The sequence below is a fragment of the Nilaparvata lugens genome, chromosome X, assembly GCF_014356525.2.
Source record: "Nilaparvata lugens isolate BPH chromosome X, ASM1435652v1, whole genome shotgun sequence".
NCBI classification, from domain to species: domain Eukaryota; kingdom Metazoa; phylum Arthropoda; class Insecta; order Hemiptera; family Delphacidae; genus Nilaparvata; species Nilaparvata lugens.
In genome coordinates this window covers 81,782,188-81,833,305 of record NC_052518.1, presented here as the reverse complement: position 1 = coordinate 81,833,305, position 51,118 = coordinate 81,782,188, and the positions used below count along the sequence as shown (strand labels likewise).

Genomic DNA, 51,118 nt, shown 5'->3' with positions numbered 1-51,118 from the left:
GAGGAAAAAAAGGAGGGGAGAAATGGGGGGAAGGAAGAAATGGGGGGAAGGAAGAAAATGACATGTTTCGGTCATTTATGCCATTTTCGAGTGATATGAATTAAATAAATAAATACTACTGGAAGATTCTTATTTTGATCATATGTTAGTGTATTCATATGTTTTTATGAACTAGGACTGTAAATTTTGGGTTTAAATTCGCATGATTGTATCAAAAATGAGGTTATTGGTGTCTAATTGGATTAAGTTTATTATTTTATCTCTGTTTAATTTTGCTGCTTTATAAATATGAAATTCTTCTTTGACATTCAATTTTGACTTTTATTACCATAATTAAGTATTTTCATATTGTAATTTATATCTGTAAAATTATGGCCTGAAACCATCAAGTGTTCAGCAAATGCCGACTTTTGTGTATAATTTTTAGATTTTAGTGCTTGGATATGTTCTCGAAACCTGATATGGAAATTTCTACCCGTTTGTCCGATATAGAATTTGTCGCAATCACTACATTTAAGTTCATAGATTCCAGATTTTTTAAACTTATCATGCTGTACATTTAACTTTGATTTCTTTTTTATCAATTCGAATGCATTATTCGTTGTCCTATAACCTAGAATGAATTTATTTTTTGTAAAGATTTTTCTTATAGCTTTATTTAATTTTGTGTTATATGGAACACAAATATATTCCTTATTTCCTACATTTCCTTGATTATTTTGAGTTCTATTCTGTATTAATTTTCCTTTTTGTTTGTAAATCATTCTATCAATAGTTTTGGTATTATATCCATTTGTTATTGCCATATATTTTATTATTTTCTTCTCTTTTCTGTAATTATCTTTTGACATGGGAATATTTATTAGCCTGTATATCATTGCATTGAAAGTTGAATTTTTTTGTTGCCAAGGATGATTTGAATCTCTAGGAATTATACAATCTGTATGTGTGGGTTTTCTATACATGCTAAAATCATGTTTGTTATCTTTCATACTAATTGTTAAATCAAGAAAATTTATTTCATGTTCTTGAGCTTCCATCGTGAATTTTATAGAAGGTGATATTGAATTTAAATATAATTCTAAATCTTCATGTGTTTTATCTTCATTATTATACAGACATATTATATCATCAACATATCTGTGCCAATAAATAATATTTTTCTTTAGAGGATTATTATCATTCATTATTTTAGATTTTTCTAAATTGTTCATGTATATGTTAGCCAGATAACCTGATAAAGGAGAGCCCATTGCCAAACCTTCATTTTGTTTGTAATTTTTCTCATTGAATTTGAAATAATTTTGATCTACACATACTGTTGTCAATGCTATTAGATCTTCTATTTCATCATTATTTATATTATTATCTATCAAATTTTGTTTCAGAATTCTAATTGTTTCATCTGTTGGAATACTAGTGTACATGTTGGTTACATTAAAAACTAGGAAAATAGCATCAGATGGAATTTTTATATCTTTAATTTTTTGAACTAAATTATATGTGTTTTTTATGCTATGGTTTTCTCCCATTATTGTCTTTTGAGGTAGAATTTTATTCAAATATTTGCAAACTTTGTATGCAGGAGCATTACGATAATTTACTACTGGCCTTATTGGTATTCCAACCTTATGTACTTTTGGTTGGCCTCTAGACATTGGAGATAAAGGAATTATCATCTTCATTTTGAATTATTGTTCTGCTCTGGAGATTGATTTACATTTAGATATGATATTATTTATATTTTTACTATATTCAAGAGTTGGATCTTTTGTTAAATTTTCAAATTTGTTATCTCTAATGAATTTCTCTACTTTATAATTATAATCGGTTTGTTTTACGATAACTGTAGTAATTCCTTTGTCTGCTTTTGTGATAATGGCATCCTCATTCTTCAATTTGTTTGAAATAGATTTCATCAGTTCCATATCTTCTTTGGATCTTTCAAAAATTTTATTTTTACTAATATTATTTCCTTTTTCAATTGCATTTATGAAATTTGTTCTTAATACGTTTTGATCCTCTCTTTCTTTCTTTCTTATAGACGTTTCCACTTCCATCAGTTGTTCTTTCATGACATACACTTTGTTATCTAAATTTATATTATATTTTAATGCTTTTTGATAATAAATTGTTCTCTTTTTCAGTGAAGTCAATATTTGTAAGGTTCTTCACTTTATCATATGATTTATATTCTTCAATTTCATTGTAGTAGTTATTATCAGTATTTTTCTTTTGTTTTTGGATCAACAAGCTAATTTTCTTTGTTTGTGTGAGTTTTTTCTTTTCAATGATAGGCCTAATCCACGTTTCAATATGGATTTCGAATTCATCTATTGATTCGGCATGGAAATGATTCTCTATTTGCTCTTTTATTATCTGATTCTTTTTGTTCAATCTTTTCAATTTTGAATATAAATAATTTATCTCATTAGACATTTAGACACATCTCAATTAGACACCAATAACCCCATTTTTGATAGAATCATGCGAATTTAAACCCAAAATTTACAGTCCTAGTTCATAAAAACATATGAATACACTAACATATGATCAAAATAAGAATCTTCCAGTAGTATTTATATTTATTTAATTCATATCACTTGAAAATGGCATAAATGACCGAAACATGTTGTGATAAAATATTTCAAAAAAAGGGTACTGAGATTTTTATTTTCTTTATATTTATATTACAAGTAGTCCTATACAAGAAAGAGATAAACTTATCAAAAATGCAATGTTGGCTACATCAGGTGAATACTACCATTTTAGACCTAATGTTATCTTATCACAACAAAGCTGGAGTATTGATTAGTTCTTATAAAAGCACTAGGCTAATCGTTTTTTTCCTTATAAAGTTTTTCTAATAATTAATGATGGCTTGTGCGTGCTGTCATTAATGAAATTATTTTCGAAGAGTTAGGAGAAATAGATGTCGATAACGATGATATTGATGTAAACGTAAACGTTTTAATGCCAGTTCTAGTCGCTGCGGAAGAAGGTAGAAATCCACAAATGGGGATTTTAGAAGGATTATTAAACAATCGAAAAGGAAGGAGGCCTCATAACGTAGGGTATTTTGAAAACATTGCACCTATTATAGCGCCAGTGAGTTCAATAATAAAATAAAATTAGGCCTAAATTTTAATAATTATTTTAGCCAGTCTCCTTCTGTTTAGATTTTCTAAGAGAGTTTTAAACACTTTCAAAGGCAAGAAGTTGGCTTATTAATTTTATTCACAGCGGCGCGCGCAGACTAAATTAATATGATAGGCCTACATTGTAGCCTATAGTTTGTTTTTGTAGTTTTGTATAAACCATATACTCTCCAACTTCATTGTAGGCTACACTAGAGCTCATTATATTATTACTATATAATTGGTAAGACATTTATGTTTATTTGTTTATAGAAAAACTAATAATTATAGAAAAATATAGCATTAGGCTAGGTAGTGAAAGCGCGCGTAGTGAATAGAATATCCAATATGATCATAGGTTTTGTTTGGTCAAGCTGAGAAGATACACATCTACAATAATATATACACAGTGTGAAGTGTGAATGAGTACCTATCTTCTCAGCTCATCTTTATTCAAGTTTATGAAGGACTAAGTGTTGATTAATTTATTAGTGATTTTCCATGATCTTATTTTTGCTTGTTTAGCGCAAAATTATTCAGAGGCTACATCAATCGCTTTAGGCGCGCAATATTGATTCATGTGCATAACAAGCTAAAACGAGCTGAAATAAGACAGAGACTGTATTGATGTATGTGATTGGTTCATAATAGTTGATATTTCAATTTTGATAAAATAAAAATTACTTGAAAATAATGGTAACTTTCAAGATGCTCTGTGAGGACATAGCAAGGAGGATTAATCTACCTGAAAATATGGACGAAATACCAATTGAGAAGAAAGATCTTTTCACAATATGGACAAAACCTGAAACATTTCTAGCTGCAGGTGATAGGTTCAACCTACCAGAAAGTATTGCTCACGACATATTCTATGAGGTGGTGAATGCTATTGTTATTGCAATGGATGATCATTTAAATGGCCTACACCTCTGCAACAATGACACTCATCTGAAGTAATCGAGTACATATATGCTATTTAAATAGAATTTGGGCAGATAAGAGGAGCATTTTTTCATTCATTCAACCATCAATCAATTGAAAATCATAATATATAGATATGACTGGGCGAGAGCAACAATTTCCAAAGAATTTCAGACCAATTTCATGTCTAATTTGAAGAAACTTTGAAGGATGAAGCACTTATTTATAAATGAAGAACTTATTTATTTTCATGTTTGGCATTGACTGAGTTCATATTTAATACCCAAAATTTAACTTTTGGTCAGAGAGTGAGCTCGTTCGATAGGACTGAAAGTTAAGTCCGGCTGATCCAGTGAAAAGGGCTAGATTTCGGTTCGTTTAATAATACAGTTATTCTGTCACAGATCGGGCAGTATAAAAATAATTGTATTGTTAAGGGAGACGGGTTCTGAGCCTATTCATTGGTTCAGTTAATATTTGTTCTTTTAAAATACTAAAGTCGCGAATAAACCAGTGGATGCCATAGTGGGAAGCCATTTCAAAAAGGTAGGTGACGACTGAATCATTGTTCTTAAATTTTCATAACCACAAAGATTGAATCATCATTAGCTGCAAGCGAGTGTTTTCCCCATTAATTCATATCGAATATTGTTTTTTATAATCAAATTAATCTTGTTTTGTTGATTTAGAATAAAAAGATTAAAGATTCATTAATTAAAGTTCTAGTTATTCTGTTCTCTTTTGTTATAATAGTTTTTCCCCTCAAAGCACAAAAAGTCGGACTGGTTGTAAATGAGAACAAGAGTAAATATCTGTATGTGTCAGCAGTCAAGTCCAGAGTACCAAGAAATATCTACGTGAATAACAAAAATTTTGCAGGTGTAGAGAACTTCAAGTATCTAGGATGCCCAATAAATGCCACAGGTAATATAATGCTTATATAAAAGAAAGGATTCAAGCAGCTAATAGGGCCTACTATGCCAATGTTAGATTATTTAAAAGTAAGTTGGTCGGCAGGAGCACCAAGATAACATTGATATATGAAACATTGGTGCGTCCAGTGGCAACATATGCGGCAGAAACTTGGGTGATGAATATGGCTGACGAAAATGCGTTAAAAATCTTTGAAAGATCCATACTAAGAAGAATTTACGGTCACGTTCAGGTTAATGAGCAGCAATGACGAATAAGAAAAAATGAAGAAATAGAAGCATTATTAATAAAAGGAGAAAATATATAGTACGCTTCATTAAGGTCCAAAGAATAAGGTGGTTGGGGCATGTGATGAGGATGAGTGAGGCTAGAATGCCGAAAATAATTTTTAATAGCAAGTTGCACAGCAGACGAAAGAAAGGTAGGCCAAGGAACAGGTGGGTGGACCAAGTGATGGATGACCTGAGAAAGATGGGGGTGAGAGGATGGAAGGAAAGAGCCATGAACAGGGAAGAATGGAGGCGTGTTGTGAAGGAGGCCAGAGCTCACCTAGGGCTGTAGCGCCGGATAAAGAGAAAGAAAGAGTTTTTCCCCTCACAAAAGTTATCATAGTTCTTTCCCCCTTACATAATTGGTGAAGGCACATCTTGCTTACAAAACTAATACAACTCTACACTTAATTATTATAGTCTAAGGGCCACTGCTAACAAATATGTAACACTAATATTGAATGTATAAGGAGGCAGTTGATTTACACAGGTACTAAAATAATAAACCTTATTCCAAATCACTTTCTCATGGACAATAAGTGGTAATCCCGTCCTGTCCCCAAACCTATGGATTGGGGTACAGTTAAGATTTAATTCACGAAAACGTCGACAACCCCAAAAGTAAGTCTTTAATTTGCACTAACCTTGGAACTGGCGAGGAAGTGGACTGTATCTCGTGTGTAGAAGTTACTGCTGACGATATCCTGTCTTTATGCGTAGGCCTATATGATATTGCACATATATCACGAAACGAAACGAGGTAATTGCGTTCAACTCGAACGCCACGGAACGGGAGACACAGAACGAAAAGATGTTGACTTCTCGACAACGCTTCTTGAAGTGGTGGTTTGAAAGATAAACGGGAAGGATGAAGGAGGGGTGAGGGAGAGAGGTTATCTTGCCTCTTTGGGAGAGGGGGAAGGGGAGGAAAGCGCAAACTAATCAGCCCACAATCAAGGCTGCCGATCCTCCGTGAATCCACCATCTCCGCCCGCCTTGGAATGCCCCATTTCCAAGAACATAAACTCAAAAAAAACTAAAATTTAAAAGTAAAAGAAAAACAAAACAACATGCACTGAACGGTAGGAAAGGAAAAACGAAGGGAAAAGGAATAGGAAAGGAAAACTGAAAACTAGGGGTGTGGGTTAAACTAATAGGGAAGTATGGGGGCAAGTTTCCTAACTGGCCTAACATACTCACCAGAGTTAGTTTTCACTTGAGCTGAGCGCACAACACCCTTAGCATCACTTATGATTTGGGTGACTCTACCTAACGGGTATGATAAGGGTGATGAATTGTCCTCTTTAATCCATACTAACTGCCCTACCTGAAGGTTTGTGTCACTCTCAAACCACTTATTCTTCTGTTGAAGAGTGTGGAGGTATTCACTCTCCCACCTCTTCCACAATCTCTGAGTGAAGCGATTAACCTTTTCCCAACGAGACAGTCTGTGCTCGTTGACATCACTCACGTCAATTTCAGGAACCGCCAACAGAGGGCGATGAACAAGGAAATGTCCGGGAGTCAGCGCCTCGTAGTCATCAGGAGATGAAGAGAGCGCATACAACGGTCTCGAATTGAGTATCGCCTCAATTTTCACCAACAGAGTGGAAAGCTCAACAATAGTTAGGACCGAATTTCCCACTTCACGAAACAAATGGAATTTCACATTTTTAATATTAGACTCACAGATTCCATTCATGAAAGGAGCATGTGGAATATTAAAACGAAATTGGATGCTTTTAGATGACATCGCATCACAGACGTTGGATTGATTTTCTGATGATCTGAGAAATTCAACAATTTCCTTCAATTGTCGCGCAGCACCTTTGAAATTCGTCCCTTGATCACAGAATATTTCTTTAGGCAATCCACGCCTAGAAACAAAACGATGGAGAGTGTTAATAAACTCTTCGGATGAAAGACTTGTAAGCACCTCAATGTGACAAGCTTTTGTTGCCAGACAGACAAACAGTGCAAAGTATGCCTTGTACGTACGAGCTTTGGGCCGAATACTCTCTTTGACAGTGAAAGGACCAGCTAGATCGACCGCAGCCTTCAGAAAGGGAGCACTGGGAACAACACGAGAGCTGGGAAGATCACCCATGACGGGAGCAACAGGAGTTGCATTGAATAAATGGCAACGAGTACAATTGAAAATCACATTTCTGATAACACTGTGTGCTCCAACAATCCAAAAATAACGCTGAATAAGAGCACGCACTATTCTTGGTCCAGCATGAAGATGAGAAATATGATAATACTCAATGAGGAGTTTAGTAGTAAAATGACTATCTTTATGTATCAAACAAGGATGCTTGGCTTCATATCCTAGAGCACTATTAACCAATCTGCCACCAACACGAATCACACCATCACAATCCAAGAATACAGACAATTTTTGGAAACTCTTATCACAGGGTTTACCCTCTTTCAATAGGTCGAGTTCACGATTGAAATGACACTTTTGAACAATTTTAACACAATAAATTTGTGCACATTTCAACTCTTGAACACTAAGTGCGCCTGATTTACGACAGACACCACTAATTGATGCTTTACAGTTATTCACGAAACGTAAAACATAAGCACAGGAACGTAACAATCTCATGTATGAGGAGAAACGTGTTATCTGAATAACAGCAGTCTCTTCAGTGATATTCAAAACAACACCTTTATTTTGTTTCACATCAGGCAGAATTTCAGTAGCAGGGTAAGTCATAGATGACAACGGCCAACATGACAACGAATTAGAACACCACGTTGGAGCATTGAACCAATCTTGCGAATTGCACAAGTTTTGGGGAGAAACGCCTCTTGATCCAACGTCGGCAATATTGAAATCAGTACCAATGTGATTCCAATCTGAAATATTAGTCAACTCTAATATTCTCACAACACGATTTGCAACAAACGTTTGCAACTTGTAAGGAGGTATATGCAACCAAGATAAAACAATAGTTGAATCACTGAACAGAAACGTAGATTGAAGATTGATTTTTTCCAGTGAAGGAAGGACTGAAACATACAATCGCGAAAGCAACAACGCAGCTTGAAGCTCTAATCGAGGAATAGACAGAGTTTTCAACGACGCAACTTTAGTTTTAGCTTTCAACAGGAAGCATTTCACCGTAGATTCTGACGACACAACTCTCAAGAAATACAAGCACAGATTCCTTTCTGCGATGCGTCGGAAAACCCAAGTATTTGACAAGAAAAAGCATCACCATAAACGCATCGAGGAATTGAAATTGAACTTAGAGCAGGAAGCTCTCTCATCAGCTCGTTCCAGCATTCGTTGTAGTCAACAGGAATCGGCGTATCCCAATCGATGTCCAACTTCCACAGCTCTTGTAAAAAACATTTCATTTTGAATATTACTGGAGCTATAAAACCGAGAGGGTCATACAGACGCGCGATAACGGACAGAACAGTGCGCTTAGAGTTTTTCTTTTGAAACTCTGGAACGGAGACTTTAATATGAAAACAATCAGTAGTTGGGTTCCACATTACGCCAAGAACTTTCACATTTGAATTAGGCTCATCACTGATATGAAGTGGTACTTGAGTGTTTTCAGAACGAATCAAATCCAAGAACTCAGGAGAATTACTGCTCCATTTATTCAACTTGATATGAGCACAGTTTAGAAGATTACAAAGTTGTGATTTTATTTCACAGATTTCTTCCAACGAATTAGCACCTGTGAGAAAATCGTCGTGATATATATCATCACGAATAGCTGCTGCTGCCAACGGAAATTTATCTCCTTCATCTTTCGCCAGTTGAATGAGAGCACGTTGAGCAAGAAAACCAGACGGTTTCAAACCATATGTGATTGTTTTGAGCTCATAAACGACAATATCATCGGAAGGATCTTTACGAAACAATATGTGAAGGAAAGAACGATCTTCTTCATCAACGAGGATAGCACGATACATTTTCGTAACATCACACGTGAATACGAATGAGTGAAGTCTGAATCTAGTTAACACATCACATATGTCATTTAACAATTTTGGACCTGAATGAAGAACTTGATTCAACGAAATGTGACTCTTTTTAGCAGACCCATCAAATACAACACGAACCTTTGTTGTAGGTGATGACGGATTGAATACACAAAAATAAGGAATAAAATATTTACCTGGTTTTTTAGCAACTTCCATATGATCCAAAAGAAGATACTCTTCCATAAATGATACGCAATCAGATTTCAAACGAGCATCACGCAGCATACGACGCTCCAACGACAGAAAACGATTTAAAGCAACATCATGAGATTCATGAAACTTGAGTTGATTAGTGTCAACTTTGAAAGGGAGACGAACAACATATCTTCCTTCAGTATCACGCGTGTGAGTTTCAGCAAAATGTTTCTCACAAAACTCATCATCGGGACTAGGAAATTTATGATTAGGAATTTCTTCACTTTCCCAAAACTTATGAACCAAATTATTCAACGAGTTCTCAGAGGTGGGACACGTCATTAATGCAGTCAATGACTGATTAAGAAGACCGGAATGATTTGGAAATTCACCCAAAATAATGTCACCAAACACGGTAGGAATCACGCAAAACGAACACTCTTCACTAGATGAGACTTGACTATGATGACGTAATATTTTGTTGAATAACTGACATCCCAATAGAAGATCAACGGAACGTTGTTCATAGAACACAGGATCAGCAAGGTTGAATTTTTTCAACTCATTTTGCACTTTCGAACTGAGATAAATAGGGGGCAATGAACCAACTATTTTATCAATCACATAAGCCTCAGCTTCTAAACGAGGGTGATTTGAGCCCTTAGGTTTCAACAAACATTTCACAACACCAGAAGAATTCCCTACACTCGAGGAATTCAAACCAGAGAAATTTTGATGACAATCATGAACAGATAAACCAAGTTTCATAACAAGATCTTTTGTGATGAAATTAGCAGTACTACCAGAATCAATCATTAAACGAACACCAATAAACGAACCAGATGAATTTTTAATAACTGCTTGAGCAGTACCTAGAACAACACTCGTTTTAGGAATTAAACTAACAATTGATGACTTATCAATAACATTATCAGTGATACCACAATGCTTAGAAGAATTTGAATTCTCAACAACATTCATAGTGCTATCAGTTTGAGTGATCGAATCAACGGATTTCGATTTCAAAGCAACATTAGAGATGTTATCAGTAGACTTCTGATAACGAACAGGAGAATTCGAACGGCTATTATCACTACTACGAGGATAATGAAGTAATTTATTATGCATACGACCACAATAACACAACGATTTAGACTTGCATTGGTTTACAGCGTGAAATTTGGAGAAACAATTGAAACAGACTCTCAATGATTTAATAAATTCATTCCTAGCTTTTGGATCTCTTTTCAAGAAAGCAGGACATTTGAATAACGAATGATTCGTTGAGTTGCAAAATGAGCATTTTGTTTTAGCACTATCATTCAATTCACAAGTAACTGAGCTGCTTATATTTCGAACGCTGTTATTAGCCTGAGTAGATAAGACAACCTTTTTCTGAAAAGACTTATTTTTCGGCTTTTCGATAGATTTTTGTTCATTAACAGACGGCACATCAGATGCAGATAATTGATAAGATCTAACTCTCTTATTCACGAAATCAATCAACTGTTGACAAGAAGGAAAGCTCTTATCAGCTACCTCGAGCTCAAACGATTCACGTGATATTTTGTCTAATTGACGAATAGCTAATGAGTACAAGATATAATCAGCCAAATCAGGAACTTTCAACGATTTCAGAGTGGTAATACTATCACCTACTTTAACAAGAAAATCTTGAAGCGATTGTAACGAAGGTTTAAATGGGATTGAACTAGTTTTCAAAATCTCATTTACGTAGTAGTTAGCTAGCACCCTATCACTTTCATAACGCTTGCATAGAGTTTTCCATGCCAAATCAAAATCACTACTTATCTGAAAAGATTTCACTACTCTGGCTGCTTCGCCTTTCAACAAATTATGCAAAATATGAGATTTATGAACAGGAGAATAATATTTATCATCCACAATCAATGATGAAAAGATATTTTTGAATCTAGGCCAGTCTGAAATATCAGAGCCATCAAACGGTTTTATTTCAGTTGGAGGTAATATCATGTTCAAACGGGGAGAATGAGAGGTTGAAGGTGAAGGTTCACTTTTCTCCTTCGGCTTCTCATTTTTCATTTGATTCAATTTATCACGAGCATTTATTATTGCACAGGATAAATTATCAATAACGGTAAGTGATTGATATTCAGGTTCTTTAGTAGGTTCAACTTGAATAGATAATTCATTGATTTCATCTAAGAGTGCAGAATATTCTTTCACAGTATTTTCAATAGATATGCTTCTTATCAAAAATTGAGATTGAATTTTAGGATCATTGATGTCCTTCAACAAGTCATAAGCTTGTTGAACACGGCTAAACAAAGTTTCTTTCTTCTTCACTCGAATAGTAAGCAAGGCTTGTGGGCTTGCCATTGTAACTAAGTAACTGATTAGATAAACAAGGAGATTTGGAAAGGAACTTTGTAACTGGATTTAACATGGATATCAGTGCATGTATCAACAAGTAACTCTACTATTAACGAATTGAAATTTAAATTGAAAAATAAATCTCTTGGAAATAGAACATATCCTAGGCCTGGTCGGACCATGTGGTAATCCCGTCCTGTCCCCAAACCTATGGATTGGGGTACAGTTAAGATTTAATCCACGAAAACGTCAACAACCCCAAAAGTAAGTCTTTAATTTGCACTAACCTTGGAACTGGCGAGGAAGTGGACTGTATCTCGTGTGTAGAAGTTACTGCTGACGATATCCTGTCTTTATGCGTAGGCCTATATGATATTGCACATATATCACAAAACGAAACGAGGTAATTGCGTTCAACTCGAACGCCACGGAACGGGAGACACGGAACGAAAAGATGTTGACTTCTCGACAACGCTTCTTGAAGTGGTGGTTTGAAAGATAAACGGGAAGGATGAAGGAGGGGTGAGGGAGAGAGGTTATCTTGCCTCTTTGGGAGAGGGGGAAGGGGAGGAAAGCGCAAACTAATCAGCCCACAATCAAGGCTGCCGATCCTCCGTGAATCCACCAATAAGATCAGCGGAAAAATTAAACTAGATATAAAAAACTGGACATACAGTAATTTCTTCTTCAATTTAGATATATAAGACTCAAGATTTCTGCTCCAGCATTGTTTTTCCATTCGTTTTTTTATTCATTTTTCAGTGGACTCGCTTACTTTTATTTGCGTACTTATTCCTTTGTTTTTCTTCCTACCCCCCATTTCTCCCTTCCCTTTCTTTCTCATCACTTCTCTCTTCTCTTCTTTGCCTGCCTATTACATGGGAAACCATAGTTGGCTAGGTATCTTTCTCTCTCTTTTTTTTCTCTTCTCCAACACACCCAACCACAAAGCCCATGAGTTTTTTATATTTGTAGCATTTTATTTGTTTTGTAATTCTTTGTCATTTTGTTTTGTGTGTTTTAATAATTTGAATTGAATACTACCCATGAAAGATCACTATAAGAACTTAAAAATTGTAGATATTGAAAAAAGTAAGTCTTAAGCTGTGTTTTCGTAACGGGCAGAAGCAGAATCGATTGCAGCGCACCCAAGCGGGCAGAAACAGTAACATTCAAAGAACTAGTTCTTTGACATGAATTTTGCTTTATGTGTTATGGGTAATGAACTTTTTGGGTTGTCCAAAAGGTAATTCTAAAATGATTATTGGATATTTAATTCAGTTAAGTGAATAAATTGCTTTTTATAACTCAGATAACTTTTCCACAATTATTAGTCACTTCAATTATGCTAAATTTTATGCTTTATAGGCATGTCAATCAAAGAGTTAACTTTTCATTTCCTATGCTTGAAATTTGTAAGGGTGAATTATTTGAAGTAACTGATTGTATTTCATTATTAATAAGATATTATTTCATTAACTAGAATCATTCCATTATTAATAATATATATTATTATTATAATTATTTTATTAGCTAGAATCAATTGCTTTCAGAGTCAATGCATGTTCTTTGAATCACATCGTGTATAGGTAGGCCTACCTACAATGAGTACCGTATTCAACTTCAAAGGCCTATAGCGGCCTATTGAAGCTCTATCGAAAAAAAAAATCAAATTAATAAATGAGTGCTTTTACTTTTGGCATTTTTGGAATCTACGGGTTATATTACACCAAGAGAAATAAATATTGTTAACGTTTTTTAGGCAATTTTATTTTAGTCCCCTTTTTGATCATTGGATAGGTACGGTCCCGGCTGATATATCCAGTAAAAGCTATACAAATATTAAAAATTATTATTATTATTATTATAGATTACTGTAACACATATGACATGTACAAAGTGTATTCAAACAGGCGAACTAATTCTAATAATTATTGTTCATATAACTATATATTGCAAGAATAAACAGGTTCTGTTATGGTACTTTAAAAAACACATAGCCTATTTTAAAATGGATAAATATCTATTAATTATAGAAGGTAACTAGTACCCTTGTGATATTCCAAAATGAAACATGATTAGTTTCGACTTGTTCAATAAGGGCTCTCTTGACAATGACATAATTAGAAACTGCATGCTCATGCTTATTTTGAATATTTTAGGGTAGGCCTACTAGTTATTTTCTATAATTATTAAACATTTAAGTTGCCCTATTAAAATTAATACTTTATTAGGGTATTAATTAGAACTAGAGTAGCCATTCAAACTCCTTATTTACTATAATGTTCTAAAAGCTTATTAATTTTAATCAAAGCCTTGGAAATATAGCCTAGAAGGTAGAATTGAAAGTGATTATATTTGATGTGGCTTGGAACATAATATTTTCAACTTTTGCTTGAGTTATTTTTCATATTCAAAGAATTATTACCCCTTCAATGCAGTACATAAGTACTATTACTTAATTCTTAATGCAATACATAATTGTGATACCCTATTTTATATCCAATTCAAGTCTATTATTTAACTACACGTTACCTCTAGCATTTGCTAGTCAGCAATGTTAAATAATGTTATTATTTCCAAAAAAAGTAGAAGCCTTACAGAACCAACAAAGTTCTTAATAAGAGTTCGATGCTGTTGGGTTGAATATAATTTTAAAAATCCCTCAAGTATAAACCATCAAAACTCATTTTATTAGCTTCATGTCACTTGCTGTTTTATTCAAAACTACCTGAATTGAAGCAGTTTGCAGGAGCGATCAGAAGAAGAAGATATTATTATGAATAACATGAAATAAAAACATCAAGATGTACTGAAAAAATGAATATATTTTCTTAGATTAGTCCATCTCTTTCTTCTGTAGGCTACTACATCATACATGAATCATATCCATGGAATATTATTCATAGTTGATTTTCTTTGTCATCCTCTACTTCTGGCTGGTACACCTCTAGGCCTGAAATCAAAAAGTTATTGATAATTATTTATTATTCATTATAAAAAAAACTTTGCAAAGTGAATTCTGAAATTGATTGTTTGTAATCTGTATAAGTTTTTAATTATATTTTCTTGTAGCCCAGTCAATAAAGGTTTTTTCGATCCGAAAATTAAATAAAAGCTGAATCTTTTACCATCGATAGAACCCTCCCAGAGGGTCATTCTCCCAAAAGTCCCAAGAAATCCCCTTGGAGCTTTCCCCCCTAGCCCCCCTCAAAGTTGAAAAATGCAGGTAATCACGGAAAATCAATTATCTCTGTACCCATTGATCGGAAACAGTTCTATTATATGCCATTCGATTTGTTACATTATGGACTACAATATTAGTTATATTCATTTTTTCAATAAAATTAACAGTTTTCTTGATAAAATAATATATATGTGAAAATTTAGGGGGTTTGCGATTTGATTTTTTTGTTTTCTTCGGTTAACTTCAAAGCAAGTAGTTTTAAAGAAAAATGAGTCAAATAATTAATGTAGCCACTCTCATTGCAAATTCATTGATGTATATTGTTATGTATTTGCGATTCGATTTGACGCCGTGGAAGGGGAAACAGTCAACGCGGAACGGCGCGGCTGACTCTTAGCCATAGTAAACAGCAAACTGGAAATCAATTATCTCTGTAACCATTAATCGGAAAAAAAATCTATCATATGTCATTCGATTCGTTAAATTAAGGACTACGATATTAGTTATATTCATTTCCTCAATAAATCAAACAGTTTCCTTGATAAAATAATATATATGTGAAAATTTAGGGGTTTTTCGATTTGATTTTTGTTTTTCTCCGATCAACTTCGAAGCAAGTAATTTTAAAGAACAATGTGACGAATAATTATTGTAGCCACATTCATTGCAAATCCATTGATGTATATTGTTATGTATTTGTGATTCAAGTTGACGCTGTGGAAGGGGAAACAGCCGACGCGGCTGACTCCCTTCACCATAGTAAACAGAATAATACTGCTAACATTGCATCTCATTTACACTATGGCGCTCGAAACAATTAATTTTGTCTATTGTTTTGACATGCGCTGTATATGGATTTTCACTTTTCAATGCTCTAAAAAAAATATTACAATTTTCTTGATTCAACCATGCTCATGATAAAAATTAGGATTTCGTTGTTTGCTCACAGAATTTATTATATTGATTTGAAGTGTGCCTTCTCCATACGAGTCAGAGGTAACACAATTTGATAACTCTAGTTTCAGAAATTGATGTTTTTCAACGAAGTTTCATGATATATTATGTGTCCAACTCCTTCATCTTATCCTTATTTTGTGAAAAATGAAGATTCAAAATTTCTTTTCATAGCTTTTCTTGTGTTTTCTCTTGTTTCATCACTCTTTATAATTCAAACACTTGATAATGGGATGAATATCATCAGATCACGGGAACAAAAAAATAAAAGGGTAGGCCTACCTGAGATACTATATGAAACACTGTACTCCTGATAAATTGAAAATTTTCAAGCTGAAAGTAGATTAATTTGTTGCATATTCGGTTCAAATATCAACAAATGTTACCAAATATTACCAATATTATCACATATAGTGAGAACGAATTACTCTGAAGCTTTCTATTCTCACTTAACATGAAGAGGCAATACCAAGCCAGAATTGCAGTTCCGTTCACAATCATTATCAGAGCTTTCAAATTGATGCTATGTAAATTTAACTATAGATGCTATTCCCCTCTCACAATTTCCCTGTTTATCCTTATCGTGATTCAGAATGAAGTAGTTGATCTCTATAATCACAAAAATCAATGTACAGTACCTATAATAAATAGTAAAAATAACAAAATTTTTAGTAAGAATGCAACTTTTTCTAGGTACGAATTTCAAGGCTCATAAAATGACTTTTTCTCAATCACAGGCAGAAATTCCAATGATCATCATAATAGTAATTCAGTGAAAATTTTTGTATTGTACATTGTTCGACGTAAGATAAGCTACATCTTTAAGGTAATCAACGTATTTAGGATTATCATGTTTATGAATGAAAGCTAGACTGTGATGGAAGATAAGTCAAACTGAAATATAAACATTATATACAATGCATATTTCTGATCAACTATAATTACAAATGATAGTATCAAGCCGAAATGAATTGAGCAACTGAATTTCAAAGTTACTATCCACTGTTCAAATCGCACTGTGATTTCCTTTTACTTCCAAATGGATTGAATTACCTCACTCTTCAACGTAACAATTATTGTAAAAAAAAAAACCAGTGGAATGTGAACGTCATCCAAATAGCATTTGAATTTCAATTTTCAGATCATGAAATTCATAAAAAACTAATTCTAGAGAGTAGTGATGAATTGCAAACAGTGCAAATAACATTGATACAAAGCGATACAATGAAAATCAACATCGATGAATTTAATACTGGACTTATCAAATTTATATTACCGTTAATTTATATTATTTATAAAGCTTATAAAATGTAAAACTAACATTTGAAATTTTCTCTACTGGAGCAAAACATCGATAGAAAATAAAGAAGAGCCCATTATAAACACTTGTGTACTAGAATTCACTTGAACTAACTCATCACATCAACCCTTCAATGATCACAATGAACTAGAATGGAATAAAAACCATGAAATTGATAATCAGGTACATTTTTCAAATAGCTTCACCCAACTAAATCTGTGAATGCTAAGTCATAAGAAATCATGTTCAATAGATTTAATTTGAATGCTTCAAATAGAAAATTATCTTTTCTTTTGGTGCCCTAATCAAAATCAATTTCAATCAACATTAATCGACATAAAGAAAAGCTTCTGCCAACCTTGTGTAATGAATGACAAGATGCGAGTGGAGGTGAAAAATCGATATGTTAACAAAAATAATAGATGATGAATCATCTTTCAATTAATCTTATACGGTAGGGTACTTTGTGGTTAAATGTGAAACACTTCCATGATTTTCCTACCTTCTATGCATGCTTACTCTTCCTTGAATTGTATGTTTGCATGGCTTTCATCTTTAGAATCTACTGAATTTTCATATTGGACTGTCTAAATAATGTAGATTCAACTAGTAAGAACGGAAAATAAGCTACTTTACAGAGAGAACCATAGAAAGTTTCAACTCAACAAGCCCAATGTATAAATTTTTTATGCCTCAGCCGTCATATATATTTGGCTCAACTGAAGGTATATTATCAACCTGGCTTGGAGAATATTAACTGTAGAAAACAGCAAACACTGCACGCTATGATTTTTCAGGAAATTGCCACTGTTAACACTATTGTAATCTATGATTTATCTCAGTTTTTGACATTCATAACTTATGATAAATTTTAGCATAGAATTATGATCATACACACATAATTTGAATATGTATTATATTATGTAATAGTATGAATATTTTATCGGTTGCAAACAATATCTTTGTCTGTCATAGAATGCATGATTTAGCACTTATATAACAACAAAATGATTTTAGAGAATTTAGAGAATTAAAATGTGAAAAATTAGTTTCATCGCATGTCAAAACAATAGAGAAAATTGATTGTTTCGAGCGCCATAGTGTGAATAAGATGCAACTTAGAAAGCAGTAGGCCTACTACTGTATTCAACTGTTTACTATGGTGAAGAGATTCAGCCACGCCGTACCGCGTCGACTGTTTCCCCTTCCACAGTGTCAAATCGAATCGCAAATAAATAACAATATACATCAATGGATTCGCAATGAATGTGGCTACATTAAATATTTGTCTAATTTTCTTTAGATTATTTGCTTCGAAGTTAATCGGAGAAAACAAAAATCAAATCGAAAAACCCCTAAATTTTCACATATATATTATTTTATCAAGGAAACTGTTTGATTTATTGAGGAAATGAATATAACTAATATTGTAGTCCTTAACTTAACGAATCGAATGACATATGATAGATTTTTTTCCGATTAATGGTTACAGAGATAATTGATTTCCAGTTTGCTGTTTACTATGGCTAAGAGAGTCAGCCGCGCCGTTCCGCGTCGAATGTTTCCCCTTCCACAGCATCAAATTGAATCGCAAATACATAACAATATACATCAATGGATTCGCAATGAAAGTGGCTACATTAATTATTTGGCTCATTTTTCTTTAGAACTACTTGTTTCGAGGTTAATCGGAGAAAACAAAAAAATCAAATCACAAACCCCCTCAATTTTTACATATATATTATTTTATCAAGAAAACTGTTAATTTTATTGAAAAAATGAATATAACTAATATTGTAGTCCATAATGTAACGAATCGAATGGCATATAATAGAACTGTTTCCGATCAATGGTTACAGAGATAATTGATTTCCCGTGTTTACCTGCATTTTTCATGTTTTAGGGGGCTGGGGCAGAAAGCTCCAAGGGGATTTCTTGGGACTTTTGGGAGAATGACCCTCTGGGAGGGTTCTATCGATGGTGGGAAATTCAGCTTTTATTTAATTTTCGGATCGAAACTGCTTTTTTGGACCTTCATTGACTGGGCTATTGGGAAGAAACCCCCCAATAATGACAAAGTAATATTATATGAGAAATTCCAATAAACCAACAATCAGTTAAATTATTATTGGCACCAATCTGTAAGTTGTGTAATTCTGAATGATTGATTGAATAAATAAATAAATCTCCATGCAGGAATTGGGATTAATCAGTGTGCCCCAAGGTCAAAAGAACTTGTTGGTGAACAGCATATTTTTGGATACCATGAACAATTCATTTATTTCTGTGGTCAGTAGGCCTACTTCTCGACCGTTCGGTTTACTAAACTCTTCCAAATGTACTGCATAAAGTAATTATTGGTTCTATATTTAAAGAAACAAGTTTAATGAAACAAATCGAAATATAATCAATTAATTGCTTAATCTGAAATGATGATTATCTACAACATTATAAGTAGAACTAAGTGATTTGAAAATGAATACCAAACTGTAAATACATAAATCACAAAATAATGCAGGTATTTCATCCATGAATTCAATCATAAATTTTAAAAGGTGGAATCACTGTCATTAAAGCTATTATTCAGTGTTTTCTACCAGCACTTGCTGAGTGAATTTTTGAAGTCATCTATTCATAGTTCTAATGTATGGTCATTCATAAAGTTCAAAATTCACTCAAGATCAAGATGGACAGTTGAGAAGATTGTTTTAAAAACAATGTATTCACTTATCATTCAGGGAATAGAGCTGTTCATAATATTTAGGATTCCTTCCATAAAGAAATAATTTATGTAACAAAATCTAATAATGTGATAACATTAACATTTTAACATCAAATTATGTATTTAATGTTATCACATTATTAGATTCTGTTACATAAATTATTTCTTTATGGAAGGAATCCCAAATATTATGAACAGCTCTATTCCCTGAATGATAAGTGAATACATTGTTTTTTAAACACTCTTCTCAACTGTCCATCTTGATCTCATGTGGTTTCACGTTGTTTTGAAATATTGTATACTGTAAGCTATTAATAATTTCAAAATTCAGTCAGTTTTTTAATTATTTTAGTCACATACCATAGCTTTATGTCTTACTAATTGAATAACTAACATCAGATCGATAATAAAACATCGAAGTGGATAAACTTTTTAAAAAAATATGAAACTGTATAAAATGACATCGCCTATATAAAGTTTAAAAAATGAGTGGAATTTTATCTTACCTAACTTATTCTTATTCTAACTATGGGTTCCAATGACTTTTTCCATCCTGGTCAACAAAAAAGAATTCATATGAATTTCCTTTCGAGCACATTCTCTTCAATATTTTGTTTGTAAATGGTACCTGAAAAAAGAAACATATTTAATCTTTTAACATATATCCATTTTGGAGATAAAGTGAAGTTAAATCATCAATGATAATACATAGTTTGAATAAATTAGAAGTGGACTGGGCCTCAATAAACTATTTACATAGTGTATAGTATACTATAGCCTACTTACATTAGACTATATACTATACCCTACTTACAAGTATATAGTCTACTTACATTTTCTAGCACATAACAGAAAACACTTTAAAGTTTTATAATATAAATTAAAACAGGAGACACACGACATGGATAGATTAAAAACACTAAAAAACTTACATTACACACTCTCTGCTCAGTCGAGAAAAGGGACACAGTTCCTCGAAAATTTCCGATTCTAATGTAAGTTTCTCAGTGTTTTTAATCCATCTATGTTGTGTGTCTCCTGTTTTAATTTATACTATTTACATTGATATACCTGGGATCACGCAATATATTGATCAATAGAGCATGAATAAGTGTTCAAATACATTACTATTTTAGTTTTAAATGAGTTTGGCAGTCTTTCAATATTCAATTACACTGACTCTGATCAAGTTATTTCTATAACAATCTATGTAATTTTGTTTCCAAGTGAATTTAAATTAACTAAAAGAAGATTAATTTATGGATAGGTACCAAAGACAAAGTAAATGTTCTCATAGTCAGGTTAGTTTTGTTATTGTATTGATAAACTATGGGTTTGAAATATTTTGAGGTGCAACAATGATAATGGAATTTTAGGACTTAGAATGTAATGAAATACTTCAAAGTTAAATGATGATGTTATTTTCAATAAATCGGTTTGTGAAAACTACTAGCTGCATTATAAAAAATGTATTTTGTGATTAGGCCAACTCAATGAAAGTGTAAAAGATTGTTAGCATGAAATGCTATCTTATCTTATCTTGTAAAATTCAAAATGTTATCTTGGTTGAATAATGTTTTGAATCTGATCATTTCATGTTAACTTAATCAAGCAAGCTTGAATGAGTTTAAATCTAAATAGTTGATTACATTTCTCTCTTTCTTGTGATAATTATCTACCATACACAAACTGGCTAGTCTAGGCTTTACATTATTATTAAATCCTAGAAGTTATATTTCAAATAAATAAATAAACATTCATCAACTTCTAACTTCTTGAAAAATGAAAAAGATAGCAATTTAGACCTAGAGACTAGGTTATTAAAGGCCTACTAAAGTAGACTACCTGAATAAAAATTGTAAACATGCTGGTAGGCTACTTATAAAAATTATATTAAATTGTGTACGGTAGATCTAGCCTACTTTATTATGAGAAATTTAAGTCTACTTACTTGAATCCTCTATCACATCAGCAATTTTTAACCATATTCTATTTTTCAAATAGGTAATTCGTTGTGCAGGTCTGGAAAGTACAAAACTTTGAACTGTCGCATCAAATTTATAACGAATTTCACGCCTTTCTGTTGTAAATCCATTTTCAATTTCTCTTGTAAAAATTATATAAATAAAGAAACCAATGGAAATATTTTATACCTCAATTTTCTACTACAAATTAATTTCACAGTATAATAGTAGCAATCCGAAATCTGACAACCAACAGCAAAATAATATATCAAAACAAACCATCCAAAAATTAAAGATTGAGGTTAAAAAGAACATGGCGTCTGATCCAGAGAAAGATTATCTGCCGGTGTCACGTGATCAGAGCAGAAAAATATTTCGAAGCTGTCTGTTCCCGTCGACAGAATCCCGAAATTAGTTCTTTTTCGACAAAACGGTTCACGAGCAGTGATCGGTCGAAGCAAAATAGCATTGTGATGATAGGCCTTAAAATGAACGGCGAAATGAACGACAGTTCGTCTCTGATTTGAACAGTTCTTTTTTTCTGCTCAACTTTCTGCCGATGGGTGAACACTCCCATAAGAACAAATGTTAATTTAAAGTGAATTCTGTCGTCTGCCCGTTACGAAAACACACCTTTAGTCCATGCTATCTACCTGTGTTATTCCAATCTACACAATTAAAGCGAATTTCATTCATATAACTTATACATAAAAAATAAAAAAAAACCAACAAATGAAATTATCTTTTTTCAGATCTTCAAAGCTCGTTCAAGAGGGTTCGGTGGTATAATTGCAGCAATCGATGGGTGTCATATCCAAATAAAAAAACCGGCAAGCAAAGCAAGTACACTCAGTGATTCTTCAAGGAATTTGTGATGAAAATTGCAAATTTATTAATGTTTCCAATAATGCAATAAAAACCAGCAATTCCTATCATCATTTAAAATCACAAAGAATATAAGCAAAACAATTTATTCAAAATATTCCATAAATAATAAATTATAGAAATATCCTCCAAAATAATATGTGTTCTTCCAAGTAATGTAAGATGTACAAAATAAGCTGGCCAGTCTCCCGCCGACAACAATGAAGCATGTGGAAAGCTCACGCTTTGATCTCGATCATCGTACTTGGCGAATTCTTGTTAAGAAAAGCACATTTGTCGCACAGTGCATAAGTCTGCACGCACCTTTAGAACCCAATTGAAATAATCAAACATTTTATTCCATTCAAGTCCAGCAAGAAAGTAATGTAATCTTATCGATCGATATTCAAGACCAGCAAGAGAGTATATATTATACTCACAGCAAATTCTATCAACTGGTCATTAGTAATCGAATTTAACAAATCCAAATCCCTTCTTCTTGCCACTCTCCTTATCACAAATGACCGTGCAGTTTACAACGTTGCCAAAATTTGTGAAGTATTCTCGTTATTACGTTATGGATCTATTAAGTTTGAAATTTTTCACAAATGTTGAAAACATTTTGTCATTTAGTACTCACGGACTATTTGACTGGTTTGGAACGTGCAATAGGATTTAGTATATTTCAACAAGAATGGTAGGTAATGTAGGAATAAAAGCAAAAGCGGTAAAATGCATTGAGGAAACAAAAACAGGGATTATAATCCATAATGGATTATAAATTTTACACTTTCAGATTGTGGAATAATAAGAGGTTTGAGGAATTGGTAGTGGAACTACAGTATTGAATAAAATAGGTACCTGGTGCTTAGTTATTGAGGTTGCAGAAGTGAAAGGCTGATGCTGAAGCAAGCACAGATGCTTTTGAAGTTCGTATTTTGTTGAGACGTCTCTTTTTATATATTTCTTCTTTCCTATTCCTCCCATACTGAAAAGGAGAAAAAAAGTAATGAAGGAACACATAAAATGTTTTTTGTTTAGTCAGTCAATCAGCAATATTACAGTATTTACATAGCAGAGCAATTCGAGAATGTAATGAAGTAGCTTATCACTCTTGGACTAGGCGCCAGAAAAATAATTGAAAGAAGATAATATTATCATAGGCAGCCGAAGGGGGAGGGAGGCCTTGAGGGCTAAAAGAGAAATTTGTATTCAATTCTAAGAAAATTGATAAGATATAACAATAATGGATAAGATATAATAATCTACAGAGCTATCAGTATTCAAATTCAAAATTTGACCTTCTAAACATTGTGCTTTTGACAGAAAAACTTATACTTGTCGTTTTTTTAGTTGATAAAAATTTGAGAGGATCAATATATTCAGATTGAAATCTTCATTTAAAAAAAGATGAGAAAATTGGAATTTAAAGGTTCTCTGAGGGTTGCCATTTGAATATTTTGTTGCTTGTTAATAAATATATCATTCAGAAGCATTTTAGAGTTCACAATTTGAGAATAAGAAGTGGACCTTTTTATTTTAAATACGATTTCAGCTAAATCTGCTAAAAAATTAATGTCCTTGATTTTCAAAAACCACAATCTATTTTTTGGAGCTAGGAAGCTCATCAACATCTTTTTCGTCTTTACTCTTGAATTTTCCACAGAGCTCCTAGGATTAGAATTTCTCGTTCTCTTATCTAAATGTTGTTCTACTCTAGTGAACGAGAAACATATGGACATTTCATTCCTGAAAGAAATTTCAACCTCATATCCCTACAAAAAAATTGCCTATTTTTGTATTTTAGTGCGTATGCACTTGGTTTAAAATTGTAGAAGTGTTTTTTCTCATTTGTAGGGTATGAATTAATGAGTCTACATACAGGGCTGTAGAGAGCCGTGGCAGGCCCGCTGACTAGACCCGTAACGGGCCCCTACATATCTATACAATTGTTGATATAGTACTTGACAATAAGTAGTATAGTACTTAACGAAACACCAAATGGCCTACACACGACCACAATGCTATACAACGTTACTTATGTTACTATATTTAATATCATATTGAATATTGTTATCATATTAAATTGAATATTCTCTCTTTTCATTAGGATAATGGAATTACATAACATTAATTTTATAATAATTCAAGTATGTGTCTAGCCATGGTGGTTGAACATTTTTCACACGTGCCAGCAAGCTGAATAACCTCCCAGCCTCGGCAACAGTTACTGGCAAAGTGCAGAAAATCCTCAAAGCAATCATTACACTGGGAAAAAGGCTGGAAATCTTCTGTTCAACGACGACATTCAATAATTCTGAAGGATTCAGTTTGGCACCAAAGTTTGCTGGCTGGATGCATTTGAGATGTCCCATCTCTGAAATGAGCTCTACTTAAAAAACATCATTTATATACAGTGCTGAAGTCCATGTTTTAATCTGGTTACATAGCTCATCTGTTTGGAGCTTCGTATAAATTCACAGAAAACTGTACATTTTTTTGATTCTCTTAACAGATGGAAACCGAGAAGTCACACTTCCAATGATAGTGTCCATTAAAACATAGAAAACATGACCCTTGAACCGGTCTTCTGGAGTTTCATTCGAACCAGCTGGTCATACTGGCCACTCGGTCATTATTGAATCAGGTGATATCAAATAGGGAAAGTTTCAGTAAAAATAATTATTCAAGTTGACTGCGTTTGTATTGCTGCTTTAGTCATTTTATCAATAGCTCAGAGGTTCCCAAACTGTGCGCCGCAAACTAGTGCCAGGTGCGCCGCCGTTGTCTGTCAAAGACTCAACACTACAAAACAGTGAGGATCAGTCTGTTTGTGTGCCGTAAAAAATATTAACAATCTTACGTAAAGTAAGTCAATAATAAATTACTATTAAGAATAGAAACTAAAAAATTGATTATAATAAATAATGCAATGCGATATAAATAAATTATACTAGGTGCGCCGCCAAGCCATATCTGTACTCTAAGGGAGCCGTGGGTCAAAAAAGTTTGGAAACCTCTGCAATAGCTCATTATATAACTCATTATACTCATTTAACTCATTAACTTATTTATATAACTTATTTGTAGGTTTTTTCATTTCTTACACAGTTACAAACAGAAATATATTTTCTCATTGATACCTAGCCGCCGGGCCCCCCTGGGAAGACGGCACCCGCGGATCCAGACTTACCTGCCGTACCCTCTCTACGGGCCTGTCTACAGATGAAAATTACTAAGGTATTGCAATTATTCAAATGCCAATTAATTGATTATTATTAAACGAAAATCCAAATTAAATGCTGTAAATCAACCCTAAGACTTCTGCTACTGCAAATATTGACAACAGGGTAAACAGCTAGATGGAAATTCGATGAGCGCTACTATTCAATAATTATTTGTCAGCCCGGGAATTTGTCTTCGGAGTGATTCATAGCATTTAATTTGGATTTTTGTTTAATAATATTATTATTTATTGATTATAATATTATTATTATCATTAGCATTTGAATAATTGCAGTATTTTTGTAATTTTCATTTGTAAACTTGCTGGCCGTTTTTGCTGAAAATATTCAAATTCAGAAATATCCACAGAAAAACCAAGGTCAGACTTTATAAAACCATAGTCCGCACTGTCTAGTAACCTATGGAAGTGAGGTGTGGGCACTAACATGTAGGATTGCAAACACTCTGGATCGCTGGGAAAGAAGAATGCTAAGGAGAATATTTATGGAGCTGTAAGTGAGGGAGGAGTTTGGCGAATAAGGAATAATGATATGTGTTGGCGCAACATTATAAGGAGCCACCCCTATCCATGTACATTACGTTGAAGCGCCTGCAATGGGCAGATCATGTCAGACATGAGGACCCATGTATAGACGACATAGGACCAGGTCCTATGAAAAAAGCAAGGCTGAGATGGATGGATGGAGTCTCAAAGAATGTAAGAGATATACTTCATGTGAGAAATTGGAGGACGGAGGCAAGGGATCGAGATGGTTGAAGAGGCAGGATTCAGGAGGCCAGGGCTCGATTTGGGCTGTAGCCATCGAAGAAGAAGATGACTGGCTGGCCGCTATGACTTCGTATAAAATGGTCGCTGCTATCCAGAGATTGTCAGTTTGGTGTAAGGGTGAGCATTCTTACTTGGCATGGGTATTTCCATACTTTATGTAATGTATTGGCTACCTCTTATGTGGTTTGTCTTAGCAACAGATGTGAATATAAGTTTGTATAAACATTCACTGAATAGATTGATGATGGCTTGATAACTTATCTTCACTACACTTTCCTCCACCACATGGGCTAGGCAGCATCCTCCACTACCCTCTTCTGCCTCAAGAGTGAGTATTACAACTTGTTTTTGTGCAGCCGTTGGAAGGAAGTGTGAAGAAGGCTGACTTGGGAGATGTGACTCCAGAGAACAGTGCCTCAGTCCTGCTACAGGGGCAACAGCAATCAACAAGAATGGCTAAGCTCATCACAACCATCCTCCAAACATAGAAGACTGACCTTCATAGGAGAATGAGCCTAAAAAATCGGATGAAGCATTTAAAAGCTTAGGAAACAAGTGCCAACACTGAAGTGATATAAAAAGTTCGCCGACGCTTGGGATAGTTTTAGCCAAGAGTTCGTCGCCTCGAGTCTGGCACAGCGTGCATAAGGGCATGTCGACCCCATAGGAAAAACATTGACTTGACAAAGAAATAGCTATTTATGTATTAAGAGCGTAATGCGCGACTTTATCGCTCGCGCAAAACAGTTATCACGCGACGCGAAGCGATAAAGAAGCATTACGCGCGAATTACATACAACATTTTTTCTACAACTGCCCAAACCTGTTAAATTACTTATAACGGCGGAGTTACAATTACCGACTTTTTAGGTTAAGATCTGACTTTTTGGCGAGCTGCTCACCATCAGCTGATCAGCGAGCGTAAAGAAACTCTTCTGCGCATGCGCGAATGATAAGCAAGCGTAAAGAAAATCTACTGCGCATGCGCGGATGGTTGGCGAGCGAAAAAGTAGATTCTCCTCAGAAATAAGCTGTTTTACGAGGACAATTGAGTATGTAAATTCTTTTTTTACACGCAGTTGTAGAAAAATAGTTTTATCAAACCTGAAATAGTGTTGTACCTTAATTAAAATGTAAACTGCAAGTACAGTAGTTGCTCTGTAGCTTTGCTTATGTGTTCTTGAAACGGCATATAGGCAAGGTATAGTTAGCGGGGTGATATCCATGCCTTCACAAAAGCATTATGCTCTACCGTTCCTATAGATGAAGGATGCTCCCTAAAGAGCTTCCTTCAGTTTGCCCTTCTAATGGAACTCCTATAATAGCACCTACTTAACATGGTAGATGCGCATGCATATTAACGCTACAGAATTTCAGCAAAAACACCTAGTCTCGATCATGATTCTTTATTTTTTAATAAATGCAGTAAATTCTCTTAATTTAATACACAATATGTAGGCCTATATACAAATTATCAGAAACAAAAAATTTTCTCGATTGGTTACTTTTTCATGCCATGAAAATTTCAAGTTCCTTGTAAATTTCTCGACTGAAGTACCTCGCTTACAAGAGATCATTGACTAGTTTCTAATTAAATTGACAAAATTGGCATCCTCCTACATTCTCATGACTTACCAAAGCTTCATCAATTTCTGGTGGTTAGTTTGCGAGTAACTGTGTTTCAAACAAAAAGAGAACACTATTTACATACCAAGTCCCATTCAGGTGTCATTCGTTAGTGTGATATCTCAATTTTTCGTTATTTGTGTTTATTATCTAAAATTATCAAAATAATTGAAATAATATTAACATATTGCCATTTAAAAGCCAAAACCTAACTTCTCCTTCTACCTCTAAAACTCAATTGAACAGAGCCTTTCAAGTTATGCAAGTTATGTTCATACACTAGAAAAATTGGAGCTCTCAGTTCTGAGGCACTTCCTCTGATTCTTATTAAATTCTCTATTTGTCTTATGTATGAGTAGATTTCTGTTGAAAATTCAAAGGTCAAAAAGATGCGTAATGATTAATTTTATGAGATTAAGTTTCTTTTAGAGCAATATTAGGAAATTTCGAATAATGATCAACGGGTAGTATTTTGAATTTCTTAACGGGTAGTAGTGAACTCTAGTGGCCCTCCGCCGGTAGGCAAAGCTACAGGACGGCGACTATAGATATAAGCCTGTAATAAATTAATATATCTAACTGATAAAGTGAGATTCACTTTGAACGGTCAAAAATTGGAGAATGAGAGAGATTGATGTCTTTCTATAAGGAATGCTGACAGCTTGAAGTGGAATCTGACCATATAGGTAATTGAATGTTATGCAGTAGGAGTAGGACAAAACACAATTGAAAGGATGATGCTAGACCAAAATTATTTTCACTTTACCATCTCATTCACTACATATTAATGTATTGTAAAACTTTCTTATATTTCAAATGAATTACAAAGACAGTGGAAGAAGAAAAATTAAAAAAGTCCGGTTTCAAGGGAGGGTGCTTGAAAGCAAATCTTTTGAGAACCACTGCTTAAAAATTTGTCTTTGAAACTGAAGAATAATTATTATGTTTCCCATTTATTAATCCCTAATAGATAATTGGAAATATGAAAGTGCCCAGTGTGCATGCAATTCGTGCAATAGCATTTGTGCATTCGAAGAGAATCATTCTAGATTATTTTAAAAATTCGTATTCTCCTGTAAACTTTGGGTTAATACCTACTAGTTTCCTATATAGTATTTTCTACCAACTATAGACTAATGTAACCGCTGGCTAATACTGTCGAATTGTTCTATTCCTACAAAATAATGTATTTGTTAATTGAAATTAAAATTTTGAGTTATTTGTTTAATGTTCAAATCAATGTACCGGTATGTTTTAATTTGATTAATACAAATAATGATACAGATTGAGGAATTGAAAATGAATTGATTCGTACTCAGAAAATATTATAGTATTTATGCATTCAATATGAAATGAATCATGAGAGTATTATAATTCATGCAAAGTCAGGGTGGCCACCCATTTATAATGAAAAACTCATGTGTAATTCCCGGTTTTCCAGAGTAAAATTTCAATTTTCCAGGTAGTTCCGGTATTTGAGGAACAAGATACATTCGTGAAGAATTTATTATGGAAATCTTCAGTTCTTCCATGACGAATTGCGAATAGCGTATTTAAATTTCCAAAAATTTTTTCACTGTTTTATACTCAAAATAAGCTAACACATCGATTGAAACCAAAAATTAATGTGGAATCTATTGGGCCAACAGTCTTCAGTTACACCCTTACACCATAAAAACTTTATGATAGCACCAGAGGAACTATCAGTACATTAAGAAACATTAATAAAACATAGGCTAACCTAAAATTATAGGAAGTTTACCAATTAAATATGTTACTGTACACTTCTTTACTAGTTAATTAATTGAAATTTATGAAAAATTCATGAGGAGTTCACGGTATTTTTCCCGGTTAGTAAAATCATGAGGAATTCAAGGTTCTCCCGGTTGGTGGCCACCCTGAAAGTATTTATATGCCAAATACAGTAAAGAGATCCAATATAGAACAACACTTAGCAGTAAATATGGATTATTCTAGATACAGTCGATAGCTTAAACCTAATGATGATTTTTGATATTCTAATATTGAATTTACAGTTTCCAACAATTTTATGATTTTCTTTCTGGAGTTGGGAAACAGAATCTAAATTATTGGAGATTGGTATGCGAAACTGTATTTCTTCTATAATAAAACATTGACCGCGCTAAAAATAGTCAAATGATTATTAAAAACACAATATAAAAACATGAAGTACCCTTTTATTCAAAACATTTCAAGTTCAAATGAAATAAACAAAAACAATATTGAATAATCTATGTTCATATTTTTTATAAAATTATACAACAAAAAAAAATTATATGAACATAGATTATCCAATATTGTTTTTGTTTATTTCATTATTTGAACTTGAAAATGGCCAAAAGCCGAAACTAGTTGTTTGAAATGCTTTGAATAAAAAGGTACTTCATGTTTTTATATTGTGTTTTTAATAAGAGTAGTCAATACAAGTTAAGTGATTTTATAGCCAAAGGAGTTTGTTTAAAAGTATGTTTGTTATTTTGCTTCCAAGGACAAATACATTATTCATATTAGTAAAAATTATTGTCGGGTAACATCAAAAATATGTGGAACTTTTTCTTGTAGATCGAACACATGCGTGTGTGAGCGGTATGAAATAGATTTACTTGTGAACCGGAGTAAAGCTAGATATTAAATACTCAATTCCCAATAAAAAATTATTCACATCTAAACCAACACCTGACTTAATTGTTCTATCGAAGAAACTAGTGGCGTATTCTCAAGGCTAGGTGCGAACCTTAACTAGTTTTAAGAAATAAATTTAATTTCAAAGAGGTGGAAAGTTTCGAAAAAACATTAGTGGCCTCGTAAGCTAGCTCCTTCTGAGCGATAGTCCAGAGAGACAACGGCAATGTTGTTCTCGAAGGAGGATGAGTAGGTTCAATGCAGTGGGTTCATTTTTCATTGCAGTGAATTGAAGCTACAGCAAGCACTCTGGTAAAGCTAGTCCTAGCCCGAAAATTGGCGTTCACAGCCGACTGAAAGCGAAGCGAGTTGAGTCGCATAATTGGTTTACAGGTGAACTCGTCTACAACAGTCGTGCAGAATTGAAATGTGGGTTTTGGAAACGAGACGGGGCCGGATAGGTAGAAGAGTGGATGGATCTAGTTCCAGTGAACCTTCAGCGGTCACCTATTGTTATTAAATTTAGACATTTTCGTAGACTTTTGTTGAAAAATCACAAGTTTCTTAGTCTGGTTACTTTAAGGCACTTTCAGCTGTAAAACAGTGGTAGCCTACAGTGATTGTATTAGCACACATATTACTATCGATAGTACTTGATCACTGATTCAGATTAAATTGTAGAAAATACAAGTAACAAATGTAAGGTGCAAAGTAATAGATAAGTTGGTGCTCGCTACCTTCCAGAAATGACAAGGACAAATGACCACTAATGAGGGCAATGAAGCATAATCAGAGGACAATAGAGTATGGTAGTTAAGAGTTGGAGGATAAAACTTTTTGAGCCTTTATTGAACAATATTCGGTGGTCAGGTAGCGTGGCCCTTCTTTCCATAACGTTGAAATGTTATTGTCTGCGGTTATATTTTGCCAGTTTTGGTACAGTCTGTTGTAGCTCATTGTTTTTTAAGTTTGTTTCATTCTTCATTACTCTTTTATCAAAAAATTGAATTATTAAGGATCAGACTCAATAATTATGACTCATAAAATAAAGATATTTAACTTTTGAACGGTTATTTTTGGATTAGTGAGATGAGGTTGGTTGTTTTGCCAGGAGTGCTAGTCCAAGGTAAGTTCCGAGGCTATGCCCATAAAAGAAACTAGAAATATTATTTTACCATTATAATAATCTGGAAAGCACTCCATTGTGATAGTGAAATTGTCACGAATAAAACCATTATATTTTATGGAAATCAAACTAATTAGAACTACTACTGAGTAAAAATAAAATGTTCTCTACTAAGAAAAAAATGATTACACTATTGTGACAAGGAAAGTTTATTTCACTCTATACATTAATTTATAAAAAGTTAATTTGTAAAGAGTTCTTAAATTACAATTCCTTTTTGCATGAAATGAAAATCAGATTGGAGAAGTCCTACAACTAAAGAAACTGACAACAGCTACCATCTTAACAAAAATGTAATATAATCCATTATATAAAAAATACAGTCTTAATCCTAAATTTGCTCACAATCAATATTTGTACAACAATTCCTCATTTCAAAACATATACTCAATGGAAATAAAGTTTTCTATGACATAGTTCACAAAATGACTTAAAAGAACACACTACAAAATTAACATGTACATAGATTGTTTATAATATTAATCAGATCTTAAACAATACGTTGGTCAAGTGCTGAATTCCTAGTAGTGATGAGAGACCATACTGCGGATATACTGGGGAAGTTGGAGAGGAGACTCCTGCCTAAATATCCTGCCTGATATTTAAAGTCCAACTGCCTTTTCACTTTCAAAAAAGATTTTCACTTTCCTGGGCTACACTCCTCTCACTCGGTTCTTTCTATCCTTGCATCACAGATCTGAATAGCGCATATAAAATAATCAATTAATAGACAATGTACAAATAATTAATCCTGTATCAACTTACAATAATGTTATAATATTCATTATAATGTTATTTACTATGTAACTACTCAGATTATGCTACTGCTACAATCAAAGCTGATTGTACAATATTATTAGATTTAGATTGAATGCGATGAGTAATATTGAGGACAATAACTGTTTGACCAATAATATTACAATTATTAGGTTGCGATTTTCTGTAATTTATTCTCTTATAAATGAGTAATCAATCCCCATCCTGATTTACACTATCAATTGGCTTGAAGATTCATAAGTTGATCGGGACATGGATATGGAGTAGCTCTCATACATGAACAAAGGCAATGACGAAGTTTAGATAAAATTATTATAGAGAGTACGCAATATTTTTGGAATCTGACTTTTTAGAAGGTTGAAAGCCAATAAAATTCTGTCAAAACTAGACACAATCTATCTTCAGATAATGAAAAAAAAATAGTTTATTTCAAAGATATAATGAAGTAAATAGAACATACAAGTACCCAAGTAAGCATGTGAACACAAAATTATGTGTTAATTCAGTACTGCCATTGGGTTCCCGACCACCAAAATCTATTTCAAGCTAAGAGGAACTACTTAAGAATATTATAGCATTAGAACTACGTAATAATCATCACACTTTTATGAATATATTTAATATTACTCCTTGAAAATATCAAAGTGTTTCATGCAAAATAATTGTTTTCTTGTTGGAATAAATAAAGTTGTGTATGAATTTATTCCAATATGTAGAATAGAATAATTTTCAGAGAATAAACACATGCATCTGTTTCTGAGCGTGCCTATTTGCGAAATTCTGAGTAGAAAAACCGTTCATGGAATTGATCTTTCAACAGTTTCATTTCAAAACGATATTCACTGTTTTTATTTTGACATACATATTATTACAGTTTTGGGCTATAATGCCTGTTGTTCCCATACCTGTATGAATGTTTTTTTTTTTGTAAATAAATAAATAATGTAATAATGGGATGGTAAATTGTTGCAATATTTATTTATTTATTCACAATGAAGACAACAGGTTCCCCCAAATATGTTGAGCCTTGCAACGACTGTCTATAAATGATCTATTATTTTCAACTGCCGGTTAATGAAATAGAGAAAAATGTTACTTTACCTTCAACACATCATAGGAATTAGCAGCGACTCAGTTGTTCAATACTTTCGGCTTCCGCCATAACCACCCCCACTGCCAGTGCCTCCATAACCAACTCCGCTGCCTCCGCCATAACCTCCTCCGCCTCCATAACCACCACCACCACCACCAGCTGCAAATATAAAAACAAGTATACAACAAATTTGCACAATGAATAACAAATAATGGTTCAAAGAACTGATAATGAGGGAAATTTGTATGACTGTTATTTCAAAAATGAAATTGGGTTGCTATAATGAATTATTTATTTAATTGAGAGAAACAAACGCCCTTGAATGCGAGTAGAAGTAAAGACTTGAGAGTACAAGCACAGAAGATTTTATCTATACAAAGGTAGCAGTGAAAAGCTACACATATCTCAAGCCAACCACTAACAGAAGGTATCATCGGACTTTTTCAACTGGACAGTCGGAAACTTGAACATTAGTGCCAGTCGATTCCAACGCAGGTGTGCAGAAAAGACCACTTGCAAGTCAGCTGTTCTTCTAGACGACGTCAGTCGAATATTTCCGGAAAACGTTACTTTGGTGGCTGGCTCAAAGAAGTTGGTTTGTTGCTCGTTCAAACCTGTGTCGCTTCTAGGACCGTTTTCGCAACTCATCTCTGAATGCGTGAATAGATGAGTTGAAACACCCGTCATTAGAAGAAATATGTCATCTTACAAAGAAAGAATATCCGTCATGAATTAGTTGTTTTGGTTTTGGGAGTAAATAAACTGACCATTGCCACTATAGGGCGAAGGCCTTCCACCGGCACCGCCTGAAGAATAGTTACTGCGCATGGGTCCACCACTGTAGCTCTGTTGGTAGCCACCTCCACTCCCTCCATCATAGCCGCCCCCGCTGTTTCTGCCTCCATATGAACCGCCTCCCATTGGCTCAGATTCCCACGTTTTACCTGTTCAGATCAATTCATTTTAAAAATTCAGTTGAACGTTATAAAATCACCAAAATACTCAATCAATAAAATACATGGCAACAAAACTGTATTTTTGTTGTACGAGTTGTTTTCATCGATTTTTTGCATCATCATTATCAAATGTGTTATTCTATATGTATAGGGTCCAACTTCATCAAAGTGAGCCAACACAATTCATTTGTTTATAACAGTAAAAATGTATTACCATTTTCTATGAAAAAGTGAAAAGAAATCAGTTTACTTCGAAAATATAATACATCAATAATGCATTTCACATGAACAATGATCTTTGGAACATAATGCACTGATAACATTATACTGCACAATTATTAATAAATAAACGCATTAACAATAAGTGAATCGATTATTTCATGTGCGTTGGTGCATTAAGCGATCCCTAGACGGTCGATGTTATTGTAAAATAAAATGAATAACGATACGGAATGTCTAGGGATCACTTTGTAAACTAGCAATAAGTCTTAAACTAATGATGTGAATGACATTGAGTTTCGTTACCGCCGGCCACCACAGTTGTGTTATTCCAGTCGCTTCCTCCGCGACCTCCGCCTCCGTATCCACGACCTCCGCCTCCATATCCACCCCCACGTCCTCCTCCTCGACCTCCCCCACCTCTTCCTCCTCGTCGGCCACCCCTATCCCCACCACCTCCTCCTATCTTCGCCAACTCTTCCCTGCTTAACGCCTTTTTCACATCGATGCGTTTGCCTTTCACTGTGTGACAGCTTTGCACTGCAAATTACAATTGGTCGCATTGGAAATACATTTTGTCAAAGAAATAATTCCGAGATCAAACGAATAATTCTCAAGACTAAATACTCTCATTATGATAATAATGATCAGTATCATTGAAGCGAACAGTGTCTTATAACAATCAGAATAGGTTACTTCAGTTTTTAACGAAATACAAATATTAAATAGTAAATTTAATTATTTATACAGAGTGATTCTTAATTATGGTAAAATAATTTGATACGTGATAGTAGAGGTAGAGGTAAAAATAAGAAAAAAAGTTTATGTGTTTACTGGTCATTAAAGAAAGTTATTGGGCATCAAACGTAGAAGTCTGTGTTTTTCTACTTGGATTTTTTGCATATTCCCAACTTTTTTCTCAAAAACTACTCACACTACAGCTACCAGACTAGTTTTATTCAATTTTTCAGATATTTTTCCATATGAATCCAGCATAAGTTTTTTTCAAAAACTAGTCCACAAACAATTCAGCATCGGTGTATTTCACCAGATGAACTGAATTCCGGGCGAAATCTTTCTTCACCCTGTATATCTCGCTAATGAAGCGTTTATGGATATATGTTTATAAGAACTTTTTTTCTTATTTTTACCTCTACTATCACGTATTAAATCATTTTACCATAATTAAGAATCACCCTGTATACATACATAATATGTGGAGGCGAACAGGTAAAAACCCAAATCTTGCCTGCTTGACACAAGTTACACAAAACATATTTATAAAGATATAGCAACTTAAACCAAAAACTTATATAAAAAAATGAAAATCAGAATGATAAACTAACTATGATAAGAATATACAGTATAAATTTTGATGTGAGAAGAAATACAAAGTAATGAATGGAAATGAAGAGTAATAAAATTCGAATTATGAAAGTTAAAAAGAAAAAATAATGCCTCGGAAAAATAGCAATGTATATGAAATTAGTAATAATTTGATAATCAGTACGGTACAGGAAAAAATAAGAAGATGAGATGAAGCAATTACAAACTGATTATATCTGATAAAAAAGTCTTACCTTATAATATTAATATCTGACTGATAATATGTCAAAGATTAATATCTCATAAAGAAGAAGGAGAAGAAGAAGAAAAAGAAGAAGATACTAGAAAAAAGAGAGCAATATTAAAGAAGTTGTCCCATAGAATCAGTTTTCCAATTGAATAGAATATAATAGAATGAATGGAATATAATAGAATGACTTTTTTTATTTGTTGACGTGGCGAAGTCCGGACAGTAATGTCCACTTTACCAATAAACCACGCCGTTCGCAGAAAATACAAATACAATACAAAATATACAGAGATAATAAAGGAATGGAAACAAAGAGTGAAATAAATATAAGTCTCAAATACAGGGTGCATAATATATGCTAAGAAAGCAGCCTGAATGTCCCTTTTGAAATTTCAGCCCAGCCCGTAAAGTCCTGAATAGCTCATCGTGATGTTTTGAAAACTCCCTTTTTATATACTATCTTTGTTTTTCAATATTTTAAATAATTGATTATCTCTCGAGTAAGGGAGGATATCCCGAATGCTCGGAATCCTTCCGAATTGAAAGAATACAAGAATCAAAGCAGGAGTAAATAGTTCTATAGAATTCCTCGACAGCTGAATCTATGTCATTACAGTCATAGACTGTCTGCCATGAGACAGACTGGAGCAATTAATAGGTATAATTGGAAATTGCCACCCCTGAAATAGCAGCGGCTACACCCTGGTTCAGAGTTATTGTTATCCCCTGATGCCCCCTGACCATCAGCATTAGACATGCCCATTTTACCGACATAATGGCCCATTTTAACAGACAGCGCTGGATGATGGGAATTTTCATTCAATACCCAATGCAATACAAAACTCAGTAAATTTGACCATCATTTCAAATCACAAAGAGGATAAGCAAACCAGTTAAAATAAAAATGTTCCATAAATAATAAATTTTGGAAATATACTCTGGATAAATTATTCTTCTCAAGTAATGTATGAGAAAGAAGCTGTACAATACTATATTTCCATTCTCAACAATAATTTCGGTTGCGGTCTTTAAAGAATAACTTTAGTGTACCTTTCAAGGGGAAACAAAGAATGTAACATCAACATAATTTGGAACTATTCTCTTGAAAAATTAATACAATATATTATTTCTATAGCTTATAGAATACAGTAATCCAACAACTGGCGAATTCCTAAAGTAAAAGTGGAGTTCATCTCGAGGTACGTACAGACTAACGCGCTGCGCCGCACACAAACGGAACGCGAGCAGTAGGCAAGATTCCGCTTCGCGCGTAACGAGCTGGCCAAGATCACGCCGACAACAATGGACGTTGCACGTAGCAAGCTCGCGCTCTGATCTTGATCATCTTACTTACCGAATTCTTGTTTATGAAACGCACTTTTCGGATCCAATTAAAATAATCAGACATTTCATTCTATTTAAGTCCAGCAAGAGAATATATACTCACAGCAGATTTTATCAACTGGGTCATAGTCATCGAATTCGACAAATCCAAATCCCTTCTTCTTGCCACTCTCCTTATCACAAATGACCGTGCAGTTTACAACGTTGCCAAAATTTTTGAAATAGTCTTTTATTTCTTGTTCGTCATGTTCATCTTTCAAGCCTCCAATGAAAAGTTTTTTTACTGTAGCTGCACTCTCCGGCCTTCCAGCTTCCTGAAAATGAGAGGACGCAATCAATGCATCGATATTTATGTCTGTCATGAACAAACCATAGTTAATAATAATTCAAGTTTCATCACGCTCAATGAGAAAATATGACCTAATAATTGGATTAATATAAACCACTTTTAATAGAAAAATATTCCGAGCAAACATAGAAATTTTAGCGAAATTACCTTTACCCTACCATACCTTATGACGACTGAATGCCCAATTGTTCTATACACGTCCTGAACTTCCTCTCCACCAAGACGAGCAGAGCCGGATGGGTTGCGTAAAAGAATATACTTTGTTTGAAGTTTAGTCATGTCTTTATACTTGAGTTGTCGAGATGGCATGACGACTTCGAAGAACTCATGAAACCCATAAAGAGATGGTTCTTTAATCAACACTCCAACTTTAACCTGAATGCCTGGGTGCTAAAGGCAGTCAACTGTAACGAGTGAAATCTAGTAACAGCTAAAATTTAAAATCCGTTATCATTACAAACTATATGCTTACCAGTTTCCTTGGTTCATGTCTAATAATTGACTTTTGATATCACGAATCAAGGATACGTTATATGATAATTTATGAGCAATTACAACAAAAGTGACATTCTTTAAAAAAATGGCTGTAATGATGGTGCCATTACATAAACTAAATTGAATCTGTGAAGATGTATGAGATTTACTCCAACAAATGACTTGACACAACAAGAATGAAGAAAATAAAAATAAAACATACATTGTAAAGTTAATTATTATCAGATTATCTTGCACAAACATGTGTGAATTAGAGATTGTGTAGAGCAAATACGGGAAGTACCCCGTATAAATATCAGTTACAGTATATCAAACATCAAAAACAAACAATATGCGGAAGGAAAAACACTTACGGTTTTAGGGACTGCCCTTTTCGGTTCAACAACTCTACCATCGACGGTGTGAGGCCTCGCACTTTGTGCAGCATCGATGCAGCTAGCCTCAGAGTAAGTAACGAATCCGAAACCTCTTGACCTATAAATTGAATGAAATGGATTAAAGAAAAAAATTTATGCTTCAAAATTTCAGTACCGCCTTGAGACAAGTCTTTTGCTATTTTAATCCGCAATAATAAAATTGAAGTGCAATGTAATTTATTTAGCAGGAAAATCGGTACAGAAAAAGCTTACCTCTCTGACATCCATTTCCAAACTGAATATGATTATTGATTATATTTATATACCAAACTGATTATTTCAAACAAAAATTAACAGTTTATATTGCATCATATGTACCGGTATCAACTATCTTCTATAGAAGACAGTGACAAGGCAGAAAATCGGCCCTGTCACTATTTTCTATTTTTCTACACTGCCATAATAACGTGGACCTCACTTTATGAGCACTGCGTTAATCAGGTAGCCTTGTATGTATGCAATATTTCAATAAAACTACCTTCTAGGCTTCACTCTACCTACTCTGTTACCTTCCCTAATACCTTGACCCTGGTATTGTCCCTTACCATACTATCAAACTAGCCTAATTCGATACTATCGATATAAATGGTCACTGGTTCACTCAAAGTAAAGCCTGGTCTAAATTAGTCCACTAATGGCAATGGCATACTCTGAAAGCAGCATGGACTAGACTATTATGTAGTTATTTGATAACTTAGTGGAAAATAGCCTAATACGTGGCATAATTAGTGATTGAATACGAATATGAAATAGATAACTTATTTACTTTTTGGTATTTGAGTCCTTCATGACTACAACATCAACGATCTCACCCCATTGTTCAAAATGTTTCTTCAATGAATCATCAGTTGTCTTGTAGTCCAAACCTCCAATGAACAGTTTGCGCACATGTTCTGGCTCCTTTGAGTCCTGTAAGTCAGAAAACGTTTCTTACATCACATATATATTTTTTTTTAACTAACGTGAACTAAATTTTTAAAACTAGCCTATACAGAGTAATTCATAATTATGGTAAAATAATTTAATACGTGATAGTAGAGGTAAAAATAAGAAAAAAGTTCTTATAAACATATATCCATAAACGCTTCATTAGCGAGCTATACAGGGTGAAAGATTTCGCCCGGAATTCAGTTCCTCTGGTGAAATACACCGATGCTGAATTGTTTGGGGACTAGTTTTTGAAAAACTTATGCTGGATTCATATGGAAAAATATCTGAAAAACTGAATAAAACTAGTCTGCAAGCTGTAGTGTGAGTAGTTTTTGAGAAAAAAGTTGAAATATGCAAAAAATTCAAGTGGAAAAACACAGACTTCTACGTTTGATGCCCAATAACTTTCTTTAATGACCAGTAAACAAATAATTTTTCGCAATAAAAATTGTGGAGAATTTAATTCTGAAAAGAATGATGTAAGCTGTGTAAACTAAATTTGAATAAAAGTTGGATAAAATGTATTCTTATGTAGTACATTACACCACAAAAATTTGCTGTTCTATGAGGAGAGAACTAATAACTCATAAGTTGTAGCTGATTGCAAATAAAATATTCGGTTTTTTATGAAAAGTTTTTTTTATATGAAAGTAGCATATCTAAATGACATTAAACTTATACCAAAAGACTAGTAGATAATGTCATTAAGCCTGGGAGGAAGCTCGAACAGAAGTAGATGATCTCCTATGATTCCTGCCTAAATGTTTACTGAAAACTGATGTTGTGGAAGATTGGGATTGATGGCATGAGGATTCTCAGCTGCCCAAATATGTTAGTTGTGGACGTTAACGATAGCTGTTCTTGTAAAGTGTGCCTCTTCTGTGAATAAAACGGTTGTTAAAAAGTTTGGGTAAACAAGTTTTACTAAAAACCATCGGCAAATACCAGCACGGGGAATACAGTCTCGTGGCAATAGAGTATGAACTTTCTGGAGGTGGTATGAATGTAATTGTTGCTCTTTTAGTATCCTCCAAATAATATATTGATTGATATTAAACTGCACTGACAATGCTCTTGTGTTCTTCTCAGGATGTTCATAAATTTCATTAAGAACTTGTTCTTCTAACTCAACAGTCTTAGTAGATCGGGGTCTGCCTGCATAAATGTGCTCTTTAGATATCAAAGAATGTGTCTCAGACAGACGTTGATGAATAGTGGCAAAAAACCTTGAACTTGGACATACTCGGTTAGGAAAGTTCTCTTGATACAAACGTCTTGCTTCAGTACTATTACAGTAGTGTCCCATTCCATACATTAAATGCATGTCAGCTAATTCGGAGTATGAATAATGTCTAAAATTACCTGCCATTTTTTAAAAAGTTAACACTTAACACAAAAGCAAAGTGAAATGGTTACAAATAACTGGTTAATAGGTTAAACAAAAAACACAGCGCGAGTAGGCCTAACTTACAGTTTGTATTTTTGTTCAACAGTGAGGTAAATATTTCTGAAAATTTTCAGCTGATAATTTCTTTTAAATATTTTTTTATTTAAAACAAAATAAATCAGCTGTTTTGGAACAGCAGTTCTTAAAATCAATGTTCTATTTGCAATCAGCTACAACCTATGAGTTATTAGTTCTCTCCTCATAAAACAGCAAATTTTGTGGTGTAATGTACTACATAAGAATACATTTTATCCAACTTTTATTTAAATTTAGTTTACACAGCTTACATCATTTTTTTCAGAATTATATTCTCTACAATTTTTTTTGTGGAAAATTATTTGTCTACTGGTCATTGAAGAAAGTTATTGGGCATCAAACGTAGAAGTCTGTGTTTTTCTTAGATTTTTTGCATATTTCAACTTTTTTCTCAAAAACTACTCACAGTACAGATTCCAGACTAGATTTATTCAATTTTTCAGATATTTTTCCATATGAATCCAGCATAAGTTTTTCAAAAACTAGTCCCCAAACAATTCAGCATCGGTGTATTTCACCAGAGGAACTGAATTCCGGGAGAAATCTTTCACCCTGTACAGCTCGCTAATGAAGCGTTTATGGGTATATGTTTTTAGGAGCTTTTTTTCTTATTTTCACCTCTACTATCACGTATTAAATTATTTTACCATAATTATGAATCACCCTGTATATTATAATGTGGCCTAGTAGAAAGTCAACTGGGCCATCAAGACCACTTACCTTAATACACAACGTATGCTAAGTGGCTATTATTTTGTGCAGTGCTAAAATGTACATGTGACGATTTACTGTCATTGTGAAAAAGTAAGATAGCATTATTAGATTACATTAACCGATTATTTATCCTTGAGACGTATATGATAATAAAATAAAAATTTAGTCACGGCTTCGAACAAGGCAATTATTTTGTAAGTATAACTAGCTTACATTTTATTGTTGGAAAAGTAGTACAAGGAAACATCTAGGGCCGGTTTCCGAGCTCGGGATTTAGGTAAGTTCTAGACTTTGAACAGCTGGATTCAGAAAATTGGCTTTCCAAAACGGGGCGTACTCGCAGTAAATAGTTGCAGCAAAATAAATCTTTATTTTCTCATTTCTATATTTGGAAACGTTTTTCCTTGACGAAATGAAACATTCCTAAATAATTCAAAATAGCTGAAATTTCACACTAACTTATTTTCTCTTCATTTTATTTTGAGTTCAATTTTCTGGTTTTTCGAAATTCAATTTTTTTTAATAAGTACATTATCAAAAAACTAAAAAAAATAAACATGACTAACTACGACTACGCCCCGTTTCGAAAGCCAATTTTCTGACTCCAGAACCTAGCTAAATCCCGAGCCCTTATTGTCTATTATAAAACCGGCCCTTATTGTGTGCTGATAAACTAATTAGACTTGCCACTATTTCAGTAAAAATAATTTATTACAATAAGTACAATAACTTGTACTAGAATCGATCAACAGGCTCAAGTCTAAAACTGTTCCTATTCCAAATTAGGTCTATAGTATGACACACTGTCCAAAGATATAGGTTATGAAAGTCAAATTTAAAAATGTATAATTTACACCACAAAACCAAGAAAACGAACAAATTTTTAATTTAAAAATGGTTGATATGTAGGCCTACAGAATATAAGAGAGATCAGAAACAAAAAATTGAAAATGTCTGAATTGAAAATTTATAGCTGAAAGCACACACACAAATTATTCCAACCTACGGTACTTCAGTAAACTGTAATATAGCCTAGAATCAACATTTTTATGTAATTTAATAATCGTTTAAATTGCTAATTTAATTCAAGAAACTGAATTATTTAATCGAGGCCAGAAAGAATAAAGACGGAGAAGAGTACACAAGAAAGCGGCACAAGTAAAATTCACCGGTTAAACAAAAGAAATTCAGCGGTACAACAAACAAATAAGCAATTATATTGTAACTTACATCATTCTTCACCATGGTTGTACTAATTCAACAAAATAGCAAATCAATTTGACTTGATTTCAGCTTAACTCGATTAATGACTAAGAGTTCTGACCAAACCAAACAATGCTATTCCAGTCCACAAGTTCCAACTTCCAAGCCAAGATAAAAAAAATGAGAGCAGAAGCAAGGAAGGAGGTTAGCCTATAGAACCGAATACATAAAGAATGGATAGTTGATTGGTTATCTTGACGCCAAAAACCGCCATCTTGAAAGAAAGTCTATGGTGATGTAAGTGATGACGTCACCCGTTGTCAAGAAGATAGTTCAGACTCTATAGTGAGGTCCACGTTATAATGACAGTATTTAATCAACTTTAGTTTTACTATCCTTGTCTATCATTCGAGTTGAAAGTATTTTTTTCAAGTTCTACGCACTCAAAACACCAATTTTCAGTACTTATTTAGATCAAATAAGTTTTTTTACAGCCAAAGCAGAAAGTCTCACAAAGTTTTTTTTCAATATAATTTTACTTTCACAGCATAGGCTGGAAGTGTTACAGTCTGCCATTTCATATTAAAAATGCTCATTTGAAAATCTATACAGTTTGATTTCAATCACAAATGGAAATGGTTTGAAACAAACGAAAATATGCTTTGTTCCTGACTGTTAAGATTACAGTGAAAAGGCAGGCTGCTTGCCATTTTTTTTTTTTTTAGATTTCCCAAAAACCCCAAAGCCTAGCTGGTTGCCTCTATAAGTTATGTACTACATTATTAGGTTATGTTATTGTTTACAAGGGCTACTTGTAATATAAATAGAAATTAATACAAATCTCAGTACCCTTTTTGAGTTATTTTATCACAACATGTTTCGGACATTCATACCATTTTCAAGTGATTTGAAATAAATGGATAAATACTGCTGAAGATTCTTATTTTTGATCATATGTTATTAGTGTATGAACTAGGACTGTAAATTTTGGATTTAAATTTGCATAGATTATCAAAAATTGGGTTATTGGTATCTAATTGAATTAAGTCTACTATTTTATCTCTGAATATGAAAGAAGAATTTCATATTTATGCGGCAGCAAAATTAAACAGAGATAAAATAATAAACCTCATTCAATTAGATACCAATACTGTAACCCAATTTTCTATAGAATCATGCAAATTTAAATCAGAAATTAACAGTCCTGGTTCATAAAATCAAATGAATACACTAACATACGATCAAAAATAAGAATCTTCCAGCAGTATTTATTTATTTATTTCAAATCACTTGAAAATGGCATGAATGCCCGAAACATGTTGTGATAAAAAAATTCAAAATTGGTACTGAGATTTGTATTTCTATTAAGTTAGAATGAAGTATATACAACATGATTAGTAGTCACAGCATCTTCACCTTTTTTACTGTGTTGGGCTCATTCAATACCTTACTATTTAACATAAATTGAAAACAATTATGGACTTCAATAAACCTAAACACCAAACTTATAAGTGGCTCTACCTAAACACCTAACCTATATATATTTAAGCTTTCCAAGTTGAACGTACTGTAAATAATATAGTCTACTATCTAACAGTTACACTAAACAATAGAAAAACAGAATATATATATATATATATATATATATATATATGAGTTCTTAATTACAACTTTATAACAATCTAATGGAATTCTAGGTGATAATTCAAATTGCACTTCAACTTTCTCTACAAGTGGGCTTACCATAGCAGCCTACAGACATGGTACTATGCACTACTTTGTGAGATTTTCTGCTTTGGCTATCAAAAAAAAAATTATTCGATTCAAATAAAAACTGAAAATTGATGATTTGAGTGTGTAGAACTTGAAAGAACACAGTATTTTTCCTTAGCAAGGGAATCAGCCATGCTCGAGGTGCTCATACTGTGGGCATGAGAACAGCACATGCTCGAACGACTCCAGCTGTTGCAAGTTGTATGGAACACAACTGATCGGCTCTGATCTTATGGATGTTGCCCCTGCTTGTGAGGATGAATTGTTGTCTTGTGGCAAGTTGCAGCAGTACCATCAGCCTGATACAGTGAAAAGGCAGATTAAGTCCGAAGTAAGCAGCCTCAGAATCAGCAACTTCTCTCGGGACATCAAGGAGTAGTGAATCAGATATTGCACCTCTCAAGATCTTGAAATCTGAGCCTCATCTCCTAATCATAGAGTATGATCCTTTTATTTATCTGCCACTCTCCAACATCTCTGCTGAAGATGAGCTCTCCCCTGTTGACTCCCTCCAGCAGCAACTTCAACTGGGCCCCCCAATTATATCTATGGTCAACTGCACCCAGTCTTATCAACTCAGCCTGTCTGATGAAACAAATTTTTGGAAGACAATCATGTTCCATTTCCAAAATCTGGATAACCCAGTAAATACAGGATGCAGCAAAAATTAGATAGGAAGTGCAAAGCTCCCCGAACTCCATGCGCAATGCTGCATTTGGGGTACACTGAGGCAAATGAAAAATCATTCTGTAGAAGCTGGTTTGCAAAGTTTCAAACTCACTTAAGAGTCATAATCCCCATATGTGTGCACCATATATTGTTCATTGTTTATTGTTTTTGAAGGGACGGATTCAAGGATCCAAAGGTTAAAAGAACCCCACACGTCAACCGAAGCTTATTGTGTTTCCAAGTAGTATGTTAGTTAGGCAAACCAATACCTGTGTTCTTAACAAGAACCAGGATGGAGTTTTTCCCCATACTAACATCCCATTCATCACCCGGTTGCTTGTTGCAATCCAGTGTGATATGCTTGGCAGTCTCTTCAGACTGATTAGTCCTCGTGACCTACGTCAGTTCCACTCCTGGCCAACTTTGAAGGTCCTACCGCTGAGGAAGGGGTGGCCAAGTTGCCTCTATAGTGAGGTCCATGTTATAACAGCAGTGGATAAAGATGGAAGAATGCCGATTCTCTGCATTAATTAATTATATTTCTACACTGTCAAAAACATAATTGGCATTGTTGTGGACCTAGAAAAGGCTTTGGCAACCACTGGCTTTGTCGAATGATAGATAAGGATAGCAAAACCAAAGTTGATCAAATACTGACATTATAACGTGGACCTCACTATAGGTTTGTTGTTTGTTGTTATGCTTGAGCCCTGGAGACCCAAAAGTGTCATTTCATGAAAACAACAAGACGTACAGAGCACTAACACTACACAAAGTTAGACAGTCACGACTAGAAGCTTGAGAACGAGAATGAGTTGTTAGAAACGTAATAGTATGAAATATTATGTTTGGATAATACAATTGGCCAATTTTATACAATTATTTCAACACATGTGGCAGACTTCCTTGATTGATTAATAAAAACATGAACTATTTTTTTACATCTGAGGTGGTTGAGTATTCGAATATACTATACAGATTAACATGGAAGAAAGAAGAATGGCAGTAGAGATACTAACCAACCCTATATGGCTGAACAGAAAGTTCCTGATAACAAATTACAAATTAAAGAATACTACCTACATCCTACATGGTGAATTATAAACTATTTTAGAAAATCACGAAATTAAACCAATAATAACAGTAAAAATAAGTTAATCACAGTTTAAGGTGGGGAAAATTATACAATAAATTCAACTAGGTACCTAGGTCTCCAAATGGTGTACATTGGTCAACACTAAAATTAACTACCAAATACTGGTGGTCAAACAAACTTATACTTTGCTGACCACACTTTACACAACATTTCAAAGAAATGGGGCATATATTGTGTATATGTAGGCATTTGAGACTTATGAGCATGTATGAGACTTATATGTGTTGTGTATCTGCCATATGCTAAAGAAATAATAAACTAGGTACCCTACTGTATAGGCTATAGGGACAATACTTATGTATGAATTCTTTATTAAAATGATGTAATATGTTGAATTATTCAACTTTTTGAGTGATTTCTATCCTTCTTCAGCATAGAAATCAAATAAAATGCAGTCTGCAGAATCTATTGTACCTTTTCCACAAATAGTAAAATTCATCTCTAAGAAATTCTTGTTCAATTTATTGTGAATTTTAATGGGAGTTCAAGGTATCCTTGAGGTCGAGAAAATCGAATGCAATTAGATTCAATGCAGTTTGCTGGGACCTTGCAAGATAAGATTTTGTGAAATTGAACATGGTGGTTAAACTAAAAAGTAGTTTCTACCGGTGGAAGTACTGTATCACAAACCAAAAATCCAAAAATATCTACATTCAGTTATGACAGTTTGATGGCTTTAATGCTATTATAATATTCAACTAAGAACCTGAAATTGAATCAATAAATATAACTCAACAATAGATTTCAACCAGTACAGTGTATATAAGTTGTATACATAATGATTATGATGTGTTTTTGAAAAACAATAACAATTTATGATTTACATTTATGTGTAATCAGAATATTCAATGATTCATGATATTACTGTCCTTCATGATATTCAACTAGCAATATGATTCTGAACTCATTGACAAAATAATCATCTGCAGATCTGTGGAAAGATGCTACTTTCGATGAGTTGGAAAACGTTGTCAACGTTTGATCAATAGAATTTTTTGGCCTGGGGTGATGGAATTCCGCGACTCCATTCCTGAGTAAACCCAGCTTCTTGTGTGGGTAAGGCGACAAGCTGGGTCGAAAAAACCTAGTTTGTCGTCGTTCCTGTTTGTTGCAATAGCTCAGTTTGTCCCTTTTTTTGGTTGTGCTGGTTTTCTGTGACCCCTTCTGTGGGGGGTCGCAGAGTATCGCCAGCCCTTAAAAGTTAAAACCATAACAACCAAACAAATTGGGACGAATTGAGCTATTTCGTCAAACTGGGACGACGACCAACTAGGTCACTTCACGCACACGACAAGCTTGGTTTACTCGCGGAAATCCACAGTCCACATGTTTTCTTGCTATTGTTTGTGGTACCGTTAGCGGAAACTGATTCAAAACTCGCTGGTATGTGAAAGCTCAATTTATTAAAGTATCCATACTCTTTCAAAAAATAATTATTAATATAAATAATAATTTCATTTCAATATAATATTAACGTTTGTATAAGTAATAAATAGTATTCCATTTTATTCATCATATTTCTCTCTAACTACTCTAACTATCGAAACTATCAATTTCGAGTAACTGGTACGCAGTCAACGGTTCGGTCAATAGAATTTTTCTATTGAGTAGAGCCAGGATGATGATCATTAATAATATAAGAATAACTAACCTATAAAATAGATAACCCATATTGACCACCTTCTGCCCTTCTCTGATCTGAGCCTATGAATATCTTAGTTATTTTTCATAAAAAAAGGTGGCAACCCTAACCTTCTCTGATCTGAGCCTATGAATATCTTAGTTTTGTTTCCAATACAGTTAGATACTAGAAGGAGATTTAAGAAGAAATGATATTAACATTATGTTTTCATAAATTTATTGATTCCCTGAACATGATGGAATTCCTCAATTAAAGAATACACTTTTTGTCTGCTGTGCAACTTTCTATTGAATACTATTTTTGGCATTCTAGCCTCACTCATCCTCATCACATGCCCCAACCACCTTATTTCTTATTCACCATTGCTGCTCATTAAACTGAACTTCTTAATATGGATCTTTCAAAGATTTTTAACGAATTTTCGTCAGCCTTATTCATCACCCAAGTTTCTGTCACATATGTTTCCACTGGACGCACCAATGTTTTATAAATATTGTTATCTTGGTGCTCCTGCCGACCAACTTACTTTTGAATAATCTAACATTGGCATAGTAGGCCCTAATAAGTGCTTGAATCCTTTCTTTTAGATAAGCATTATTACCTGTGGCATTTATTGGGCATCCTAGATACTTGAAGTTCTCTACACCTGTAAACTTTTTGTTATTCACATAGATATCTCTTGGTACTCTGGACTTGACTGCTGACACACACAAATATTTACTCTTGTTCTCATTTACAACCAGCCCGACTTTTTGTGCCTCAATTTCCTGGATTTTATAAACTTCTTTAAAGCAAGCCACACTTCTAGCCATTATTACCACGTCATCCGCATATGCACATACTTGATGCATCTTGTTGAATATGGTACCTCTCTGATCAATAGCTTTCTGGGGAGCAATGTCGAACAGTAGGTACTGCTGAGAGCCCATCACCATGATTTACACCAGCATTGAAATGAAAGCTTCTGCTCAGCCTATTTCCCATCTTCACTTTGGATGTAGTCGCAGCCATTATCATTGTGATGGGGTTAACAAGCTTACTCTGAATACTAAAACTCTTGAGTATCTGACACAGCTTAGGCCTGATGAGACTATCAAAGGCTTGCTTAAAATCAATGAAAAGGCAGTGCACATCTATTCCATGCTCATAGAATTTTTCTATTATTTGTTTTATTACAAAGATCTGGTCAGTTGTACCCCTATCTCTGTGAAAGCCACACTGGTATTCACCAAGTATATTTTCTGAATATGGCTCCAGTCTATTTCTCATGATTGCAGAGAAAATCTTTAATACGACATTAAATAGGGTAATCCCTCTATAATTCTGGCACTCCATTTTGTCTCCTCCCTTGAAAATCAGATGGATAATACCCCCTCTCCATTCTTCAGGCATCACTTTAGGTACCGGTAATGCAAACTTTCGAAAAGAGTTTGTCCTCCTTTTCTGATCATTTCTGCCATGATAGCATCCTCTCCTGGTGCCTTACCATTTTTTATTTGTTTTGCCACCTGCATTATCTCTTGGATTTTTGGAGGATTGGTAACATCGTTTTCTATTTGTACTTGTATTTTATCCTCATTTTCATCAATGTCTTCAATATGAGCACGGTTCAGAGTCTCCTCAAAATATTCCACCCATCTATCCATCATGCTTTCCTCACTAACCACTTTCCCATCATTTCCACGGTATACCATCATTCCTGGCTGAAATCCTCTCCTCATTTTATTTAACGCCAAGCAGAAGTTCTTGGTTTCACTCACTCTACTCATTTCCTCAATATATTCCAAATCCCGCTCCATTTTTTATCTCTTTTTTCTTCTGCAGATTTTATCAGCTATATTCTCCTTTCGTTTTTGTCATTTTCCAAGTTCATTTTGGTTTCCTTTTGTATCATCCTCATACGAGCAGCGTTCTTTATTCTTTCTATAGCTACTCTGCACTCATCATCAAACCATTCTGTTCTACCCGCTCTATTCACCTGACCTAGAATTTCCTTTGCCACTTCATTTACCAATTCTTTTATAACTTTCCAGTTCTCTTCTACACTTTCTCTTTCACCCCTACTCCTGATTTACTCATGTTTCTATATATTTTCTTGTAC

At 33.8% G+C, this 51,118-nt stretch overlaps 1 protein-coding gene and 1 long non-coding RNA gene across 2 annotated transcripts; both read right to left on the bottom strand.

Moving 5' to 3' along the window:
• Window positions 1–14,574: 14,574 nt before the first annotated feature.
• On the bottom strand, window positions 14,575–24,763 carry LOC120354480. The gene is made up of 4 exons (XR_005573054.1): window positions 23,614–24,763; window positions 21,876–23,076; window positions 20,431–20,552; window positions 14,575–14,717 (listed from the first exon to the last, which is right to left on the bottom strand). It is a non-coding gene; the product is annotated as an uncharacterized LOC120354480 (long non-coding RNA).
• Window positions 24,764–32,347: 7,584 nt separating this feature from the next.
• Window positions 32,348–44,005, bottom strand: LOC111056824 (heterogeneous nuclear ribonucleoprotein A1, A2/B1 homolog). The gene is made up of 8 exons (XM_022344230.2): window positions 43,805–44,005; window positions 40,214–40,356; window positions 39,385–39,505; window positions 38,291–38,501; window positions 35,574–35,807; window positions 34,860–35,036; window positions 34,101–34,251; window positions 32,348–32,919 (listed from the first exon to the last, which is right to left on the bottom strand). Exons 1-7 carry the CDS (start codon window positions 43,817–43,819, stop codon window positions 34,139–34,141), a joined length of 1,014 nt encoding a protein of 337 aa, XP_022199922.2. The 5' UTR covers window positions 43,820–44,005; the 3' UTR covers window positions 32,348–32,919; window positions 34,101–34,138.
• Between the last annotated feature and the right edge of the window lie 7,113 nt (window positions 44,006–51,118).

Bases quoted from the DNA above. Each gene is read 5' to 3' on its own strand.
- LOC111056824 (XM_022344230.2), bottom strand. The intron at 38,502-39,384 runs GTAAGTGTTTTT...TCTCATTTTCAG, and splicing joins AAAGGGCAGTCCCTAAAACC to GAAGCTGGAAGGCCGGAGAG. The intron at 34,252-34,859 runs GTCAGTTTATTT...TTATATTTGCAG, and splicing joins TTCGCCCTATAGTGGCAATG to CTGGTGGTGGTGGTGGTGGT.